The sequence below is a fragment of the Ziziphus jujuba genome, chromosome 1 (assembly GCF_031755915.1).
Source record: "Ziziphus jujuba cultivar Dongzao chromosome 1, ASM3175591v1".
Taxonomy (NCBI): domain Eukaryota; kingdom Viridiplantae; phylum Streptophyta; class Magnoliopsida; order Rosales; family Rhamnaceae; genus Ziziphus; species Ziziphus jujuba.
In genome coordinates this window covers 23,593,789-23,664,514 of record NC_083379.1, presented here as the reverse complement: position 1 = coordinate 23,664,514, position 70,726 = coordinate 23,593,789, and the positions used below count along the sequence as shown (strand labels likewise).

Below are 70,726 nucleotides of genomic sequence, written 5' to 3'. Positions count from 1 at the left end.
ATGTGCAAAAAATTTTTGAAAGCTAAAAAAAACACCAAATAATTAAAAAACTTTTAGGTGCCCAAAAATCAATACCGTATGGTAAAGAGATCATTTTAAGATCTTAAAAAAAAATAGATGTTAAAAAAAAATTGAGTCTAAAAAAAAAAATATTAGGTGGTTAAAAATAAAATTCGAATTCGAGTGCTAGAAAAAATACTATATGGTTAAAAAAAATTTGTGAGAGCTCAAGAGAAATACTATATATTAAAAAAAAAAAAATTCCTAGAGCCTGAAATCATTTGGTATTTTCATCTAGCTCTCGAAATTTTTTTCTTCTACTTGTTATTTTTTTGGATAATCAAAATTTTTTAACAGTAATATTCTTTTAGGCTTTTCGAATTTTTTTTTACCATATGGTAATTTTGTTGCACTTTTGGAATCTTTACCATCTAGTACCTTTTTTTAAGCTCTAATTTTTTTTTAAATATCTTTTTTTTTCCAAATTTTTCTTAAATATCTGGTATTTTTATTAGCATTTTGAAAATATTTTCAAAACATATGGTATTATTTATCATGCACTCGAAATTTTTTTACAATCTAATTTTTTTTTTTTTTTTTGGATTCTTAGATTTTTTTAAACATCTGGTTTTTTTTTTTTTTTTTTTGGAAGTCTCACAATACTTTTTTTTCCATCAAATATTCTTTTTTACCATTTTATTTTTTGGGCCCTTAGATTTTTTTTAACGTTTAGTATTTTTTGCGCTCTTGGATTTTTTTTTTTAATATATGGCACTCTTTTTAGACACTCAAAATATTTTTGATCATCAAAATTGTTTTTTTGGCTCTTGAAATTGTTTTCACATTTGGTACTTTCACTGGGCTCTTAGATTTTTTTTTTTTTTGAATATTTGGTATTTTTATCATTCTTTCAAATTTTTTTCTTCTTTTTTTTTTTTTTTTTACATTATGGTATTTTTTGAATTCTCAAATTTTTTTTAACATCGGATATTTTTTTGGACTGTCTGAATTTTTTTACTATTTGATATTTTTATCGTACTTTCAAAATCTTTTTTACTATCTGATTTTTTTGAACTCTTTGATTTTTTAAATATGTGGTATTTTTCTTGATCCCTTAAAAATTATTTTGAATGTCAAGTCTTTTTTTTCATGCATTGAGAACTTTTTTAACCATTTATAATTTGTTTCATGCTTTGACATTTTTTTTTTAACATAATGTGCCCTAGAAACTTTTCTTTACCATTTGATTTTTTTTTTTTAAACTCTTGGACTTTTTTGAAATATTTGGTATTTTTATGAGGTTGTAAAATATTTGAGAATAACTTGCACTCCATATGATCTCTACTTTACGTTTTGATCAATTTTAATCAATTTAAACCAATTTATGAAGATTTTAAAAACAAAAATATTGATATGACAAAATTAATTTTAAAAATTTAAAATAAAATTCAATAATCTAAAAAGACAGCAAAGTGCAATTATCTTTTAATTTTATTAAAGCATAAGAGTAATTTAAATTTTCAGGTACGAGAGAGTGAGAGCCACGCGTTTGGATGCTTTAATATTTACTTGAAAGGTGTAGAAAGTGGGGTCCACGTGTCATATCCAAAATCCATGTCACTCACCTATTAAGGCGGACGCCAAAGTTGATCCGAAGAATAGGACAAAGCATTTGTATATAAGGGTAACACTTGTGAAGCAACCCTCGACCTACTCTCATCAGATCACTAATAGATATTATTTAGCAGGGCCCCACTACACCAGGTCTTCGTTCTTATCCATCTTTTACTCTTCATTCCACTCCTAGTTTTCCTCCTATCAATAACACAATTATTTTTTCACCCTCGGATCAATCTTCTAGTGACAGCTTAACGTAACACCAGACAGTAAAGAAACCCCACTTACGGAATAAGCAATTTTTAACGAGAGAAGGGTTAAAAATAGATATCTGGTTAAAAATAGATATTTCTAGCAGTTTTGGTTTAACCCCTTGTGTATATATATAGGCAGAGCCATAAAGAAAGCTGATCCACTTGGAAGGAAATAAAAGAGAGTCTGCCAAAGAGGAAAAAAAAAAAAAAAAAAAAGAGAAAGAAAAAAAAAAGGAAGAAGATGGTTCTGCTTGAGAAACTGTGGGATGATGTTTTAGCTGGACCTCAACCTGATCGTGGCCTTGGCAAGCTCAGGAAGCTCTCCACTAAGCCCTTGCCCTTGAATATGAAAGGTATATAGACCTTTTAATTCATTTCCAGATGGTCTATGCGTAAAACTATATAATCAAGCAGATATATATACATATATATATATATGCGAGTATAGAAGTACGTAAATATATATATGTGCAAGTAGAAGACATGCACGCATGGTTTAATTTAATGATAAGAGTATAATTTGGGGGTGCGTAATACATATATATACATATATACATATTTTTGGTGAAATAGATGGTGAAGGAGCCGAGGGTAGCAAATACCAGAGGTCGATGTCGATGCCGGCGAGCCCAGGAACACCGTCGACCCCTTTGACTCCGGGAACACCGTCTCAGAAAGACAACGTCTGGAGGAGTGTCTTCAACCCTGGTCGAAACCTCGCCACCAGGTCCATTGGCGCCCAAGTCTTTGACAAGCCTGAACCCAATTCTCCCACTGTCTATGACTGGTACGTGCTTTACACGCGTCTTTTTTTACTTGCTTGTTTTCCCAGTGGAAAGTAGAAAAATTTCCTCTGTAATATTTTTCCTAAATGTTTAAAAATATCAATTACAAATCCGATAATATAACAACTTTCTGCCCCAAAAAAAAAAAAAAAAAAAAGATGAGCTGGGCTACATTTTTTACACCAAGTAGTCAGTATTTGATAATCTGAAAGCTAGATCCACACCTTACGTCTAGATCTACACTCTACAACAGATGCTAGCCGTTCAACGGACGGCTAAGGGTTTAGATCTGTCGGTTTAGTTAGCGGAATAGTATTTTCAAGATCGTGCTAATAATGGTACTCTACGGATGTGATTGCAGGCTCTACAGTGGCGAGACCAGGAGCAAGCATCAGTGAGGTGATAACTTACCAGTGATTGCATGTAAATAGCGTTTTTTTTGTTTCAATGTACGCCACGTGTTCCAGTGGTTCAATGGTATTATGATTACGTGCTATTGAGTATTCACTTAGCTTTTGCTCTGTGAGCTCGTTTTCATATTATATTAAATTATTAATTAAATATTTTCTAGTGTTGAACAGTGACACGGTCGATGAGTCTGTAAGCAATCAGATCTGCCGTGGACGGTTGTGATGGCCTGCTTGATGATATATAATATAAATAATTGTTTATTGTATGGCTTTTTAATTTGCTGGCAAACACCGACTGTGTGTTTATCTAATTATTGCAACTTTTTCCCCCTTTTTTTTTTTTTATATCCTTAAGAGTATTTGGATTCGAATTCGAGACCCAGTAAAAAAAATCATATCCAATGTGAGTGAGAATGAGGATGTATGTACACCGGCATATTAAAGTTTTTATTTTTTGTTAAGAACAAAGTAGTTTTGCGGAGAGAATATCCGATGGAGTAATTATTGTCACTTTAATATTTAAACATTATTCAACCAGTTACCATGGTGCAATACAGCGCACTGTATTATAAAAATCAAAATATCAAGAAGGTTCAAAAACAACTATATAATAATAAAATAAATACAAAGAAGGTGACATAAAAAAGGGTCCCACATATGAAATGGATAAGAAGGGGAAGCGATTGTAGGGACACGTTGCAAGGAGTCAGTGGGCTGACTATTCTCTTGAACGGGGACAATGCATTATCCACAATCATAATCAAAAGGGCCATAAGGGAATTTCACAAAAATAAAAAAAATAAAAAAGAAAACCATTGTGTCATAAGGGACAGACATAGTGGACCTGAGTGATTGAGTGAATGAGGGAGGTGGGCATCAACTTCTTGTCGAAGAAAATTGTAGAGCATGAAAAATAAAAAACCATTTTAAGGAGCCACGTATCTTTGATTCTACATGTCTTGATCGTGGATAGCACCATTGGAGCCCCTTTTAATCAAATAAAATTCAATCGCTTTAAAAAGCACAGCGTCTCTCACAATTATTTTTTTGTTTTATGTACGAAAGATTCCTAGATGCGCCATTTTGTTTCATTATTATGTTTTAAATTCCAAAATGCTTTGGACAAATTGGAATCAACTGTAGCTCCTGGCTTGGCCTTCGTTTGCATATATCTCAGGTGTTTTCCTCAAATGTAAAAGCTATTGTATATAGGATCTTTTGTCAATATTCAAAATTTTAGTATTACTGAAAGTATTAAGAATTTAAAATATAAAAATTTTAATAAAAATATCGAAAAGTATCTAAAATCGATAAAAATTATAAAAATTTATTTTAAAAAATAAATTTTTATTGAAATTTTATAATTAATTTATTTAACCAATCAATTATCAAATTAATTATAAAATTTACCAAAAATAGTGGATGGATATTATATTTTTTTAATCAATTAATCTATAATAAACATTAATAACTATAGGTAAATTATTATTATCAAAATTATGCTAAAAAATACATATTTGATAAAATTATTTATTAACTAAAATATATAAAATAATTATTACAATTACATTGTAGTTCATAAATATCATCTTAATATCATATTGAACTTTTAGATGGTTAAAAATCATCTGTTTTTTTCTTATTTTAATTTTGAGATGTAAAATAGGAGAAATAGTTATGAAAAAATATATTTCCTTTATAATTTTGTATATAATTGTTAATACGTCATCCATATAGATATTGCATCATTGGTTGATTATGTATATAACTACTAGTCTCTGATGGTTGAGTTTGAGATGATACTCATAAGTTGTTACTTGATGGCATTCCATAAATATCTATTAAATAAGGATTATAAAAAACACTTCCAACCCTCATTGATCCAAATTTCATAAAAATCGAATTTTCTTTTTTTTGTGACATATCTATTATGGATTTTTTTTTTTTTTTTTTTTTTAAGTATATAGTCTTTTCAAACAACACAAATTCATTGACCTACATCTTTACTTCCATGATTTTCATCTTATATTACATGTGTGTAATATTGTTCACCAGTAAATAGGCTTAATTCAATATTGGCCATGTTAAAAAATATAATTCATAATCTTTGTAAATTTGCTTTATCAATATTCAATAAATAGAACTTATTAATATTATTAAATTCAATTCATTATATTTTGCTTATATCACTAAATGTTTAAAAGATAATTAAATGGTGCAAAAAAAATATCAATGAAGTTAATTTGATAAAATTTTTTACTAAATATCAATAATATTTATGAATTTTTTTAAAAACAAATTCAAAAAATATTTAGAAATTTTCATTGATACTTTAAAAATTTAGTGGAAATTTTATGAAAATTTTAGAAATTTCCATGGAAATTATAGATTTTTTTTAACTAAATTGTTAAAGATTTGATGTAAATATTTTGACAGAAATTTTCATGGAAATCATAAAGAAATATTGAAAATTTCGATAGATATTATGAAAATTGTACTTATTTCCATTGAAACTTAAGTTTCATTTCCATCTCACGGAAAAATGGATATCAGTGAAATTTCTAGGATATTTCTTATTTTTTAAACCTTGCCATAAATAAGTTCAAACAGCTCATCATTGATTCTAAGTTAGATTCAAACTTGATTCGTAAAGAAAACAAGTTGAATTTAAACAAAAAATAAATCTCATAAGCAGATTTTGAACAATAAATTAAGCTTATGAATAATTTGAATTTATCATTTATATGTATTTATTATAAAATTATATTATAAATTAAACCAAACCGAATATTTATAATACATAAACAATATTTTTTATATTTTAAATGTATAAAATTTTTAGAATTAAATTAGTTTTATAATAGAATTAATATAACAGAAGAAATTTATTAATTATTAATGTTAAAATTTTTATTTTAAAAAAATAAATATTCAAATTTTGAAATTTCTATAATGTAACGAGCCGAGTCGAGCTAAATTTAAGTGTTTTATAAATGAATTGAGCTGAAGTTGAGCAAGCACTTTTAACATTTTATGAGCTTAAACCGAGTTTGAGCACTCTTAAAATCATGCGTACCGAGTTTGAAAATGTTATTGCTCACCTCTACTTGGCTCATTTACACCACTAATGTGTTGAAGGTTATTTAATCCGTTACTGTAATATGAACACAATGTATCCAATGTTACAAGCATCATTAATAAAACTAATCTCTTTTCTAAGACAAATTATATAAAAAAAAAAATGAAACAAAAAATAAATGGTGCTCTTATTTCACTTACAATAATAATTATTATTAGAAAAATAACTAGTGCTTTTATACTAGATTTGTTAACCTCTCAACGCAATATGACAAAATTTCCTTTGAAAGTTTCTTGTTGCACTACTAAATAGATTCTTCAATAAATTCCTATTTTTATCTCTATTTAAAATTATTACTAAAAGTATTTAATAATTGAATATTTTTTAATAACTTTTTATATACTCTCATTCTTCCTTTCAAATATCTCCATCTAACTCATATTTTACCATAAATAAGGGCTATATAGAAAATAGTTATACAAATCATGGAGCTCAAAAACATGAAAGAGTAGATTTATCGATTTTACCCTTTTCAGTTTGCAATTATTCATTTTCTTTTATAATTTTTATCTTTTTTGTTATTGGTAATACCAATGATGTACACCTAGAAAAACATGCTAGTGATATGCCCTCTTTTTTTTTTTTTTTAGTCACAATATGCTAAACTTTTTCATTTATTTCTTATTTTAGAACAAAAAACTTTGCAATTATTCGTTTTCTTAGTTTAGAACATTTTTAATATTATTTAAAAGCTTACAACTAAAGAGACTAAAAATAAATTCTTAAAAAAATTGGAAGTAAAAAACTAAGTAAATTTGAATATATTCAAAAGTATACAACTACAAAATTCTAAGATGTTCATAATTTCACAATCCAACAATTTAGTAGAGTTTTCATGACTTTTAATTTCGTCTAAAAATATTATAATTGAAAAGAAAATTTCATAGAGTTTTCTCACTTTCAATTTCGCCCAAAATTGTTTTGATTCATTGTCCAAACACAACAATCAAGTTTATAGAATGACGTTTAATTTGTGAAAGATTTGTAAAAAGCATGTTTTGGCTTGTTTAGTGTATAAATCTAGGATATTTTGAATATTAAAAATATTATAAAGTAATTTTATATTTTCCTTTAATTAAATGGTGGCATGCAAAGCACGAAAGTGTGCAGAGATGTTTTTGGAATTGCAAAACTAATTTCTTATTTCTTTCTTCTTTAAAGGTGATAAGCAAGCCCTTCGTCGTCCAGCAAGCCCGAGTGTTGGTTTTTATGATAAATAGAAATTCCAAGTCCAAATCTTTTCATATTTTGTATTATTTTTCTAAGAAAAATTAGATATGAAACTAATTTCGAAGAATAGTAAAATGGTAAAGGGGCCATTTTGGAAAGGGTAACACTACCATGTAAACAATTCAAGACCAACAATGAATAAATAAAAAAGGAAATGTTATAAATATGATGTGGATGTCACCATTCCATCATCTCATTTTCACTTACACAATTATATGTGTTTATTGTGTAATATATGTAACTCATGTAACCACTATACGACCACTTTGGATCATTATTTTTTGTAATTTATATTATGTACGTGCCTATAAATAGAGGCCATGAAGTGATAGATAACAATAAGATGGAATTCTCCCCGCCATTTATCTTTTCTTTTGTGTTCAATATTTTATTTTGTGTTCTTTATATTATTATGAAACTTTAATTAGTTTATAACACGTTATCAGTACGAGTTTATAACCATTTTGTTCTTCTTGGTCAAATATATCTAGAAGTGTGATATGTGCTATAAGAGTGATCAAAAGTTTGGTAGATTTGCTTGGATGGTAACATGGAGATATGAACCCAACAATCAAAATCTCTTCAAGTCATCTATATTAGCAATTACATTATTACATACATTTTATAATGGGTAAAATCTTTTCGAATCGTTATTGCTAATAAAAGTCTCTAACAATTTCTCTTTTTGAGTTTTTATGCTATAGGTTAAAATATGAATAAATTTTGGTAAAAGAACAGAAATAGTGTGTAATGGTCTGGCCTTTGTATTTAATTCTTTTGTGATCTTTTAGCCTTTCATAAAAGATTTAAAGATCAAGGTAAGTAACCTGTACATTTCCATAAGCATATTTTTATACGTGTATGTATATATACATATATATATATATATATATATGTAAATTAATTGCCTTGTTGTTTAATTAATTTTTGTATTGACTAATAATTAAAATATTTAGTATATATATTGTGACAGCCCAGACCACCCGCATTAGATATTATCTTTTTTGGACCTGGAGAATCCTCTTAAACCCAGCTTTTAAGGTTTTAAAAGGCCTCTTAAGGGAAAGGTATCCACACCTATTTATACGGAGTGTTTCGTTTTCCTTTCCAACTGATGTGGGACTTCACAATCCTTCCCCTTAGGGGCCTAACTTCCTCACTGGCACACCGATCCGGATACTGGCTCTGATACCAACTGTAACAGCCCAGATCACCCGCATAAGATATTGCCTTCTTTGAACCTGGGGAATCCTCTTACAACCCAGTCCTCAAGGTTTTAAAAAGGTCTTTCAAAGAAAAGGTATCCACACCCACTTATATGGAGTATTTCATTCCCCTTTCCAACTGATGTGAGATTTCACATATATGGTGTAGTAAATTTGCTCTACCAAGGAATAGATCGTGAAAAAAAAGATAGACGTGTTTTCAAAGCTTGATTTTTGAATTTATTATTACTTTAATGAGCTTTAACTCATAATTAAGTTTTAATTAAATAGTTTTATTCTATTTATGGTTTTCTTTTATATAATAAATTAATTTTGATTTTGTAGTTGTGACATATCCAAAAGTTATTAGTTTCTAAAGCATTTCTCAATTCATGAGTTTAATATATCAAGGTTAGGAGAAAGTAAAACTCCATTATTTAGCTAATCAAATTTTTACTTTCATTTGTAATTGATATATTAATTTCATTTGAGAATTTACAATTGGAGGTTATAATATGATGCAGTTTGAATACATATATTTAATCCTAAAGATCAAAATATTGAAAATGGAAATGTCCAAAAATAGTCTTGGAGTTCTTATAGAGATAGCTAAATGTATTCCTTAAATTCAATATGGGCAATAATGAAATATTATTATGTTGGAATTTACCAAACTTAATTGATTATAGTATTGTCACCCATGAAGGGTTGGACAAATTTACTTGAAAGAATTAAATTTTTGACTTATGAGTTTTGGTAATGTATTTTGAAATTAAAGTTTTTTTAACCTTAAGTTCATTGTCAATATGGACAATTTAGTAAATTGCTTGGGGGCTATTGGTATAAGTTATGAAACATGGTTATCCAATTATAGTGAAATGAAGCATCCTTTGAGGATCATTCAAAGAAAAATTCTTATCATTCCTTAAAGTGAATGCTATATTATTATCATCCTCTAAAGTAAATGTTAAAGTATGGTCGTTTGATATGAGAACCATATAAAGTCATATATTTATTCCAATTATCACTAAAAAAGTATAATTTTTCTACTAGAAGTGGGGATAAAATAATTATATGAAGTTTATACGCATTCCATTGAATATATATATGATTGAAATTAAAATGGAAAGTTATTGGTTTTTTTTATACCAAAATATTTTATTTCCATAAGTCAAGTTTTAAAGGAAAGAGGAAAATGAATAAAATTGAGTAAATGAACATATGATGCATTTTAAATGCAAACGATTGATCTTGAAGATCAAATATTAAGCAAATGGAAATATCTAAAATTGATATTGAAGATAAAAAAGAGATAGTAGAAAAGTCTTTATGAGTTAATTTTTTGTTTTTATTATTTTAAAATCACTAAAAGAGCAAATATATGTTGTAGAATTATTATTGGATTTAAAAGATCCATATGTATCACAATGCATATATTACAAATGGGAATTGATCAATATATGATCATTCATGTCAAAAACATGTATTTAAATACACTGCTTATATCAAAATTATTCTATATATATAATAATTGACAATTTGATAATTTGTTAAGGAAAATAGTTTATATTTATACAATTCGCTTGGAGCGTGATATAAAGTTAATAGTCAACAAATTTTAAGTTTAAATTCCTTGAAGAGAAAGTTGAGTTTGCAAACACAAAGCGAGATGTACACCTAATAATCCATATATTATTTTAAAAGGCTCAAAAAGTGGCATATGCAGAGAAATATTTTGAAATGAATTCACCTAAAGAGACTGGTTAGATATTGTGGGATCATAAATTAAAAAAATAATAAAAAATTGTTGTTAGTCTTTTAAAAGTAGTTATATAAAATTATAAAAGTGATTTAATCTTAAAACTATGTGATATTGTAAATTTTATCCACATACTGTTAGCAAATTGAAAAATTGAGAAATTAACATTTTAAGGTGAATTGTATTAATTTGTTAAAAATCTTAAATAATACACCAAAAGGTGAACTTTGATGTTTAAATATGCTTATATATAAAGCCTAGTTTATGGAACAGTATCTACCGAAGAGATTCGCAATGAAAAAAAATATAACTAACATATTCTAAATGCAATTATAATTCAATATTTTATGAACTCGATAGTTTCCAAAATAATTGAACTGCATTTATTGGCATATGATATTTTACATGGAATATTTAATTTTAAGATTTGACAATCCCTGAAGGACATGATATCACTTGAAGCGAAACTTCGAGGCATATACTCATTCAAATAGAGTGCTATATAATCAGATAAATGAATTATAATTATCTTAATGAGTATTTTAAGAATAATGTGATATGACATGTCAACAACTCAGTTTGCTTTAGTATACATATTGGAACTCTTGGAAGAGTTTAATGAGATAGTTTTCCGGTCATTAGGAGGAGAAAGCTGAAATTTTTAAAATATATTATATTATTTCATTTGCTAGTAAGAAATATTATTAGTTTTAAATATTTCAACATGGATAGAAATCTTTGAAGGGTAATTTGGTCGTACAACTATAAATAAAATTATAAAGCATACTTGAAGTGTATTAAAATTTTTGGTATAAAAGACACTTTTCTAAAAGAAAAACTTGCATGTCTGATATTTTTAATATATAAATTTTTTGACAATACTGTATGAATACATAATGATAATTACCTTGTTTATATCAAAAGAATATTAAATATTTATTTGAAATGTATCGATTTAAAAATTGTATATTATATTTGTATTTATGTCGACATGAGGGGAATATGCACATCAACAATATGTAAACTGTTCTCTTTTTCCTTCACCAATGTTATATTTTATTGGGTTTTCCTAATAATATTTTAACGAGATAGTACGGTTAGCAGATTATCATCAATAAGAATCATCAATGTTAAATCAATTTATTATACACGTAAATTGCACTTTTTTTCTTTCGACAAGGTTTTTCCAACTATTTTTTTTTTTACAAGATTTTAAGGAGGTAATTTAGTACCCAAACATACTAGAAGTGTGATGTAAAATGAATGCATTAATTTTACCATTTTTCCTAGTCAAGCTTATGTCCCGTTGGATTTTCTTGACAAGGTTTTAATGAGATATTTTAGTATTCTGGTTTTCTTGACAAGGTTTTAATGAAACATTTTAATATTCACACACACTTGAATTGTCATAATCAAGTGGAGAAATATAGTGATTGTACTCTTTTTTCTTTGCGAAAGTTTTTGTCCCATAGAATTTTCCTTGCAAGCTTTTAATGTGGGAAATTAGTATACAGATTATCATACATATCAATATTGTATTTTTTTTTCCTTTGCTATTGTTTTGTCATACTGGATTTTCCTAGCAAGATTTTAATAAGGCATATTTAATGTATGGTGAACATCCAAAGGGAAGTATTATGAATATTAGGTGGATGCGACCATTGCATCATTTTTTTGTAACTTACACAATTATATGTATTGATGGTGTAACATATATCACTCGTATAACTACCATATGACCATTAATTTGTGTCATTTCTTATAATTTATGTTGTGTATAGACATATAAATAGAGACCATAAAGTGATATAGATAATAATATGGAATTCTACCCACTACTTTTCTTCTTTTTTATGTTTTATAATTTATTTTGTGTTTTTTATATTATTATTAAACCTTAGTTAATTAAAAGAAGAAAGAAATTTTCGCCTCCTAGTGGCAGTCCAGTCATCGTTTGTTTTGAGATGGTTCTGGTGTTTTGTCTACAATGAGCTGATTGGATGCTGTGAATGTTTAGGAAATACTCCATATAAAATCTGTTGACTCAGCTGCAAATGCGTCCAAGCTACGTTGAAATCTCACCTTTGTCAGTATAATTCAATATTGACGGCCGTCTATTATTTGGAAAATAAAAACAAAAAGGGAAATTCCGATACTTTTAAAAAGACGGTTTATATAAATAGATAGCGTGACATAAAAATCTTCGAACAATATATAACCAGGTATCTATGCAAAGTATTGCAATGGTTGTCCTAATTTAAGGGCTGCAAAGTATTGCAATGCTTTTCTTTATTTAACAATTAAGTTACTTATTTTCTTCAAAAAATAAAATAAAATGTTCTCTCTCTCTCTCTCGTTACTCTGGATTTGGGGGGACACTGCGACTATGGAATAGAATGAGAATTCGCTGACTTGAACTCGTGAACCTGGGAAGAAAACACTTACCAAGCACTTGCCTATTTGAAGGATTATTATCACAACATTCAAAGCAAGTCACAATCTATAGATACTGGTAAAAGTTGTAACAAACTTACAGCAAGAAAAACCCAATTTTCTACTTCTGAACTCTCTAGACGTTTACTTTGCATGGATCCTAAAACTCAATTTGTTGCTATCAGTATTGAACCTACATGACATCCTCCTTTCTGAGTGTGGATATTATGTACCATTGCAGAAGAATGTGGTGATAACTTGTTTGTCATGACAAAGCCGGAAGAAAATGTCAACAGTACCAGTTTGAGCTCCACTTCTTCTCATAGGCCAGAAGCTGTACAAATGCACATGGTAGATAAGAAATTTAAAAAATAAAAGAATAATAATAAATAATAATAAAAGAAGACTAGAGTATTTGCAGTATGAGTGCTCGTGTGTGCATCCACACACATGCAAGCATTTTATCTGGTGTAGGGGTGTGTGAACTTTAGACAAAACACTTACTAGATGTCCACGAGTAGAACTGTATGCTTTAAGTTCTGCCAAAGTTTCTTGCTCATTTAAAGCTCGCAACTTTTCTTTACACTCTAATACACTAGGCTTAGGAATTGGAACACTCATGGAGGTTGAAGGACTGAATTTGGCATGGAGCTCTTTTAACAAGTATATCTCAACTTCATTGTCTTGCAATTTGGTTTGGTGAGCAACATACTGTGAAGAAATCAAGACAAATTTCACCATGATTGTAGCTTTAGAAATATAGTGCAAATCCTACTAAATAGATAAACACCATCTAGGTTCGCAGATAAACACCTGACAGAGATGCCTAACTGACAAAGTAGGCCTGCAGCAAAGATATGGCCGCTGCAAACTTGGAATTCTTTGTTCATCGATAGAAACAAGCATGAGGTGTACATCCAACTGAAATGAAAATAAAATATAATTAAAGCAATCATCTCGGTCCAAAAGCAATATTAAACTCTATATACACCCAAATAAATATATAAGCATGTGCTGCATCCATGAAAAGTGAGTGATCTGAAGAACACTGTGAAATGGGATTCTGCAGATTAGCTACATAGATTTCTGACAGTCACCCACTGCGACAATTTAAAGCCACCAAAGGGATCATTATTTTGTGTCTCATCGCCCTGAAGAGACCACCAGATTAAAGCCAAAAGATCTCTTTACCTCATTTTCTTCAGAGTTTCGAAGATAATCCATTAACTTTGAGAGGCGGCTGTTCCTGGCATTCTTACCATTGCCACCACTGGAACCGCCATACCGTGTGTGACTCCGCATACCACCTTTGCCCCAGGCAAGCCTCTCCGAGCTGCCAACAAGCCCCATAGTCATGCCCAGGCTTTCCTTGTTAGCTTCAGAATCATTTTCATCACCTCCGCCATCTGAACCAACAGTTGCTGAAGGTTGAGAATATCGAGCTCCTCCCCATCTCTTGCATCTTTTTGATCTAGTTTCCGTGCGCTCATCCGCAGAAGATGAATCTTTGCCTCCATCATTACCATTTTCATCCTCATTGTCATCAGACCCTTGATTGTCAGCAGCATTTCGGTAGTTTCTTCTTCCCCTCAAATGAGAATTACGATAGTTACCCTGCGATCTCCTCATAAATGCAGCTGCTGTGGCTTTGGCAGTTGTTTTTTTCCTGCCAAGGGCTTCCGATTGTCGCCGTAAAGTCTGGGCAATGGAAGCTTGGATCTGTAAAAATCGAAAAAGTTGATGCCCTGAAGCAATAAAATTGAAACTTAAGGAAAACCAGCCAGCTACTGCAATTAACAAGTCACAATGGAGCCTTAATGCTTGAATGGTCAAAACAAACAATTTAGTTTGTCACCTTCTCAAAATCCACATTTCAAGATATGAAGGTAATGTAAATTTTCCAATTATAGACAGACCAGAGATGAGATGACAAAAAACAATTGCATTCCTTAAATTTTACTGTTCTTCAAGCTCTCAATTTCACAAGAGAAAATTGCAACCACATGACATTTTCTCTTATCGTTTGCTTTCAATTCTAATTAAAGATTGTTTATGTTGAAAATAGAAATTCTTTTATTAGATCTATTACCAATCTATTTCTTTGTTCCGTACCTTTTAGATTAAGAAAAATTTCATAGCTACCCTACAATGAATGCATACACAGTGATCGGCACCAAAGACTAGGAAGTAAACTAGAAATAATGGACCTGCTTATTGCGAGCCTTCTCCTCTTCATGGAAAGCTAATTCCTGGAAGAGATATTCAGAGCTGAGAGCTTGACATCACAAAATCATACAGTAAATGAATTTCCAATTAAAAATCAATAGACCACCTCATTATACCTCTTCCTCATACTTGTCAATATCTGGATACAAAGCTGCAATTAAGGAATCATAGTTTGGATCATCTCTCAAAGAGCGACGACTAGCACAGTGTGTGCGGCAAGCAGGGCACTCATTATTCCTGTAGGCCAAGTCAGTAACCAGTTTATATCCATGGTAGAGACATCAGCCAACAAATTTAATTCACCCAAAATGAAACCTGAACAAGGAAATTTAAGGCTAATGCAGAATAAATAATAATAATAATAATAATGATAATAATAATAATACTTAAAATAATAATAATAATAATAATAATAATAGGATAATAAATTGACTACATACCCCAGGCGCATAGATTTGTCTATGCATTCCCTACAGAAGCGGTGAAGGCATTCCATCACTGTTCTTGTTTTTCGAATGATCCCTACACATGCAAAATTACACAAATATTTTCTTTGCTTTTGGACATAAACCTAGCAATTAACACAGAACAAAAAGAAAAGTTGCTACAGGACTAACTAAATGAACTACAGAATAAAAGGATTTGGCCTTGACCAAAAAATAATGGCTAATAAGCATGCTATTTTCACAGGTTGATAATATTATCCCTGCTACTCCAGATGTTAGGAGTTTTTATAATTATCCAATTTAGACATGGCCCAAATACAGCAGTGATTTTCTTTTTCCCCTTTTTTCAAGGAAAATACAGGGGTGACTTATGTGATCATCCCTACTATTTATTTATATTGGGGAATGCTATTTTCAAAACTGAAATATTTGAATTAAGAATTCCCATGCAAAATGTTCTAGTACGTTGTTCTCTGATATAAGCCTTCATATATTAGAAAAATAAAACTAAATCTAGTTCTGATCTGCCATGTTTTCATGGATCAGAAAGCCCTTAATCTCAAGCATGCATGAAAATGGGCCACTTGAAAATGGGTCCCAAGAAAAGGTTCAAGTTACCCACAGATAAGCCAAAGCAACAAAATAGCACCATGCTGACCCATTAGAAACCCAGTAAAATGTGTTGGAATACAAATTCAAGAAAAAACAATTTAGAATTTCTAACACTTATCATGAAGTGTACAACCTGTACAACCTGTAAAACGTACTTCCATTTCTTCATATATTCATAAAAACAGAGAACAATATATAAAGAAATAATATTTTTAGTAAAGGGGAAACAATCTACACTGGCTTCCTTTATCAAGAATTCTAACCATTTGTTTCTGCATTTTTTCCATAGAAGCAAAGAAAATGTGTTTCAAGATTGTAAATAATTAAAGACTGAAAGATATTTTATTCAGTCCTTCACTTCCACCAGAGATTTCAATCAATTTTTCATGCTGAACAGAAGGATACAAAAAAAAATGCAATATAATGCCAAAAAAAAATTATTTTATAAGAGATGCCTAACGAAGAACTAAGAAAATGATTCATGATAACTGTAAATTTACTTCAGAAATATATTTCAGCTCAAAATTGGCTGACAAATTAAAGTTATGAAGCTAACCAAGTGCAGGATTAAGAATCAAGATTGTACTGGTGTATCTTGATCCATAGGTCAATCAAGTACATGCCATACATAGGAGGCAAGCATGCAAAGATGCATACTGGGCATGCACCACTTCAGCATGAAAATGATGTTCTTTGGATATAAAACAAGCAGTATAGATCAATAATCAGATGTACTTAAAGATCATAACCTCTTGCAATAACTTGATGGCTAGTCGGTTATGGAATTCAGTAACAAATTAAAGAGAACATAATCCAAAAGAGTGTCCCCTCTTAATTCATGGATAGTGTATCAAAAGTAACAGAAACTTGGTAGAAGTACACAGAAAATTTCATTCTTTATTTTTATAATCAAGGGTTCAGTGGCGTTGCACAGTCCATATCAAAATATAATAGACAACAAGCAGTTAAAACTGGAAGATAAAAAATGGTACAAGGTTCCTGTGTGGAAATCATATTAACAATAAGAGCAGTTTTGATATTTTTGAGCCTCTAGCATTCATTTCAAATGCAAATTAAACCTGAAGATGATGACTGCAATGAAGTTTCTATATAAAATAATGAGGCCACTAGGGTTTCCATCATATACCTGGCAGAAGATTTTTAGAAGTTGACACATGACATTTCATACATGGTGTCTTACACAATAATGCTTACTCGTCAAAACCTAAGTAGTGAATTTCAGATATTGTAGTCATCATGATGTGGCAAGACACAAAGAACAAATTATATTGCTCGCTTGAAATCTTGAATCTGTTTTAATTTATCCAACCATACCTAAGCAGATAGGACACTGAACTTCCTTGCGTATCTCTGCCAACTTCACCATGATATATCTACATATAAACACCAATATACGCATCAGTATGTATCAAGATCTCCATTGGATAGATAGATTGATACTGTGCAGTTTCTGTTATTCTTTTATACACACTTATTTAAAACCTTTTCTGCAGGTACATGAGCAAAAAGGGCGGTTGATTATATGAAAAATGCACAATTAACACCCCCCATAATGGAAAAAGAAAAGAAAATAACAATAATAATAATAAGAAGAAAAGAGACAATTAATATTCTGCAGAAATCCCTTCCCTCAAATCCGAACCCAAACCCAAATAAAGATGCACAGAATGGGGCCAAAAAAGAAAAAAAAATACCGACCTTTTAAAGCTACTGATTTATTCACAAACCTGGTTATATTGTATTTCTCATAACAATTTACCAGCTTTTTTATCCATGCAGAGACTAGATTAAAAAATTTTGTGAGAATGCAGGATTGGCCAATTCAAAAAGCACATTGGCGTCCTTGTCTTTATTTTAATCACATTAAACAAAGGAAAACCAAAGGTATTTATTTTATTATTATTAAATCAGATCAAAACAGGAGAAATAGCATAAATATAACATCGAACAAAACAAATGTTCAACTGGAGAACGTTATTGCTACAGTCGATACTGCTTCCTTCTCTCGAAAAATCTTCAACATTAAACACATATCCACAGAAAGCATTCACCATATTGGGCATGAAGCAGATAATTCAGTGCACTTAAAAGTTTCCCCTTCCCTCAGATTGTAAGCCTTTCTCCAAATCCATAGCAGAATTGCCGGATCTTGAGCAAACAAAAACAGAAGAGCTATTGAGCATGCAAGGAATTAGAATACCCAATAGGCGCCGTTTATCATTCACATATTTCCGTATCCTCAGATGGATGTTAAGAGGGCAAACTTTTACCAACTTCCACTTGAATAATTTCTCTAAAAAATGACCCAACCACAGCCAGAGCAATCACCACGAACCAAACCATCTCTGTTAAGCAGCTCCATGCAAGTTACAGCCAATAAAAGAACAACTGGTTTGCGATACTGCAACCAGAAATCAACTACAAAAGAGAAGCATGCTTCAAATGTGTTCATACCGATAAATTGAGGCCCGAAATCACCAAAGCAATGATTATAACTAGAAAGATCCAAAACCCAACTCCACCAACCTTGGTGCTAAAGAAGAACTTACTAATCCACCAGAGGAAGAGGCAGATAAAACCAATCAACAAAGAGCCATTTCAACATATACTAGAATACACCTTAAATCCACATAGCTCGTCCCCTTAACCGCTCGTACAATACAATAAACAAGCAGTTGCACGAAGAAAACCATGCGGATCCCAAATCAGACCCAGCATTCAAGCATCAAACACTTTCAAAAACATGAAAACGTGTATGATTTAAGAGGAGAAAAAAGAAGTAGAAGGGGAAGAAGAAGAAGAAGGGAAAAAAAAAAAAATTTAAACACATAAAAAGAAAAAAAAAACTGGTAAAGCAAGCTTACTCGTCTCTGTCTCCATTGCTCGACGAAGGGCTTCGATCGGATTCTGAGAAAGAACAGGAACCCAGAACGCCATGAACAACAAACAATAATCAGAAACAATAAATCCAGAACCATACGCACGCAAAAACAAAAGTCTCTTTGCGTCATGGAAAAATTTGGTGTTGGTTTGTGGGTATTTGAGCAAAATAACACGTACCCTCGTCGTCTTCCGGCTGTTCATGGCCGTTTTCGTGGTTGTTTTGTATAGGATCATCTTCCAAAGCATCGTGCGACCGCTTCTGTGCCGGCATTGCTTCTCTTTCAAGCAAATTCTATTGAAAAATGGAACGCTTATGTAGCTATGTAATAGCTAATTGGTTGTGGTGGAGGTGGTGTTGCGGTTATGGTGGTGTTCTGCAATTTTAGGGAGAGAAACAAAGAGAGAGAAAAAGAAAAATAGAGAGAAAGGAAGGTGGTGGCCAAGTGTGGCTGACCAGCGAGAAAGAGAGAGAGAGGCGGAGGGGTAGAGGCTGAGGCTCGTGGTCTCACCGAGTTTCTATTTCTTTTTTCTTTTTCTTTTTCTTTTTTATCTTACAATAATATTTATAAAGAAGGAAATGTCCGCGAAATATAGCTCATACATTTGTATAAGACAAAATTAATAACAAATCATTGACTGACACGTAATAATATGGGGGTATTATCGTACTTTCGATATTTTTGTTTACACTTTTGCCTTTATTTTCCCTAATGTTTAATTTCTATTGGTAAGAGCCTGTGGCGTACAGGTATATTTACATGCACCCGACTACTCTTAATTTCCTCAGCTGCCGTATTGAGTCTATTGACTCGCAGGGAAGCCTCGGTTTCTCGACCAACATGTAAAAATAAGAACACGCTCCTTTATGTGGTTTACGGGGGCCTTTATGTCATTATATGTTTACAATTTTGTTTCTTTTTCATATTTTGAAGGGAAAGGAATAAAACCCAACAATTTACTGTACCAACAAAAAAAATTAATAAAAAATAATTTCTTGTTCGTATATTCAGAAAAAAAAATATATATGGATTGTATAATTTTTTTTTCATCCTATTTGATCCATTTTGAATTTAATCCTCACTCTCATATCACTAAAAAATAAAGAAAAGCAGGCATTTTGTTTAATTATACTATTTGAAATTGTATTCCTTTTTTTTGGTTAATTAAAAATTATTTGAAATTGTATTGGTGTTTCTTTGTGCTTTTTTTATTTTCTTCAAATTTAGAATCAATGTTTAATAAGTTCTAACAAATTAACACTAGCAAATATTTGCAATAAGCTTTGTCAATATACATATTTATATATTGTAATAAGCAAATTATCACACAAAAAAAAAAAAGCAACGTAGAAACAATTAAATAGAAAAAAATCAAAAACCAAGTCAGTAATAATGCACAGCTATTAAAATATTTATTAAATAAAATATGTTAAAATATTATTTATTGATATTTTTGTATAACTTAAATCAGAAAAATAAACTTTTAGATAAATAATCTAAAAAATTAAATAAATTAAAAATTATCATATTATCAATTATATTATTTAATAAATAAATTTGATAAATATTTTGATAATTCTAATATTATTAAAATCAAAAACCATATATCATTGTTCTGCAAAATAACACATAATTTGTGTTTTCTATCTCACGATTTTATACATTATTAATTTTCAAGTGTGAACCCTTCCTTCAAACAAGGGAAAAAAAAAAAAAAAAAAAAAAAAAAAAAAAAAAAAGAAAGAAGGTAAGTTGTATTAGAAGGTAAGTTGCATTAACATACATAGCAAATGGTAAATAGGTTCAATCGAGTCAATCCTATAAAAGTTGGAAAAATACAAGTTATAAATACTGACAGGCGATCGATCGCATTATCAATATTGTGCTATTTAGCGAAGCATCCCGTGGTAATATCGCCACCATAGTATAAGGTAAAACAATATTTCTAAACACAGTCATTATTTTATTTATTTTATTTTTTTTGGGGATAAAAAGGGATGATTCACTTCTTCCTCATTATATGGCTTTGTCTTTCCTATTTTACTCCTTTTGTATTAAAATCTTAAAAACAGAATTATTTGCTACCTGGGTCTAAACTTTGAAGGAAGCGTTTAAAAGAACAGTACATATGATTCACTAGCTTGAATTTATGGAGATACACGATAATGAACAAAACCTCTTCCCCATCTTATTTATTTTCCTTTTCTTGATTATCACAATTAGCAGTTTTTGGGAGAGCTAGCAGAAACCAACTGATCAAGATCAAAAACCAGCGGGATTGTTACATTGCCAAAGCATTTAACGAACCTGCAGTTGATGAACATGTTGCGAAAATATTGGTTTCTAGGACCTGCAATTGCAAGATATATTATGTAATATTAGGATTTTGGCAAATTTTGATTTGTTGTTAGGCATCTGACCATGATGAGTAGTGTAGCTCCAAAGCATTATCCGATGGATTATTCATCAAATTCACAAAGGTAGCTTGTAGCAATTAATCATTGAAGATTGCAGAAAATGTTGAGATGATCCGTTTTTGACTTGTGAATAATTGGGTCAATACCCATTTGAAAAATTTTCCTTTTTCAAAAAAAAAAAAAGGGCATTCCACACGGTTTTGATTATGTAATCTCGATTCATCATGGAAATAGTAGAGGGCCTACCATGGATATTATCCAAAAATAACCCAAATGTTATAACTTTTCAATATTAAACAATTCATCAAGTTATTGCCAAATATGAGTGTGCAATAGTCGATTCCGTCGGCTTTTCATACTAAAGAGATTTTGGTAGGTTAATCGGTTAATAGACTGAAACTAATTTTCCAAGTTGAAAAACTAATTGTTCCATTCGGTTGGTTTTCTAGTTGAATTGAATTATATTGGGGGTTTGGATTTGGTTATTTTTCTACAACTTTATAACAGTTAAAAATGGATATTATTTTTTTATACTACCACTTTAGCTTTTTCCATTATATTCATGTAAATTTTTTAAAATATCATTATTTATTAGATGTTTAATAGATTACAGTTGAATAATATTAATGGTAATTTTATAGATATTGAAATATTTATCAAATAACATATGTTTAATAGATTACATTTAATTTGAATATGAAAAAATAAACATTCAAATGAATAAGCAAATTAAACATTATTATATCATCTGATAAATTAAATTGACAAATATTTTGATAACTTTAGCATTATTAATGATGTTAAATTATTTAGTACACTCCAACTAAACAATGTTAATATTGTTCGGTACATATTACCAAACAATATAAATTGTTCAACAAACTACAATTAAACATATTTTTAATATAAAAAATGAATTCTTTTCCATAGTAGAAACAAATATTTAATTTATCCAAGTATAATTTAATTTTTACAAAATTTCATTAAATTGTCTTAAAGAAAATTATTTATGATGAAGATGTTTATTCCACAAAATATTCAAATAATCAAAACATTTATTAAAAATATTACAATAAAATAAAATTATATTTAAAACAATTAAATAATTTAAGTGTATAAATTATATTACATATGATTGAAAAATTATAGTTATATAATGCTACTATAAAAAATAAAAAAAAATTCAAAGGTTACAAGCATGTTTTTTTTTTTTTTTTTTTGTTAAAGGTTAAAAGCATGTTTAGTTCTTATTATCTGAACATATTTATATTGTTCGATTGATATGTATTTAACAACTAAATATTGTTTGGTTGATGTTTTCTAAACAATTTAACATTATTTAGTTAGAGTTTGCTAAATGTTTAATCAAAAAGGGTATTTTTGAAAATTCACATAAAATACAATAAAAGAAGCAAATGATTATGTTAATAGAACAATAAAAAAATAAAAATCTTATTCTGGACCTTACTTTTAGCTTATTTACAGCCATATGAAAATCAAATGAGGCACACATTATAAAAGTAAAAATAAACAACCAAGGTGACAGTTTAATAGAATAAAAGCACTTAACCATCATAAATGTAAATCTAAAAATTGTGATTTGAATTTTAGCAATCCTTATTATTACCTCGAAAGTTGCCATACCAATATACCCCATAGTACAAAGCCTTTAATCTAAATTTGTATGGCACTATAAAAAGACATTTTTTTTTTTTAAGTAATTGTAACAACCCGTACCAAAATATTCTTGTTGTACGAGTTTGATCATGTTTGACCAAATGGACAGTATGTGGGTCAAACATTGACTTTTTCTATGATGAAGATTGTTTTGGTTTAACTAATATATCATTGAGTAAAGCTCATTGATACGAGTTCGTAGACTAGCAGCACGCCAAATTCTGAGTTACGGATAAAAAGTTATGGTGCTGTAAAATTTCAAATATCAGTTTTATATCAATGTTCAAACCAGTCCCAAGTTTTCATCTATTAGTGACCCAAGGCTTTATATATAAATGTTAGAAAGCATGCCCAATAGGAAATAAGTTCTAAAATATCTATTTTGTCCCCCAAACCTGAGAACTTTCTCTCTAGACCCACGGATTCAAATCAGGTCGCCACGAACCCATTTAACACTCAACTGGGTCATCACCGTTTTTCCCAACTCCAGCCACCACCTAGATGCACGTGCTAGCCACCCTTGTTACCCACCCACGGGCAACTACGTTGGCAAAATTTCACGCCAAACTGCTGGTCAACATATCGAGATTGGCTGTTTGAAGCCAACGGCGGCGATTTTGCATTCTTCGGTCGTTTGGCCATTTTTTGGCCGTTTCAGGCTAATCCACACACCTTTTGTATAATTTTTGGACCCTTTGAACTCATTTCCATGCTCCGTTTGCCAAGATTCCTCACCATTTAAGAGATACATCCATGTGGAATTTGGCCAAGTTTTGCAACAACTTTTACGGCCACCGGTGACACTTATGGACCGAGGTGAGTACACCATTGCATTACTTATCTCTTGGGCTTTCCATTAATATACAGTTTGTGAATTTTGGAGGTTGTTTGATATTTTTTTCCATTTTTAGATCAATTAGTTAAATATCGAATAAATTTGACCGTGTTTGGACAAAATTAAAGTTGGATTAGTGAAATTAGATATTATTAGGACCAATTAGGAGGTTCAATTTTGAAATATTAGCCTTTGGGTGAAAAGTCCTAATTTTGGGTACAGCATCCTAAGGATACGCAGTATAATTGGGTCGGTCGGTGTCTAATTTATGTAATTATATAGTTGTATAAATCATTTTAAGACATTTGGTGTACATGAATATCTTTGGTCTAGTTGTTGTAGCATAAGAAATATTTTTATTATATTACAGACACTCGTGTTGATTCTAAAGGCGGCCCTACAGGATAGCAGGAGTTAACATCTCCAGTACTGTGAGTAATTATATTTTAAAAATGTTTTAGGCTAGTATAATATATATGGTTCGGTTATTTTACGTATATATCATTTGATTTAAATGATTACTTTATGCATATATGAATATAAGCATTTATATATATGTGTTATTATTTTATATGGATTTTGATAAGATTTTAAATAGTTTCTAACTCTGATGAGTTCATAGTGAACTTGTGGATCATGTTATTTAAATATTCTGGTATTTGAATTGAGATTTTAAACCATTTTAGAAATTAATTGATTTGAGAAAGTAGATTGAAAATTTTATGATTTTAAGCATGTTCAAATATTTTATAATTTTATGTGTTTTATTGGTTTATGATGATATATATTTCACTGTAGTATTTCTGGTTTTAGCATAAAATTATGATTTGAAAATTTTGAAATATTTAAGCAAGTGGTTGAGTTTGAATATTAAATTATGATTTATGATACAGTATCATTTGGAAAAATACGATCTCATAAGATTGTTTTACGGATACTGTATTGTTTATTTTTAATTGATTTACCATATAGTACCAATGTTTCAGATCAGTATTATAGTATAGTGCGTGGGTTTGCCACGGATCATGAAGTTGGGTTCATCCCACAAGTTGATTATTGCCATGGTGCAGTGAGGCTGGATTGGGTTCATTCCATAGATTTATTATTGCCATGGACCATGAGGTTAGGTATATCCTAACGATTTATTATTTTCATGATACCTTTCATACATTAAGGGTTGTGAGGTGGATGTATTTTACATTTTACGGTTTGATATAGCGTATGGTACACTGTATATGTTCAGAATATATTGTTGGTTTTCCAATATTGTGGGTATTACTACAATTTCATAATTATTTTGTGAAATTGTGTTTGTAATATTTTATACTCAATATTTATATATTGATTAAGATATTTTACAATATTATAATGATCATTAATTTTATACCCTTTTGAGCATATGTCTCATGATATTGAATTGGGGCATAAGTTTGGGTTTTGCGAAATGATTTTAAAAAGGGAAACCTTTCAAAAGAGTTGAACAAGAAGTCTTGAGAGAAAATTTTACGGAAATAAATTTTTGCTTTCTTATTTATACTATGCTACTCATTGAGATTTATTTATCTCAAGTTTTATTTGTTTTAAATTTGTTCCGCTAGGTCCAGACAGTTAGTGGCAGTCTACCTCAAGCATCGCTTGTCACTTCCTTCTTTCCACAGCAGCAGCAGTATCCATATTTCTTTATTCATCCTTATCTTTCTAGATTTATTTATTATTTATTTGTTCTTCTAAACTTTGGAAATACTCTTAGAATTCTCTGATCTAAATATTCGACATAGTAAAGTCCATATTATATATATGTGTAGTTATGGCTTGTAGTACAATAGGCTGGTTGTGCACCATAGTTGTGGACTTTTATGTTGTTGTGGTTTTATATTTATATATTGAGGTATTATTGATAATGCTTGTATTCGTTTGTCCACATGTTAAGTAAGATTCTATTGGATATCCTTTAAGGATTGTCTAATGGGACTTCACTAGGTGGGACCACTTGGGAGATCCTGGGAGGGTTTTCTGGGCCGGTCTTATCCACTTGGTATCAGAGCTCTAGGTTGTAAATTCCTCAGGGTTGTGCATTGCTGTATAACACATCCTGTGTTTTACCTTCCATACCAACTCTTTTATTCGGTGTTAATTATATTTTGGCTTATTCTTTCATATAGAAATTTTTTCTAATGTTGCGAGAAGGTAGACGTAGTTTATAGCAAGCTTAGTTGAACGTGCAGATATGTCTACTTATTTAGAGCATCGTGTTGAGCGCTTGGCTCAATCACTCGAAAGGAGTGGGTTTATTAGGTATTCTATTAATCAGGCTCGAAAACTTGAAGTAGTGGGTTTCGATGGCTCCATGGACCCTATTGGAGCTTTATCTTGGCTAGTTGATGTGGAAGAAAAAAAAAACTATATATATTTATATATATTAAATAAGGGTATGCAATGTTTGGACGAGAATAGAGTCAGGATTGCTAGCTTTATGTTGGAGGGTAATGCAAGAAAGTGGTGGACGCATGAGAGGACCAAGATATGTCACATTTGGGCACAGTTCAAGATTATTCTTCATACTGAGTTCTGCTCTCCAGCCTTGGTTAAGACTAAGAGACTAAAGGTTAAGACATTCACTCAGGGTAATGTGACAATTTCTAAGTACCAGCGGAGATTCAGGGAGCTATCAGAGTTTTGTCCTAATTTGGTTGTCAATGAGGTTAATAAGAAAACAGGGATTCATGATGAATTGGGTAAGCCTATAATGCTGAGTATATCAGGTGATGTTCATCTCAAGTATCAATCTATGAGAGATGTTATCTTGGAGGTAGACAAGCAAACCATGATGCACAAGTCTAAGCACTGATCAGATAATGACATGTCTTTTGAGATCCATAGTTAGCGATCTTCTAAAAGGAACAGCTTTAGCCCAAGATCATTTGATGGTGGAGGATACAGAGGAGGCAGGCATAGCCTCAGGGGTAGTAGATTCCAGAGAAGTGACGCACTCAAGGTTTAGGACAGTGGACGGTGAGCAATGGTAGTAGCCATTTCCAGAGATTCGTAGGCTGAGGTAGTTGAAACATTTTAAAAAAAAGATTGCCCCTATCGAGGACATGGTTAGGCTAGAGCCTTAAGATCGAGTGTACAATTTCAGTAGACTTGTAGGTACAAAGTATATAATACATTATCTATGTTTGGTAGTGATGGACATATTTTATTGGTTTAAGGACCACCCGCTTTTTTGTTTTACATGAATATGTTGTACAAGTTGGGATGACTCCAGTTCCTTTCGGATGTCACTTGGAAATTTCCACATCCACAAGAGGGTTCACTTGACCTAGTCAAATGTTCGAGGGTAGTTATTTTTATTTCTTGAAAATTAAGATCTTAATATTAGAGTCTAGTATACACAAAGTTGGTTGATGCATTTTGGTGATCTTGTGTGGGACAACTTGTTGAGAACTAAGCTGTAAATTTCATAAGTTGGTTTTATGGAATATGCTTTTGGGTGATGATGTTAGATCTTGGTTTTGATATTGTGTTTTCTTGAAGATTGAGGGTTTTATGTCGATGATGTTTTATGGATTTAAGGTGGTTGATATTCTTGTTGATAACTTGACCTTCTAAGGAATATGATTTTTGGGGGCATGGCTAGAACATAAGAAAATGATGAATGTTTTCCTATGGTTTGAATCTAGTAAATAGTTATTAGTATTTGGTTGTGATATTAGAATTAAAATTTAAATTACTTTATTTCTTAAGGTATAAATTCGAGGAGTCTATTTGAAATTTGAAGAATTTGGGGTTTCTCAAGAATGATATTTGTAATGTTGAGAGAATTTGGACTTGATCTTGTGGAGTCTTACTCTTTGATGCAAACAATATTGAGGATTATGTTGAGCTCTATAAGCAATCTAAAGCCCTCCATTAGAATAGGTATGAGAATTTTCATTTCATGACTTTAAATGAATTTGGTGAAAAGAAAGATGTTTGTCAAAGTTAAGAAAATTAGATAATCAATGAGCAGCATGAATCTTATAATTGCATGTATTAGGAGTATAATTGGAGGCAAAAAGAATAATCTCAGTTTTAACTTTATGACATTAGTATTGATTTGAGAAAATTATATTTAAGTTCTAAACTTTCTTTTTGATTTGATGGAAGAATTTTTCTTTTAGAAAGTAATGAGTTGTTACTTATGCTTCTAGACAGTCAAAGAAGCACGAGCTGAATTATCCGACTCATAATTTAGAGCTTGTTGCAGTGATCTTTGTATTGAAGACTTGGAGGCACTACTTATATGGAGCTACTTGTCAGATCTTTACCGATCATAAGAGCTTTAAGTATTTGTTTACCTAGAAGGAATTGAACTTAAGGCAAAAGAGATGGATGGAGTAGCTTAAGGATTATGATTGCATTATTGATTATAATTCAAGCAAGACAAATGTGGTGGCTGATGCATTAAATAGGAAGTCTATAGGCTCATTAGCTTATGTGCAGATAGTACAACCTCTTTTAATGGTTGAGTTTTAACAATTGGGTTCTAATTTGTGGATGCATATTGTAGGAGCACTTTTTGCTAGCTTCTAATTACGACCAATACTTATGGATTATGTTCTTGAGGCTTAATTTGAAGACCCTTACTTGATGAGCATGAGAAAGAAAGCCAAACGGGGCAGGGGCGGGGGGGGGGGGGGGGGGGGAGTCAGATTTTCCTATTAGAGGCGGTGGAGCCTTGGTGATTAGTTCAAGAAAGTGGTGGACGCATGAGAGGACCAAGAAATGTCACATTTGGGCACAGTTCAAGATTGTTCTTCATACTGAGTTCTGCTCTCCAGCCTTGGTTAAGACTAAGAGACTAAAGTTTGAGACATTCACTCAGGATAATGTGACAGTTTCTAAGTATCAGCGGAGATTCAAGGAGCTATCAGAGTTTTGTCTTAATTTGGTTGCCAACTGACAACTGAGGATGCTTATCGCATGGCGATGAAGAGTATTTTGAGATGGGTTCGCTTGAATATGGACCCTAAGAAGACAAGAGTCTTCTTCATTAGCATGTCACCTTCACGTGGAAAGTGAGTAAAATTTTCCAAATTTGCATAGTTCATGATCTTCCTTCCTCCTCTGAATATGCATCGATTTAGAGACTAAGTTCAAACTTATAATTCACCACAGGAGCATAGATTGGGAGGTGTAGAAGGTGGAAACTACTATAATGAGACAACCATAATTGAAGACCCAGCATATTGGGGTTCGGATTGCAGGAAAAATGTAATGGAGGTGATTGGTGAAGTGTTCGGCAAAAAATTGTTCCCATCACATTTCTAAACATCACCCAACTCTCAAGTTACAGTAAAGATGCACACACATCAATCAACAAGAAGCAGTGGTGCCCACTGACTCCTGAGCAATTAGCCAACCCTATAAGCTATGCAGATTGTGTGCATTGGTGCTTACCTGGGCTTCAAGATACTTGGAATGAGCTTCTGTTTGCCAAACTCTTTTACCCTTGAGCAAGATGATCATATCGAAATGGTCCTCTGTTTCTTTTTTTTTTTTCCCCTCAAATTTCCATGTTTTGGTGATGGCATCTTGCAGAAAAGGGAGCTGATTTGTTTTCATTTTATGGTTCAATATTCAATGTATCCTTGTTAATATTTTTTGGGATTCTTTCTCTTAATTAATTGTAAATCCATTATTTCTGTTTTCTTATATATTATATTCCCGCAACAATGCTATCCAAAGAGGAATAAACATATGGACATACAAGAATCCTGTTTTGTAAATGTAGAACTAAAATAACACTAGAGAGAGAGAGAGATATACAACTTCTCTTGTAAAGCTATTGCTCAAAATTCGAAAGAAATCCGTCAATATAAAAATCTCAGTAATTCTGGGAAAAGGTTGTCATTTTGGAGGTGCACATAAACAAGCTTAAACACGTTTAGAAGTGTGGGAAACATGCATAAAATCAAAAGCAGAGGTGTATAAGCCAATGATTGAATTAGTTGGTTATAAAAAAGAAGGTATAGAAGAAACCGAAGAAACTAAAAAGAGGTGATGAAGTTGAGGGAGATGGGAGATTATGGTGAACGATGTTTTACAGAAACGATTCATTAAAATCCTATGTTATAATTCTAGTTATAAATACCATTAAATTTTTTTTGTTTTTAGTTCATTGTCATTTATGAAATATTATGTTATAATTTAATTTTAATTTATTTCTAAAATTATATATTAATATAATTTGTGGGTGTAAAAAAATATTAAAATTTTGTATAAAATTTACAACTTTAATTAAATATAATATTTTTTTATTGTAATTATAAATAGAATTTTATAATTTTTCACTTAAAAAAATTAGAAAATTAGAAAATAGTCCAATCCAGTCCAATCCTACACCAAATATGAAACAACTAATCTACCATTCAGTCTGGAACTATACCAAACACAAGACTATAATATTCTATCATGTCCAATTTGAACCTATCCTGTCCGATTCAAACCTATCCTTCAAATCTAAAAGAAAATGTGTTTTGAAGTTAAATTTAATGGAAAATAACTAATAAAGGAAGATGTTATCTAGAAATTATATTCCTAATAATATAAATATATATCCTTTATTTTCAACGTCTTTAAATAATATATGTAAGAAATTTTTTTTTTTAAATGGATCAACCAAATATTCCTACAAACTAAAAAAACATTGTAGCTCGTTGCTGAATTTAATTATTCTCTGTTTTTTTTTTTTTTTGGGGGTTTGAGTTTAATTATTATTTTTTATCATGAAATTTAATTGTTCTTGAAGTGATATTCTCTTTTGAAATTTTTTTTTCCTACTTAAGTTATATATATATATATATATATATACATAAAAGACCGAGTTTAAATAAGTCTTTAATATTATGACCAATATTGAAACTTTCTTTTTCAGCATTTGAATCACATTAAATATAAAATTTAAAATTATATTTATTAATCACTGGATCTTAACAGGATATATTTTCCTTATATAGGATTTTAGTATATCACTAAATTCAAATTTGATAATTTCTAAATTATAAATTTTAGTCCCATCCAATAGCTAATAAAAAATATTTGATATTAAAGCTATTACGTCGTTCTGATGTGGGTCTAACTTTATATATATATATATATATATATTCCATTGTACAAACGTTCGCATTTTTTTTCGTATGAACATCTTTAAAATACGACGATTTTTGAAGAAAATATCGTCTATGTAACTCTCATCTCTCAAATTGTAACAAAAAAGGGCAAATTTCATTTAGCTCTCTTCAATTTTTTCATAACTATATTTAAATGTTACATTTTTGGAAAATCATCATTAGCTTTCTTTTAGTTTTTTATATTTATTGTAATAAACCCATTTATCAACTTTTTTTAAGTTAATTTTTACTGTTAAAGGCCATAGATAACAACAGAAAATTAAAAATTAATATTATATAATTGAATAATAGTGTGAAAATACAATTATAGGCTTTAATTATTAAGAAAAGCATAATGATTATTTTTAAAAAACAATTATTCTTTTTCATTTAAAGTGCTATTTTGTATTTCTAGTATTGCTATTGTAGTGATATGTTAGGGTATTTTCTCATGCTTACTCCTAGAGAAAGATCTCATTATCAATACTTGTTAAAGGGTGTAAACCTATAATTAGAAGTATTTTAAATAGTAAATGTGGATTGTTACTTATATAATATAAAAATTGATATTATTTAAACCTAGTTTGGATAAATATACAATCTATTTTAAAATTGTTTTTCAATGCTAATATGAATGTTATTTACAGCTATTAGTAATTACATATATTTTATTAACTTTTTTTAAAATATTGATTTTAAAAAAAAATTGCTTTTATGGAGTATTTGGTAAAAGAAAAAATATTAAAGAAAATTGATTTTTTAAAAATCAGTTTTTAAGATTTAATTTTCAAATAATCAGTTTTTTTAGCATTATTTTTATAGTGTTTGGTTAATTATAAAAAAATATAGAATTTACAAGTAGTTAAATAAATTTATATATTAAAATTAAACAGTAAAATTATATTTAAAAAAATACTTAAAATCAATTTTTCAAAGAATTTTAGATTCAGTTTCTTACATCATGAGATTTATTTTTCACTAAAACTCTTAAATTCTTCATTTTAAAAATTATCCAAACAAAAAATTATTTTACTTTTCTAAATAATTATAGATTCTTAATAACTTTACTATTATCCAAACACCACATTAATAAATTTTGCACTGTCTGATAAAACATCAAAAAAATAGAGAATCCTTAAATTTTTTTTTTTTTTCACTTGAACTCAAAAAATGTTTAAACAAACTCTAGAGATTTTTATTTTTTTATTTTTATTTTTTATTTTTTTATTTTTTTACTTTTAAGTACTCTGATAAAAATGAAAATGAAAGGCATAAAAGGAAAAAAGAAGTTTTTCCTCCCAAACAAAAATTGCCTTGTCTGCCTAGATTATAGTACCCTTGACGTGCAAGTTGTCGTTTTATTTTCAATTCTTTTACTGTAAAAGTTATGAATTAATTTGTAATTCTATCAAAAAAACAAACATTTGTAATTCTTTTTCAATTATCAAACCCGAAAATACCATAGAATTTGCTCTTCTTTGGGAAAGCTTTTGCTACTGCAGAAAACGAATCTCTCGGTAGTCGGGTCCTGAGAAGCTCGCTTGGAATTAATTAGAACCCTCCAATCAAACGCTATCTCCTCCTCATGGGGTTGCCGGAAAACGTCAATTTCGCTCGGAATTTTGCAGTCATGGTCAGAGTCCAAGGCCCTGTAAGTCCTCTCCTTTTCGGGTCTGTGCGTGTAAATATATTGTTCTTTCAGCCGGTCTCTAATTGCCTATAGTTTTCGTATAGGACCCGAAGGGCCTCAAAATGCGAAAACACGCTTTCCACCAATACCAGTAAGTCAAATTTCCATTGCAAATTTCCAGTAACTATATACAGATTTGTGTTCTGTTCCTTTTGTTCATGCTTATTTTTATTTGTGGTTGTTTATAGCTCTGGGAAGACGACGCTATCAGCATCCGGAATGTTATTGCCTGATACCCTTTACGACTCTGCCATTGCTAAGCATCTTCTCGGTGAAAGAGATCGATCTCCTGTATTGGTTGTAACTGTTGCATCCATTATTGAACCATTTCTCGCTCAGCAACAGAAAGAGAGCATTTCCCAGGTCCAGTTGTAATGTTATGCAGCAAATATTTGCTTAATTTTAAATGAGATTGATGTTCAATATATTTGCTTTGGTCTTTTTTTTTTTTGGATACTTTGCAGGGCCGGCCCGAGTTGATTACTGGTGTTCAAATTGATATTATGTCAGAGGTATAGCACAATTCCCAGTATTATTCTTACCTTAATTATTTATATATTTTAATTTACTTCTTTATTTATTTATTTTATTTTTTCTTTTTCCTGGTGTTGGATGTGATTCATTAAGGTGTTTGATTGGCAGGATAACATGAGGTTGGAGAAGGACTCGCAAGATTTTGATGAAGGAGCTCCTCCTTGGCATGCCATGCAACTTCTAAAACTGGTAGACATTTCATTTACTTGTATTTGTTTAGGTAATGAATAACCTTTACAACCCATTTCAATGCTGAATTTATGTAGCTATACCTGTGCGAAATTATTTCCAACTGTAACTTGAGATTCTTTGTTAATTTCAGAGAAACTTTGGTTATGTGTTTTACAAATGATTTTGTGCAGAAATATTTCAAGATTTTATTAATTTCTTTATGTGGACACGAGAAATTGGCAGCCATTAAGATAGTAAAATATGTAGTGGGTATGAAATGGTAAACTAAACTGTTTATGTTCTCATGCTTTTAACTTCCTACAGATGGCCTCTTCTAAGTTATGGAGTTCTTGCTTCAGATGCTTTGTAAAATGCAACAAGGCTATTAACTTTTCGTGGAAACACACATTTGTCATAGTTATACCATACAATATGCTAAACAAATGTTGCATATGTAAAATAACTTGATAAGTTCCTAAAAGATGCGATTGAAAAACCATCATTAATTTTTAATGAGTATGGTCAATGATAGTTGATGTGATATTGTACTTGATATGTATAAATGAATCCTTTCTCATATTTTCTCAGATTTATTGCACTTTTATAATTTTTCTAAAGATGCATCATACAGATTGATGTTCCTGCATCCTCCCTTGTACTCCAATCTCTTATTGAAGCTTCTGTAGGCTCCCTTGAGCATGGATGGGAGGTTGGATGGTCTTTGGCTTCACAAAATAATGCTCCTCAGTCTTTTGTAGATGTTATTCAGTCACAGGTTAGTTTGGTATTATGCTTTTCGTACTAGTTAGTCTTGATGTTTAGAAAATTATATGAAAACCATCACTACTTTAGTTTGAGATAAGATTAATGAAGGCATGTTGTCATGTTCGGTACATGCCTAAGTATAAGAACAAAGATGAGGCAAACTGTGCAGGCAAAATTGTAGTAGGCTATTTTGTATTGAGAAATTAAAAGTGAGGTATTGATTAAAATCTAAATCTTCAGAAATTTGAATGATGTGTACTTGTAACATTTGGATGAATTCCATATCTATTTTGTTGAGCCTGTTAAAACTTATGAGAGGGTACTTCATTTCTTGTTTAATGCTTGGAATTGGTCTCTTTTCTTTTTTTGTTTTTTAAAGTTGAGGTTGGAATTGGAAGCGATTTTGATTTTTTGAAAGCATTAGAGAACACATTAATTAGAAATAATAAAAGTTAGCCAAAGATGGCAGTGCACCTTTTATGGACTTTGGATATGACTTTTTCACAGTTTGTGGAAGCCTGTACCAGATTGCATTAGCCATTAAGTTCATAATGGTCTCTTTAGTATATAATGGCCAGAGGAGGTCCATTTGTTTTCAACTTGCAGTTGAAACAGTTCCATGCTAGGAATTAATAAAAATTCTTAATGAGGTAAAAGTTGTCTTCTTGAACTATCAATTTTGTGTTATTGGGAGAAGGACACCAAAATTCAAATGACAAAGAGAGATCTCTCGTGGAGTGATTTACTTGTATGTCATGTGAAGCGAGGAATTAATTCCCTAGAAACTAAGTCAAAGAGGTTAGCGAAATTTAATGTTGGGTCACAAATCAATTCTCCAACACTATTTTATTCGTTTGTTTGTTCTACTATTTCTACTTGAGAATGTTGTGTCAATCAATTTTTTGTAGATACTTTTGAATTTAATTAATTTTTATCTAGGTCTTAAGTTTATTAATTAATCTTTTGTATTGTGTGACAATATGGAAAATCAGGTGCATATGGCAGAAGCCGACAGTTTAAGTCATATGAGCAAGTCAACAACTAGAATTGCCGTTCTCGGAGCCTCTTTATTTTCCAAGGTAAACTTTATGCTTGTACCTATCATATTGGCATTCTATCTGGTAACAAATTCATAATCCAAAAGATATTGAACAAGTGGAGCAGTATTGCTTTTATGTATCCTTGTTATATATATAAACATGACGGGTGGATTTTTTTTGTGTAGGATGTGCCAAACATCAATATATCACCCTCCAATAAAAGAGGGGATTTTCTTCTGGCTGTAGGTTCTCCTTTTGGTGTTCTGTCACCTTTGCACTTCTTTAACAGGTAGTATATTTTACTTCTGTGAAAATATGTTTGGAGTTCAAAGTACTGTTTGATTCCTAGAGCTGATTGGAAAGTAGGCCTCTTTATCATAGCATATTGGATTTGACCTATTATTTTAAGTTTCTTTCAAAATACATATTTCTCTTTCATTACAACCCAGTAAAGATAATTATAGATGAGGCCGCTTTTTTACTCATTCCTTTACCTCATAGTGAAACAGTTATCGGAATTGACTGGTAGGATTTTCACTTTATGATATTAAATCATTTCTGCTTTTGTTGTTATAATCACTTTGATCTGGGTGGTTCTGGAATTGTTTTCCTTTGTATGCTTCATCCTAACAAATTCAGGTAAATATAGAGAGCCCAAACAACATGAAGCTTGTGGTGTTCACCTTTTATTCTAGCTGATTATTTTATTCAGAAGAAAGCGGAAATAAATATATTTTTTCATGTGAATATATCAAAAAGGTTCCACACCATGATATTGATTAGTGCTTAGTAGTTTTTGGTGCTTGTTTCTTGAATAATGTCTTTTAAATGTTTTTGACTTGTGGATCGCTAGTAACCTGAAAGTACTTAAACAGCATTGTCCAAGGGACACTTATTTACAATTCAATGACAGCTGAAGAAGACAATTCCTTAGTGATACATGAGAATATTAGTTAAGAACTAAACCTGAAAGGGTGACAGGTATGAAAACTGCTAAATGCTAATATTAGAGATTTTGTACTTTGAATTACCATAGTCTAAAAGAGAATTACTATAGTGGCTTTACTGACAGGTGACTGATAGGATTTTTTTGTTTTTTGTTGTTTTTTATTTATTATTATTACTACTTTTTTTTCCCCCCTTTTCCAACTCCTGTTTATCTTGATGTATAAAAATTAATATGTTTTACTCTTTATTATAAAAATTAACCCTTTTTACTCTTTACTTGATCTTTGGGATGTTTAAAATCAGTATATCAGTGGGATCAATTGCGAACTGCTATCCATCTAGTTCATTGCTGATGGCTGACATTCGCTGTCTTCCTGGTACTAGCAATCCTTTCCCTGTTTCTGTTAGATAGTAGTTGTTGTTTTGTTACTGATGACTTCGGATTCCATATTAATGCCAAATCAAAAATTGTCAGGAACTGAAGGTGGTCCAGTTTTTGGTGAACAGGCACAACTTATTGGTATCTTGATCAGACCATTGAGGCAGAAGATTACTGGTGCAGAAATTCAGGTAACGAACGAACATTAGTCTCTAATTCACAAATTCAAAATTTCTTTTGTTAACACATCATCCAAAACTATAGTGTTGCATAACAGCTGGTGATTCCGTGGGAAGCCATTGCAAGTGCTTGCAGTGACTTGCTGCAGAAGGAGCCTAATGCAGAAAAAGGGATTTATTATGACAAGGAAAAATTAACTGCTGTAGGGAAGGGATTTTTACCAAAAAGCATTGGCCCCAATGGACCTGATACCTCCAATCATAATCACCTAACTTCTTTTTGCTCCTCCCCTTTACCAGTTGAGAAGGCCATGGTTTCTATTTGTCTTATTACCATTGATGATGGAATATGGGCTTCTGGCGTTTTGCTTAACAATGAAGGCCTTTTACTTACAAATGCTCACCTGTTGGAACCCTGGAGATTTGGGAAAAGAGCGGAAAATGATGGAAGGTACGGAACCAATACGGAGATAAATTCCTTTCCATATGAGGAATCTACATCCCTGGAGAAAAAAAGAATTGGTAAGAGGGAGAAAAGTCAAGTGTTACCAAAGACTGTACAGACTGCAGTTTCTTTTGTGGGCAATAAACTAAGTTCATCTTACAGAGGTCTCAGAAATATACGTGTTCGCCTAGATCACATGGATCCTTGGATTTGGTGTAATGCTAGAGTAGTCTATGTTTGCAAAGGACCTCTGGATGTTGCCCTACTGCAGCTTGAGTATGTTCCAGAGCAGCTTTCTCCAATCATGGTGGATCTTGCATGTCCACCTTTAGGGTCCAAGGCACATGTTATTGGGCATGGCCTATTTGGACCTAGATGCGGTGCGTCTTTCCTACCTTTTCTTTTGTTTTTCCATTTTCAATTGTCTGGAAGTGAGAAATAGAATCTTCATTGTGCTTATGCAACTCTTTAAAAGAATTCTTCCTCAAATACTTTATCTGTTATTGATGCTATGCCATTATTTGCTGATGGGTTGGAGGTGGTTATCTTAGGAAAATGACTTACTGGTTTCTTACATTGCAGAATTACTTAAAAGAGTTAAATAGATGACCAGATCAAAAGTCTAGTACCTTCCAGGACATGTTTAGATTCTGAGTCTTTAGGGTTCTCAATTTCTTGAGATTTCTTATGATTATGTTCTTAAAATTTTTGCACCATGGTTATGATGTTATCAAAATGACTTGACAGTTTTGGACATTACTGAATTACATGTTACATTCTGATGCCTAGCACAAAAGCCTAGTACCTTCCAGGAAATGTTACAGTCTGACAGTCTTTAGGGCTCTCGATTTCTTGACGTTACTCATGATTGTGTTCTTTAATTTGTTCTCTATGGTTATGACCTTGTTGTGGAGGAATTAGAGCCAGTTATATAAGGAGACATCAATAAACTTGCAAGTTTTTACATGTGGCAACTATTGTGTTCTACCTTGCTAATATCGACTGTTGTTAATAACCATATTCTGCAAAATCTTAGTAATCTTGTTGCAATAGCATTGTTAATGATGCAGCATCCTTATGAAGAATGGGATTTTAATTCTTACTTTCATGAAGGGGAAGGACTGATTCTACTGGTGGGATGGTTATCTATGTCATTTTTCTGTTTTGCTTTCTGTGTTCTTTTCATATTCCTGATTGAATGAAAATCCTATTGGTAATTATCTTTCTGCTTTTAGAAAATTCTTATATGTGTTTGTGTCTGGTTTGGGTTTTAAATTTTCCATCAGGCCTTTTTCCATCAGTTTGCTCCGGTGTAGTAGCAAAAGTGGTCAAAGCAAAGATTCCTTTTTCCTACCAACTCGGTAAAGTTGGAAGTACTCAAGAACACTTACCCGTGATGCTTGAAACAACAGCTGCTGTCCATCCAGGTGGTAGTGGTGGTGCTGTTGTCAATTTAAATGGTCATATGATTGGACTTGTTACAAGGTATAATAAGTTAGATTATGCAAATGCGAGTTCCTGTGCGCTTATTGTATTTTCACAATGCTTACTGTCATGTTTCTTGTATGATCATACTTAAGCTATTGACTTTTAATTCCTTAGTAAACATTTTATTTTACAAGCTGATGCTTCCTGAAGATGAAAGATAGTGAGAACTGAGAATTATACCAAAATGTATCCATTTAATATTTTTTAATATGGCTCCTGTTGGGCTATCTTGTTTAGATATTCCTATCAAAGATATTCTTTAGTCATTTTACTTCATTATTTTATACGTTCTTTATGTCTTTAATATGTCCTTTTATATGTTTAAATGCTTACTAAATGGCCTTTTACGTGGCTTGATGTCATTGTTTGTCAGCACCAGTTTTCACATGGAAACTGATGGATAGCAGGAAAATTGTTAATGAGTTTGCATGAGTTTATTATGTCATTTTGAACATCGTGCTTTACTCCCTAATGCTACTTGAATCAAGATGAAACACTAGGATGAAATGGTTAGTAGAACTAACATGAATGGATATCCGTGTGTTGTAGTTCAAAATTGCTTTTCTTTCCTTTGTCTCTATCATGGATATTGGCTACATCATTGTTAATACAGGATTAAAACTGCTCAAGTATTTGCAAATAGATTTTTTGTTATTTAATCAGATATATTTTTGATGCAGCAATGCTAGGCATGGGGGAGGTACAGTAATTCCACATCTGAACTTCAGCATTCCCTGTTCTGCTTTGCTGCCCATCTTCATGTTCTCGAAAGGTCACTCGGTTTACATATTTAGAGCTTTTATCAAATTTATTATTTCTTCTTCTTATATTACATTCCCTTTATATTTGTATTATAGTAGTTGTGACTGGCGAGAGCTTATGGGTTCTTTTTTTGGCCAACAGACATGCAAGATCTTTCATTACTACAAGTTCTTGACCAGACAAACAAACACCTTTCTTCGGTATGGGCATTGATGCCACCACTATCTCCGAAACCCCCTCCTTTGCCAAATCTACCGCAGGCACTGCTGGAAGATGAAAACAGAGATGGGAAAGGATCCCGTTTTGCCAAATTTATAGCTGAAAGACAGAAGTTCACAAAGCCTGTCCAACTTAGCAAGGCAGCAAAGCAGTTTAATGAGATTCTTCGTAGCAAGTTATGACGGCCGTTTACACATACTAACTTTACACATCGGCACAAAAAAAATAATCCAGGATTGGGTTGAAGCATTTTCCTCTTCCTCGAATTGAATTTTGTAACTTTGTAAAGGGAAGTACTAGGCATCCTGGAAATAAACATCTTGTATACGTTTCTAAACTGCACTTTCTACATTTTTCGTTTTTGTTGTATGCGATATGTACATGTAATAACTTCATTTTACCCCTTTGAACCATGCTACTTTTGGTATTGTCTTCTAACCTCGAAACTCCTCACATAAGCCTTTGAACTATTATGTTCCCATCAATTAAGTTTAATCATGCATTTCAACAGATGGATTCCATTAAATTAATCGTTTTGTTTAAACTAATCATGCTCAACCTATGTAAGTGTATTTATAGATTGTTTTATTCTATTTTATTTTACTTTTGAACATTATATGTGGCTGAATTTGTTAAATACATTAGAAAAAAATGTATGATTGGACTAAATATATAGAAAAACAATAATTCATAGATAATGTGACTGGTTTCATAATTTGGGAGGCAAATTGCCAAAAAGTAGTATAATTTAAGATTAAAATGCATACACTTCTGCATATATCGCTTAGGTATTCCAATCTTGCCAGAAGCATAAATCAATCATAGCCAATACATTGTCCTCGATTAATGCTCTAAATTATCTTCTTTTTTTGGGTAAAAAAACAAGAAAAAAAAAAAACAATTGCAAAATTTGCTTGTGGATCTTTTGGGTTTATTATCTTAGTTCATGGTTTTGCAATGTATCTAAGGCTACGTGTACATATACAAGCAACCGATCAACAAATAAAGGCAAGGTATTTACCAAAAATTAAAAATACTAGCAATACAACAAATACGCAGAGTAGGAATTCAAATTTACAAGGGTGGTTTACTTGGCACTATGAAAATTGATAGTCACATTTGTTATACATGGTATTACATTTAATTAAATTTTTATTTATTATACCAAAAATAATATACCTTATTTATCCTTACAATATATTAAATTAAATTACCATAAGCTACAATCAATTCTAACATTTTAATTCTTCTTATGCCATTGAAATCGGTTAGCCTCCTAGTTGATTCATTTTAGCTGCATCTGTTCCAACGACTATAGATAGAAAAAGGGAAGGTTCTTCCTCATCCTCAACCAGTTTCCAACCGCCTTAACCCCTTAATATCAAGGAACTCCATGAAAATATAAGGTTTTTCATCTTCCTCACCATGAATTTCTATCTAGTTTATAAAAATCAGATATTATTCTAGTATTCTGTAACATAACTTAGGCACATTCAAAAAATATTTAGGTGATGAATGTTGAAAAATTTTATCTATCATTAAATTTCTATAAATTTTATACAAATTGAATCCTATTGTCTTCTTCAATATTCATAATCTGAATGATTTTAAAATGTTCGAAATATGTATACTGAATAACTTTTACTTATCATTGAATTTTTATTCGGTTTATATAAATTATATTCCATTGTCTTCTTGGCACAAATAACCTAAATAACTTCCAAATGTTTAGATTATACATATCCAAAAACTTTATTTATTATTAAGTTTTTGATCGATTATATAAACTGAATGGTATATATGACATGGGTTTTACAAATCAGATACTCGTTGAATTTGAAAGCAACTAGTGTGGGAAAAAAAAAAAAAAAAAAGAACATAGAATGAAATGAAGATTAAAAATATATATAAAAAACAAATAAATTTAAAAAAAAGGTACTTACTTGAAATGGATAATTTGTCAATTATTCTTTTTTAAACTTCAGTATTATGGTTTATTATATTTTCTAAAAATGTGAAATTCAATTTGGTATACATGGTGTTTTATATTTATAAAGTTTAATTGTTTGAGGATACTTTTGACCTTTTTATTGATGAGTGTTTTTCAAATATAAAAATATTATTAAAAATACATGAACAATTCTATTTACATTATAAAACTATTACACAAATTACATTTTACACAAATCTACAATAAAATTTATCTTTGCTATGTACACTAATAAATTATAATAATTTTAGTTTATAATGAATTAAAAGAAATCTAAATATATTACAGGTAATTTTCCAAAAACTCCAAAGCAAGCCTGGTTTTCCCAAAAAAAAAATCCAAAAATCAAAGCAATGAATATAAAACGCTTCAAACAAAAATCAAACCAATTGAATATAAAACGCTTCAAGTGTTCTTTTCTTTTAGGATTTGAAGAAACTAGATCAAATTAAAAACACTCATTATTCAATTTTTGGTGAAATGGGCTTTGCCCTTTTTCGCTAAAATTTTATAACAACAATTCTTCATGTTTTTAATGTAAAAATCATTGTTTTGATATTTGTTCCCCCCAAAAAAAAAAAAACAAAAAAAAAAAAACCTCCCTTTCCTTATTTTCCTATCTCCCTCGCTTGTTTCCGTATGTATGTGGAACCAAAATCACGGACTGTTCTGTGGAATTGTTTTTCATCTACACTTTTTACCAATCGTTATCTTCATTCGTATTCAAATATCTATTTCCTTTATTATTTTTCTATGAATCTAAAACTTGGTATTTGAATATCCATTTTCAAAGTTGAAATCCGAAACAACTGATATAGCTATGACAATAGACCAAGCTAAGCTTTAATTGAAATTTAAATATCTAGTTTCAAAGTTTAGAGATTTCAGATTTTAATTGTAAAAGGAATGAGAATTTGTAATGTATCTAATATTTGTTTTTAAAGAGAATGTGAAAGGTTGAAAATAAGAAGCTATTGTGAAAGGTTGAAAATAAGAAGCTATCATTTATGGTCGTGAGTACATCAGTATAAATACTATACACATACAGTTGTTGCTACAGAAGATAAACAATTCAAAAACAATGTATCATATATACACCGTATAGTTAAAATTCATATAGATAGCCTAACTAATGTTTAAAAATCAAATAGTAAATAGCCTAATCAATGTTGGTTATAGTATTCTATCATGCCCCCTTAAGATTTGGGTCCTATTAAGTACTTGAATCTTGGAACGCAAGGATTGAAATGATTGTTTAGGCAAGGGCATGGCCAAAATATGTGCAAGTGATCATCACTAGAAACATGAGACACCCGAATGGAACCATCAGAGACTTTGTCATTCACAAAATGAAAATCAATTTGAGCATGTTTCATTTTGGAGTGAAGCTTGGGTTTCTCACAGACATACATTGCACCTAGATTATCACAATATATTGTAGGAATAGTCGGGGACTTCATGTGCAATTCTTGAAGAATAGAAAAAAGCCAACAAACTTCTGAAGTAGTATGTGCAACCGCTCCATACTCTACCTCAGTAGAAGAGCAAGATACAGATTTTTGTTTCCTCGAGAACCACGAAATAGGATTGCTACCCAGAAAGATGACATAACCAGTTGTTGAAGTGCAGTCATTTTTGTTTCCTCCCTAATCTGAATCCGAGAAAGCATGAAGAGCTAAAGGTGACTGTTTGTTGAGAGAGAGACCATAAGAAAGAGTCCCTTTGAGATACCGAAGGAGGTGTTTTACTGCTGCCCAGTGAATTTCTGTGCGTTGGTGCATAAATTGGGAGAGTTTATTCACCGTAAAAGCAACATCAGGCTAAGTAAGAGATAAATACTGCAAACTACCCACTGTTTTCCAATATTGTGTAGTAGAAGGAAGAGAAGAACCGAATGATAACTGAAAAGAGATAGTAGAAGACATGGGAGTAGAGACATCCTTTGCATCATACATTTTAGTTTTCTCTAAGAGATCCAAAATATATTTTGCTGGGATAAGAAAATACCAGTTGCAATTGGAATAACTTTGATTCCAAGGAAGTAATGCAAGTCTTTAACAGAAAATTTTGTTGAGGGAGAAGAAATAAAATTGTTAAGAAGAGAAAAATCTTTACCGGTTACATTTATGTCATCTACATACATCAGAAGAAACATAATTGAACTAGCTTTGTGAAGACTGAACAAAGAAGTATCAGAATAAGCATTCCAAAATCCATAAGCAACAAAAAAAGCCTTAAGTTCAAGAAATCACACCTGAGGAACCTGCTTTAAACCATAGATTATGTTTCGGAGCTAACATACATGAGTTGGTTTGTCGCTGTCCACAAAGCCCTTAGGTTGTGCCATGAAGACTTCTTCTTTCAATGTGCCATTAAGAAAAGCATTATTAATGTGGAGTTGGTGTAAGCTCCAATTATTTGACAGAGCAATGCAGAAGATAACCTGAACTGTTGCTGGTTTAACAACAGGACTAAACATTTCAAAAAAGTCAAGACTAGGTCTCTGATTAAACCCTTTAGGAACAAGGCGGGCTTTATACATGTTTACAGAGCCATCAGGATTGCGTTTTATTTTGAAAACGCACTTAGAACCCATAATATTCAGACTTGGATGGGAAGGTACTAGATCTCATGTGTTATTTGCATTCAAAGCATTAAACTCACTTGTCATTGCTTGCTGCCATTGTGGTAGTTTAAGTGCTTGAGTGGGAGTTCGTGGTTCATAATCAAGATCTATAGATTGTATTGAAGCAGAAAAAATGTCAGATATTATCTTGGGTTTAAAAATTATTCATAGCTTTTGTATGCATTGGGTGAACACGAACTGGCTGAGAAGATATGGGAGCAGGTAAGAGGCTTGGAGTCAAAGAAGAGGACATTTGGTCAGGTGTTGTAGCAGCTCTTTGGGTTAAAAACGACATCCTTTAAAAATGGCCAGACGCATATGTTGAATGACATAGAGAGTTATATAAGGAATGATTTGAATTTGTGGAGTTATATGAATAAGTGTGAGAGAGCAGTTGAGGTATAGTAGGAGTATTGTTGATGGGAGAGGATGAGCTCATGGACTTAGAAAAAGACAAGGTAGTAGGTGGAATATATTCATGAGTGGAGTTTGTAGTAGGTAGAAACTCATTATCATTATTTAAATAAAGTGAATAGGATAACTTTGGATAAGGAAACGCGTGTTCAACAAAGTCAACATGTCTAGATTGACAAAGTTTGCCCTCTATAGGATCAAAACAATTAAAACCACTTTGAGATATGAGTGGACAAAAGTAAACACACGATTTGGACTTAGACTCTAATTTGTGTTTAGTATATGGCATTAACCAAGGATAACACAAGCAACCAAACACTCTTCAGAGGTATAATTTGGTGGTTTTTGAAATAATTTTTTAAAATGAGAATAATTATTTAAGATTAAAGTAGGTAACCTATCAATAAGATAAGTAGCAGTGAAAAAGGCATAGGTCCAAAATTTAGAAGGCAATTTTGCTTGAGATAATAATGCCAATCCAGTTTCATGTATATGCCGATATCGTCTTTCAGCGTTAACCATTTTGTTGAAGTGTATGGGGTGTAGTGAAAAAATGATTGATGCCATTATCTTGGAAAAGTTGTTTAAGTTTAACAAATTCTCCACCATTATCAGAATAGAAAGATATAACAGGAAGTTGGAAAAATTTTTCAACAAGACGCTTGAAATTAATAAATATGGAAGCAACATCAGATTTATGTCTAATGGGATATAACCAAACATAGTTAGAAAAATGATCTATAAAAATAACATAAAAATTAAAACCATCATGAGAAGTTATTGATGTAGGACCCCAAACATCTGAGTACATAAGCTGAAGAAGTTAAGAACTAGACATAAAGGAGTGGCCAAAAGGCAGCTTGTGAGACTTATTACACCTACAAGGATTATAATCAAACCTAGCTTTAGAGGATACAGGAAGAGAAAAATGATTGAGAATATGATGAAGAATTTTGATGGATGGATGGCCAAGTCTTTGATGCCATTCCTGAAGTCCTGTTTTGACACTAGTAAGAGCAAGAGGAGATGAAGGAGGCAACACATGCATCGGCCATTCATAAGTGACACCATTAAATGGTCCCTTGAGCAGTATTTTCCCCGTCCGTAAGTCCTTCACAAAAAAACAGTGTGGTAAGAATTCAATGGAGGTATTTTTAGACTGATAAAACTTTAAAACAGATAGAAGATTATGTTTCATCTGAGGAACGTAAAGTACATTTTGTAATAAAAAAGATTTAGAAGGAGTCAGAAGAATTGTTAGGCTAGTGTGAGTTATAGATAGTCTGTTACCATTACTAATGGTTATTTCATCTATACCATTATACTCAGAGTGTAGAGAAAGATTGTTCAAATCAGTTGCAACATGATGAGAAGCTCTTGAGTCCATAAGCCATGGAGAACTATCAAAATGAGAATGTGGAACGGTCTATGGAGGAGCTCCAAGAAGAACAAGAGTGAAAAGCTTATGGTGGTGCAGCACGAGGGAAAGATTGTTGCTGCTATGGTGTATATATCCATTGTTGGAGCATAAGAGAGTAGAATGGGGCAGAATGACCTTGGATGGAGTAGAGTTGACAACGTCCCTTGTAGTTGCCAGACATAATGAAGGAGCGAGATGGAGAGTTGTTACCTACGTTAGACGATGCAGTGATGGGTTAAGAAGGAAAATCAGAACCATAGGATCGAGATTGATTTCAGCCTTTTGGAAAATCAGATCGTGAGGTATAAGATCCAAAGATAGACTTATTGGTAGCAAAAGCAAAGATGTCAATGTCTGCAGATTGGGAAGCAACTCGATTCTTGTAGTTTCCATATTTAACAAGCTTATCATATAACTCATTGAAGGAGATAGGTGTTTCTCTAGTTTAAAATGCAACAGAGATATTTTCAAAGTCCTTTAAGAGACCATTAATGATAAAGAGAGTGAGATCATCATCATCAATAGTATTACCCATAAAAGCAAGTTCATCAGTAGCACCTTTGACATCATTGAGGTATTCAAGGATGGAGCGAGATCCTTGAGGATGATGAAGTCTTTCACGTAGACATAGAAGCCGTGGCCTTGAAGGTTTGGTAAACGTGATAGCTAGTGTTTCCCATTCTTCTTTGGAGGTCTCTGCCTTGTTCACAAATCATTGGACATCTCTAAAGAAAGATGCAAGAATGACACTAAGCAACAGAGAGTCTTGCCAAATCCAGAAAGTATAATCTTGATTTAAAGAACTATTTATATCAAATAGAACTGGAAATGGACAGGAAAAAGTACCATCGATGAAAATATAGAGGTCATAGCCAATGAAAAGAGTGTCAAATTGCTTTTTTCACGGGAAATATGTAGTTTAAGTAAGTTTTAATGGTGCTTGTGTGGCCACATTGATGACCACCAATGTTCTGTTGGCAAATAAAGGTTCATTGCTAACCGAAATGCGATTATTAATTGCAGATATAGAATGAGAGGGAGAAGAAGTCATGATGAAGGATAAGAGACAAAAAAAAATAATAATTATTATAAAATAAAAGGAAAAGCTCGTTAAAGCATCTACTACTCTGATACTATAAAGAGAATGTGAAAGGTTGAAAATAAGAAGCTATTGTAAAAGGTTGAAAATAAAAAGCCATCATTTATTATCATGAGTACACCAGTATAAATAATACTACACACATATAGTTGTTGTTACAGAAGATAAACAATTCAAAAATAATATATCCTATATACATAGTATAGTTAAAATTAAAATAGATAGCCTAACTAATGTTTAAAAATCAAATAGTAAATAGCCTGATCAATGTTGGTTACAGTGTTCTATCAGTTTTATTTTGTCTTATTTAAGGTATTATTGGAATATTAAAAAATCATTAAAATTGTTGTATGTCTTATAAATTTCCTAATGTGAATAAAATTATTCAAAATATGGTGTGACCATCAATTTTTATAATATCAATAAAATCATCTAATTTAAAATTATTATTAGGGAAAATAATTAATTTTGCTAATGAATTGTTTCTAGAAAATCTGCTTGAACATTTGCTCATTTATACTTTTAAATTTAATCATGTTAAATAAATAAGTAAAATGATGATTAAAGTATAAATAATGTTCGAGCAAAAAAAAATTAAATCTTTTTTTATTTATAAAATTGATAAATTAAAAACACTCCACAAACAATGATAAATTGATAAATTAATAGCTCACTCAACAATTTGTGTTTCCCTATTACCAAAAAAAAAAAAAAAAAAAAAAAAAAGAAAAAAACAATTTGTGTTCCAAATAAAAATTTTCCTCATATTGCCTCCTAAATATATATGGTTTTTCTATCAAACGAATTCAAAATGGATGGTGATGTGAGAATTTGTTTTTATTCAAGGACAAAAGGTCAAATGCATAATAATCAGATATATATAATATATATATATATATATATATTAATTCGAAATTCATTTTTATACCCTTTTAAACGTCAGGGACAAAATCCAAAACACAGCTGGCAGTAAAATTGTAATTACCCGAACAAATTATTCCCTTTTGAAATGATGGATAAAAGATTAACCAAAAAAGAAAGATGGATAAAATAGAAGTCTTATGTTTTTCTCAATCGTTCTACTTTTTCCGTCATTGCTCGGTTACTAGAAGGCATTCAAGAAAAAAGTGCTTGTTATCTAAATTTCCATTTTAACTTGGAAAACGAAAAAAAAAAAATTACAGCCATGTGAATTTGTAACGGTTCCATTTAAATAAAATAAATAAATAAATAAATGTGCCTTCACTCCCAAAAATGAAGAAAAAGGGAAAGAAAACCCACGCAGCAATTGTTTTGAGTAAGATTATGAGATTCCTTCCAAGTCACACACATAGACAAGAGTGAGCAGTGACCAATAATTACATATGCAGCTCCATTAGCTCTTCAGTGGACGCGATGATAATCGGCGACGAAAAGTAGACAGACTGTCTTCTGGGACTGGGAAAGAGGGGAGGGAAATGGGTGAGAGCTACCCTTACAAGGAATACGTGGCTGGTTTGCTCGCCGGCGTTGCCACTGTCCTCATCGGCCACCCCTTCGACACCGTTAAGGTTAATATTACTGCCTTTTCACCACTCTCTGACATACCCAACTAATTATTTCTTTCTGATTCTAATGCATTGAATTTTACACAGCGTCTCCGTCTTTTTCATTTTTTTTCCTGGTGAGGTTGGGGGGTGGGGGCTTTTTTTTTTTATGCCATTTTAAGTCAGATTTGACTGGTCTTGGGAGTGGAAACCAATCCCGTTTATTTATTTGTTTTAATAATTTGTTTTCTGTGAAAGGGATTATTTTCTAAATCAAAATGATAATACGAACGTGATTACTAGAGAAACTTACTGTCGTTTGCTGAACCGCAATAAAAAAGAAAGGGAACCCAGTTTAGTTTTGATAAGTGAGTGGGTAGAATCATGATGGTAAATGTGCTTTAGTTTAGAGTCGTTTAAAGTTGTTGGCCTCCTCACTATCATCATAATATTTGGCCCTATTGGTTCTCCAAGAAGTGGAACGATCTAAATTTTATGGAGATTAAATCTGTGATATTATTGTTATTCTGAATATTTAAATGTTTTAAGTTGCATGATTACGAATTTCTCGAAATGGTGCATTTTTATAAGCACAAGTCTTCTTCTGTGATTGGACCTCTTTCAGCTTCCATAAGATGTTAGTATGCACCTTCGTCAAAAATAAATAAAAAGGTGCAGTGCTTCTGCCATTTGGAAACCTTGTAAGTAATTTCAATGGCTAAGGATGCTATTTTGTCGCATTCTTACTATAGCTCCTTGGAACTAAAAGCACCATGACAGTCAAATTTGAGGAATATAGATATGTGACATAAAAGAAAAATGGTTGTTAACTGGTATTGGTACTCAATTATTTTAGTTATATGCCATTTGATATTCAAGGTACGTTAATTTTACCGAAAGAAATTCTTAGATCATTTTAAGAAGTGAAACTTAGTGAGCTATTTCTCAAAAACTGTTTGCAAATGCTAAGATACGTTGTTTTTGCAATGGAAAACACTAAAGTGGTAAGGTAATATTCAAATTATCATTAATTATTAGAGAATCCTTCTTACCAAATCGTGGTTTGCATTGAATTTTTAGGGAAAGTTGTTTTATTTTATCCCTTCATCTGCTATTCTCTAACCACTTGTACTCTTTTGTTCTCTTGCTTTATTTTATTAGCTAATATATTTATTAAAATAATATCTTTCAAGTGAAATTGAATAGGCTTTTATTTTATGTATTATACTTCCTAATACATGTTTATTCTTTAGGTGAAATTGCAAAAGCACAATACTGAAGCACATGGGATCAAGTACAGGGGTGGTTTGCATTGTACTGCGAGGATACTAAGGACTGAAGGAGTATGGTTCTGAACTTTTGTTAACCCAGAATTTGTTAAATCCCTATACATGTGCATGACAGTTGGATGAGACAAACACAATAATATGTTTATATGGTTCCACATGTTGTGACTTTGACTAGTCATCTGTAAGTGTAGTGCCACTGTCATAGAATTAACTTGCTCATGTGAAGCATCCTAAAATTGGGAGTGACATAATCAAGTTGTCATCTGAATGGACTTGGTATTTCTCTGTTTCATTAAATGTGTGATATATTTCAGTGTTCAGAAGTTATGGTGTTTTCCATAGAAATCTATTGGTAAGTGAAGTCTGGAAAGAAAGTTTTCATTCATTCTGCTGGACATTGGATGAAAGTCCTTGTCACCTTTTGTGATGCATAATTAATAATTGCATTTTATTTATTTTAATCATGGCCATTATATTGCTATGCCAAATAGTTATTAGGTTTTCTTCTTGAGTATAAATTTATATTAATTCTAGTTATTGTAACGTGTCTTTAGTGGTTTAGTTATTTACTAAGTAGATTCCCTCTGGTTACTAAAGCCTGCCAACTCTCATTTAGTATTGTGCTTTGGGTTTTGATAGAGTGGTTGAATCTCATGTGAAGGTGGACTTGAATTTTTGGAAAGCCAGAAAGTTTGTGGAATATTATCTCTTGCATTCTATTGATAACTTTTATACAAGGGGAAATATACTCAAATGATTAGTTATCCATTCTGTATGAAAGTACAAGGTTGGCAAGAGAATGAAGTCACTTTTTTTGTATTGAGCATGTGCTCTGCTAATGCCATGATGATATAATAAACGGGAGGCTATTAAATAAATCCTTCCTCATAAGATTTACTGACAGTAAAGATTTTCTTGTCAGGTGTGGCTGTAGACTTTCACTAAACTGTAGTCGTAACCTGATATGTACAATTTTCTTTCTTTGGAAAGGCGAGGTTATTCAACATTCATTGCTTCTGCATACTGGTTTAAAAAAATTTTTGGATTAAATTTCTACTATTAAGTATGATTATATTGTCCTTGCTGAAATATCAATATTTAACATTCATAACAAATCTTCTTTTAATCCATCAACTTCTGAATTGTTGTCTGAACATATGTAACATGAATTCTGTTGAGAAGACTTGCAGTGCAAAAATTTACTGTAGATCACAGATCCCTTTTTCACATTTTATTTTGGAAGTTATGCCTAGAATATGCCTAGAACATGAAAAATTGTTCAAAGAACTAGCTGATATTTGGTATTTGACAGATAAGAGGGCTTTATAGAGGAGCAATGTCGTCTTTCATAGGGGTGGCTTTTGAGAGTTCCCTAGTTTTTGGAATTTATTCCCAGATGAAACAGTCGCTGCAGGTAGCAATGGTAAGGGTTTTTGGTTTTTGTGTTTCTTTTTCTGGGCACTTATCTGTGCAAGTGCTGCAAAAGCTTCTGTAAGGGATGACTGTTGACCTGTTATGGTAATGACTTTGTCCCAATTTTAGCTATTAAGGAATCTTGTATCTCTTGCATGGTTTTAGTTGACTTCTCTTCATTTTCATTTCTTTCTCCTGTTCATAAAGGGAAGTTCACAAACTGGTGGGCCACAGCTGCAAATAATAGTTCCGTCTGCTGCTTACGGTGGAGCAATCATCAGTTTTGTATTATGTCCATCAGAGTTGTTGAAGGTAAAAGGAATTGGAGGTCTTTCAGATTGTATGTTCGTTTCTCATGCCATGCTTATGACTCTTAGCATTTCCAGTGTAGGATGCAAGTTCAAGGCACAGACTCTTTGGTGCCAATGTCCAGCAGATACAGTGGTCCTCTTGATTGTGCCCTTAAAACTGTTAAAGATGAAGGGGTGAGAAGATCATCTGCTTCCTAGCAAATATGGTTTATGATGTTGTTTTGAGCCAATTTAGCACCTTTTCAGGTTAAAGGGATTTTTCGTGGAGGTTTTACAACATTCTTAAGAGAATCTTTGGGAAATGCAGTCTTCTTCAGTGTTTACGAGAATGTCCGCTATCACATGCATTCAAGACTGAAATCTGGTTCATCTGACTGTACCAGCTTGATTGACGTGGGAGTTGGGATTTTGAGTGGTGGTCTTGGTGGTATCGCTGTATGCTTCTTGTAAAGTTTATACATATTTTTCTATCTTACCAATGGTTTTTTAAATTATGATTTTCCCTATACCTTCCCAGTTTTGGTCAGCTGTTTTGCCGTTGGATGTGGCAAAGACCAAAATACAAACTGCTGCAGACAATAACACTTCACGGAATCCATTTCAAATCTTGAGCTCGGTATATCCTGCTTTTCTCCATTTCATGACTAGAGCTTCCCCCTTCCCCCCTTCTGCCTCAAAAATTCTATTTTCTCAATTGAAAAGTAGATGACAAGCAATAGAATGAGAAAAGTTGTTGATTAGGTTCATTTCTTTATTTGTGGTAGATTTACACTAGGAACGGATTGAAAGGATGGTATACGGGTTTGTATCCTACAATAGTTCGGGCATTTCCTGCTAATGCAGCAGCAATTGTCACCTGGGAGCTAGCCATAAAACTTCTAGGTGTCAAGCACGACTGAGGACGTTGTTATGTTATCATTAATTACCTTCATCTAACCTTTCTTGTAATTCCCAAAGCACATATAATGGAGCCTTTCCGCCATCAATTTGGACCAGAAAACTAGAGTTGGGTGCTGCTTGGCATAGTTACTTCCAGATTTTTTCGTGCTTCAGAGTCTGGAGGCTGGAGCTGCCTGACTGACAAATGTAATATGATATGCTGCTGTTACCAGTATATCTTGTATAACATTCATTTTTCTTCCTTTCAGTAATATAGGGAGGACGACTGCTGGACCATTTTTAGTTATGGTCAAAATTAGTGTTGTCATATTTGATTAGAGCTTATTGAGCTCGGTCATTAGAACCATATGAAGAATTTGATTGGAACTGCACCCTGTTTCTCACTTGTAGTTTTCCGTTGAGGATTCTGTATGAAGGAAATTTGACTGTAATTTTTCTCTATAAATATGATCTTGAAATGGAAATTTCACAAACAGATCAACCAAGAGCAGTTGTTTTCTTGGATTTCTGCTTTGACTTTAGCTCATAGGGATGCTTTTCCCATCCCTCTTTAGACTGTTTATGTAATGTTTTTGGTCTTTGGGTAGTACCCAAAGAGGTAGATGCAGTTGGCTATGAGATAAAATGCCTCCTTTAGCATCTTTTTATCGTACAAGTTGTCCCGGATGTTCATTTGATCTTGATACCTCTCCGTTCAATGTTGGTTTCCAACGGCATTGATGTCAATTTTTTTCCCATCCTAGGCCTATTGAATTTACAACTCGTTTTAAATTCTAGTTATTTGTTGATAAGATTTAGGGGTACGCTATAATGGACAAGATGACATAATTTTCTCCTTCAAGCCACAGGTTCCATGGAATTGTAAATCCATTTCAATAAAAAGATTTGACTAGTGAAAAGTGCAAGCCACCTAATTAAGAAAGTTTTACCAATTTACGCTGTTATATTTGGACTTTAAAGGCTGTGGAAAACTTTACATTTCTCTTCTTTTTCATTTATCTGTTAATCATAAACTCTCACTAACCTGACCTCATTTACACTTGATATATAAAAATTATATCAAATATACATAGAAAAAACCAGTATAGTGAGTGTGTCACGAAGGCGCACGCACACATAAAAGAGAGGGGTTAAATTGTATCGTTTAGTCACCACCTGAATTAGTAATAAATAACCATTTTTGTGTTAGAAGCTAGCTTTTATTTCCTCCTCAAAATGTCAACCCTGAGACATAAAGTACTCAGAAACTTAAGAAAATATATATGGAGAAATATTTCCTTTAATTCATTAATATTACATATTGAGCACTGGATAGAAAACATCCCTCTCAAACTCATCAGACGATCATATGGGTACGTGGCTTGCTGGCTATGATAAATTTCTCAATCGTTGCCCACCAACGAAGAGGAAAAATCGATGCCTAATATTGATCTAGTTTGTTAGGCATATAATCTTTTGATTACAGTTGCAAATATCTCTCGAATACAAACATATTCGATGATCTTAAGAGTAAAGACGACTGACAGGTCGTCTATATATTATTAGTAGAAGCTAATATTAAGGGGTTGACAGAAGAGAGAGAGCATAGTAAGATCACAATGGATCGGTCTTTCTTTTACTAACCAGAATATTAATTTTTGGTTTGGAAAGAGGCAATTTATGGGAACTAGATAGATAGATAGATAGACATATTCTCCCTCTATAAATGCGTTGATGTGCTTTTCTTTAGTTGGAGCCTTCTCCTTGAAAGTCAGATGAGCTTTTCCTACGACGCTCATTGTGTCCAGCCAAACGTCGACGGCAACTCCTTTTATTTTCATCAAACTCTAATAACCCATGGAACCTGCCAAATTCGATCATTAATTTCAAAATCAAATAACCATCATTGCTTAAACCACAAGCAAGACAAAAGTTTCTTCTTTTATTTCCATTTTTTTTTTCCCACCTCACCCCTTTTCAGGGACACTACATGTTTTCCTATGGTTTCTCCATTTCCTTTACTAAGAAATTGAATATTTGGGGATGTGTAAACACTAGTTTATGCATTTAAATCCACCAACAAAAAGAAACCATAATTATTCATACATGAAAAAAGATATCAATCATGATTATAATGATATATAATATTCATATATTATATACATACAAAATTTTGATCCTCAGAAAATCTAAATTTTGATGTGTTGAGAATTTATTGTTGCAACAAAGGTTAAGGTTGTTACTTGCTCAAATAAGTTTCTAACTTGAATTACTAATTGATGTGACACTCTAAACAAGACATGTAAACATGCATTAACTTTAGGTTAGGACAAGTACATATATGGATGTATAAAAGTGTGATACAAAAAGAAGACAACTTTATTTCCAAAATCAGGAAGAAGAAGGAGGAAATTTATTCAAATCAATCTGTTTATGATAATTTTTTTTGGTGAATGTCTGACTATGATATTTTGTATGTATCAAACACTGTTAAATACATTATAACAATCATAAATAGAAGATATTTATATGATATAGAAGTGGGAAAGTGGGGTTCTTGTTGTGCCTCCTTTCAATGCTTTCCACGACTTTAGACTAATTGCGTGACCCCTTGATCAGCTCTATATCACAATTCACATCTTCAGAAAAATCGTTTGTTATGGTTAGCCTGTGCTAGAGCTAGACCTTTAGTTTTGGATGTATATTTCTGTACCTAATTTTCTATATTAAGAAATGGGCTAATTAAATCTTCAACCAGAGAAAGAAAAAAAAGTACCGTATTTGGTCTACAAATTCATATCCAAGAGCCATTCATATTTCTACTTAATTGCGGATCAAATGGAGAACTCGCAAATGATTTAAATATATATATATATATATATATATATGTGCATATATTAAGTTTACATGTACTACATATTTGGACCAATATTTATAAGCATTTATGCTTATTAATTTATAGGCTTTTTTGTAAAAATATATATATGTATACACTTCAAAGGGATAAGCATGATTAACATTTTAGAAGTCAATTTTTTCTAGAACCATTAATAAGGGAGACCAAAAAAAAAAAAAAAAAAAAAGCTTTAACGTCTACAAATTAAGCTAAAAAGAGAGGACAAAATGAAAATTTTCGGGAACCAGCGAAAAGCATCAATAGGCATAGACAAGAAGCGACTTTGTGAATTTAGGGTTTTTACAAACCTGCTACATTGTTGGCAAAAGCGCTGCTGGTGTCCAGCCACCAGGACGACCGGAGCCTTGGCGTGGAACTCACAGACCTTGTGGCGCCGGTGGTAGTGTTTTGCGTCGGTCAAGTCAGCATTGCAGTTGTCGGCTTGGCAACACGGCCGCGTTGACCCTCCTGCACTAGATCCTCTCTTGCTTGACGAAGAAGTAGTGGTCATGGCTCTTTTCTTCGTTTCATTATCCTCTCCAAACCCTAATCCGCTACCACTATCTTCATCCTCCTCCTCTTCCTCCTCCTGGTCCTCATCCTCCTCCATCTTGTACTTGAAGCTCCTCTTTCCCTGAGCTTTGCTTGATTCCATTTTGCAAAAACAAAGAGAGAGACAACCAATGAGAAAGATAAATGTTGGATTGTACAAGTCAAATAAGTAGTAGAATAAATTAAAAACCTTGTGGAAAAAGGGAAGAATTATGTGTGAGGACCACAAACTCCATTCTTTCCCTTTGTCAGCATAAGGGTAATAGTGAAGGGGTAGAAAGCTAAAGCTAAGATTATTTGCTCCCAACACCAAAAATATGATGTGTACATAACAACAACACCAACGACGACAATTCAAATTTATCACAAGTACTAATTCAGATTTCTCTTTTTACACTATATTCTCAAACCTTATTATTATTATTTTTTATTTTAACTTCGAGTTATTTATTTATTTGGACATTTTATTGATGACTAAGAACCAAATATCTAATTTTAAGGACTTTCTTAGTCAAGTCTTCGTCCATATGCTTTTATGTTGCGCCATCAATTTTTAGCGTGGGGCCTCTCCTCTCTATATCCAATCATGCAGCAAAGAAGAGTAACGCACAAAACAAACGAATAGATAATTAGCCCATTAACAATGGATTTTAACAACTAATTTAAAATATGATTTGTCATTTTACTAGCTAGCTAGCTAGGTAGCTAGTAATAGTAAAATAGGTAGTTAGCAAAGGATGCATGTGGAGCCTTTGTGTCTATATATAATAGTTGACAGTCCTTTTCTTTGATTCCTTTCATTCAAACCTGTATTATTGAAAGGTGAAAATGTGAAAAAACCATACGGCACCCAATGATGGATGTAACAAGGCTCTTACCTAGCTAGCTTTTTTCCTATGGTGCTTTGACACATTATTTGTGTACCAATGGGGCTACTATTCCATGTCCTTTGCCTTTGGAATGAATGTTGTATTTTTTTTGGGTCCATCTTTTTCTACTTTGTTTTCACATTGTGTTTTGGTGTGGCCAACTGGTTTGCAGCAAATTGGAGAAGTATCCTTTCCCGTGTTACCAAATTCCATCATCTTTGCTTGGACCACAGTATATATATATATATATATATATATATTTACACGCACATATATAATATAATGTATTTATGAATTATCATTAATGTCTCGATTGGTCCCCATTTGTACGAGGCCAGCCAAACCCATCCATCCTTCTCTGCTAGCTAGCTAGCCACCTCATAAAGCATGATGATCATGTGGTGGGTTTTAAATGATGAACAAGTTCGAATTCCATTATTGTTAATATCTCATCTTGCCTCTCTGATGGGCAGCCAGGCTTAATTATGATTATCTTAAAACTGTTCTTTAATGGTGGTTTGGTTACATAAGAGTTTATTATTGAAATAAGCAGATGCATTAACTGTCTGATGCCTCTCTGGCAGTGTCTCCGACTTGCGTATGTAGAGATTTATTGGAGATAGAGTCCTGCAATTTATATACATATTGACATATATATATATCTATATATAAAATATATGTATATGTATATGTATATATATATACTGCAGGAATATGAAAGATAATAATAAAGGCATGTAAACCTGATCTCTTCAACAATTTTAAATCTGAAATAAGTTTTTTGTACAGACTAGCAAAACATTTAATACGTTCCAATTGGTTTTAAAACTATTTTGATGCATGAATGATCACCTAGAGGAGAAAAAAGAAAAATATATTCTTCCAAACTAAAGCTAGATATTATGTTACATCACAGTACATAGCAGTACATATACCATGAGACAGATCATATCGCTTACATTAGTAAATGACATGACAAATAATATGAGTTGTTACTTTACCATGCACATTTTTAGTTCTAATCCTATCTATCATTCAAAACCAACTAATTAAATACATAAATTATAAGAATATAGTTTAAATTATATGAGGATGCCTTGTAAGAGAACGAAATATATATATACACACTTGAAATAGAATATTGGACCAAAAAAAAAAGGGAAATCCATTGTTATACAGAATATTTTTATGGCAATAGACATCCATTAATTCACATATATTCCCATCTCCGTAGGGAATGAGAGGCCGACAATTTGAAACAATGATAGGACTCATCACCTTTTCCACCTAAATGTGTTAAGTCCCCTTCATAGTATTATTATTATTGATGATGCTTAACATAAATACCTCCTATACATGTTCTCGCCGTTGTTGTTTCTGGTACTGTTTTCCCCTAAAAATCAGTTGGCCTCATCAATTCCTCACCCAAATAACCGAATAAAATTATCGATCATTTATAAAAAAAAAAAAGAATAAAATTACCAGTATCATTACAAACTATTTCTTTTCCCCTCTTAATTTTAAAATTATGAATGATTATGTAGTTAGATACTTATTTCTAGAATGTGTTGATAACCATTTTTGATATAAAGAACCTAATAAGCTCATTGGGTCTAAAATGCATCTTTGAGTTAAATAAATTTGTTTTTATGCAAATGGTAATTACTTGTAGAGCTTTTGGTTGCAGATTGATTTGGTCAGGACAAGCTATGCAATGTGGGTTTAATTTAGATTATTTTATTAAAAAGGTAATCCATTTGGGTGGTTTTTAACCTAATAATAATAAAATAATCTAGATTAAATTAATAAATGATATTTTAACCTATAATCCTACATAAACCAAATTATTCTAAGCATTAAACCCATTTGTATTTTCTTCTAGCCCACCTTTCTTAACTCAAGTAAAGGAGCCCATTTATTTATTTCAAGACCTTTAGCCAACCCAAAAGCCCATTTATTTGAGCCACCTATTTTATATATATGTATGTATATATATATATATATATATTTTTTTTTTTTTGCTGACCCCAATGCCCTCCACCCCAGCGATTCGAACTCGTGCATCTCTGGTGCAAGTAGTGGCTGCTAGGCCAGGAGACTTCGTCATAAATAAATAAATAAATAAATAAATAAATATATATATATATATATATCAAGCATTTTCCCAGAAACAATGGATTTAGTGACTAACTTTTTAGCAACCAAAACTTTTTTTGTCACTAAAAGATATCATTAATGACAAAAAATTGGTCATTGAAATTTTTTGTAATTCGTACAGAAAATTTGTAGTGTTCCACTTTCGTCGACCATTACTTTGGTCTCTAATTCCAATTTTCAATGACCAAAAATCATTTGGTTGTTGAACATAAGAGCGGGAAACTATTTCCACCTTTTTTTTTTAGTGGAAAAATGACCTACTAGCAACCAAAACAAATTAGTCACTGAAAAAATGTATCAGCTACCAATAATTTGGTCACTAATAGTCTAAGTAATTAAAAAAATGAAAAAAGCATAAAATAAAGGAGTTTTAGCAACCAAAGTTCATTGGTCATCAAAAATTAATACTAGTAACCAATATGTTGGTCTTTAATATTGATATAGAATGACCAATCATAATTTGGTCCTAAAAGATAGAGAAATAAGCAAACCCAAGTAAATTGGTCACTGAAAGAAAGTATTGGTCACTGATAATCAACTAATTACTAAGCAAAACAAAATGTTAGATAAACTACCACTTTATAATGCTATTATATACAACCAGATTTATAAATACTATTATATATAATTTTGATATATGAGAAACTATTTTCCATTTTATAATGCCAATCATATTGATATGTTAAAAACTAAGTTACCATTTCACCATACAGATTTAGTTTATAATTATTTTGTTAAGGTGGTAATGTTATAAATTAACCATTTTAAAATGGTTTATATTATAAAACATAATATTTTTCATGAGAAATTACATATATATAGGCTATTTGAGAACAATCTGATAGTAGAGTCATTATTTTTTGTACAATTATTCTAATTCAATTTTTCAACCACATACATATAGAAAAAAAACTATATAATATATATAACGATGTTTTGTTTATTGAAAATTTATCTTACCTTATAATATAAATCATGTTAGAGTTGTCTCACCTAAATACATTATTAATAAAGTCCTATGCAATAGAATACAATCATTGAATTTAACATATTCACCCAAAAAAAAAAAAAATTGAATTTAACATGACATTGTAGCTAATAATATTATATTATATTATATTATATATATATATATTATATAAATTTGCTATGATGGGAAAGTCGTCTACTGTTTGGTAGGGAATAATCATTTATAATCATCCAACCGAGGTGATTATATGAATCGAATGGCTTTAGATGGTTGTTACCCACCAAGTAGTGGACAATTTCCCTCACTGCAGTAGAGTTCTTATTTATATAATTATGTGTTAGTATGTCAATTTTGACATGGTAGGGATTAAAGTTAGAGTAGCTCTTATTGGGAGAGGAAAAACCTATTAATACTCCATCTTGAACATGAATTAGGCCCATGCTCAATTAGGTATGGGGATGCCCTATGATCAAAAACCAAAATTTTTTTGACATGGTAAGGACCTTGTAAAGAATTTTTGGAGTAGTACATACCATGTCCATTGTCATATAAAAAAAAAATTGAATCAACTTTAAATAAGTTGAATCAGCCACAAAAAGTAATTAATAATTTAATATTGATCCCACAACATTCATGGATTAGCTTTTTACCTATCTAGATTTCATTTTTTGAAAATTTAATTGATTTGTTTTAAGTTGTGAATTGGATTGACATATAGAAAACTCTCTTTATAAGTTACTCGTAATGTCTTTACTATATTATAATATATATATATATATACTTATACACATAAGTATATGTACATAGATTTTTTCATAAACACAGATGAATTTATATTAAAAAAAAAGCACATATATGCATATTTTTTTTGATATTTTACAAATAAATCTTTATATTTAATCACATTATTAATGTGTACCTTTTTTTTAATTCATTATTCATTTATTCATATGTTCAAATAATTATAAACATATATTTGTTAATTTTGGCTTTGACTAACTTTTTTAAAAGAACATTTTTTTTTAAATGATATTATTATGTAAAAAATTATGTACATTCATTTTCAGTATAAAATATAAAATTTTTTGCTAAATGAGAATAAAAAACTTGGGGTTTTAGGCAAAAACAAGATAAGGAAATATTCATTTTCACTTAGGAAGGAAATTTGCCGCCACATCCTTTTGCCCTTTTTCCCTCTCATTTGAAACACTACAATCCTATCCCCATTCAACCAGCCTTGCAACTCGCCATCTCCCTTATCGGCATGTCCTCTCCGACCAGCTCTTGCCAGTGTTTCCTCTCTCTGGCCAGCTTCTTGATCGACGGCCCTCTCTTGCACTCCCTCTCAGGTATGCTTTCCATTCTCTCCACCTATCGTCTCTTCCAAAATTGAAATCCTTAAATGGAGACACATTTCGACATCTATCCTCCCTTCAAAAAGTGAGCATCAATGAATGTCATTTGTTTAAGCTGCTGTGCCAGAGAGGGACAGGGGAAGATTGGTCGTACATCAAACACATCCCTCTCAAAATCATATACTGGGAAGACGTATGATTGATAATGTCTGCTTTTCTCCTTTTTTTTTTTTTTTTTCCTATAATAAAAAATCAAGTATTTCTTTTCTACAATCTTTTACATGTTATGGTTTTATTTATTTATTTATTTTCTCTATGATAATCATCATCAAGCAAGATGTTTCCTTTTTTCTTTTTCATACATTCTATTCCTTCAGTAAAGATTGGTCTTATATACATGCTCTGTTTGTCATTGTAGGCGGCTCAAATTTTCTGATCCAAAAACCACAATGAGTAAGATTCTCTTTCTCTTTTGCTTTAAATAAATGTAATTATATATACTCAGACATAACGTTCAATACCCATTTAAATGGAGGTCCATTTCACCTAATTTATATATCCATTGTTCTCTGTCATACAGTCCTAGAGAATAGAGAAAAAGAAAATGCAGTGATTTTTTTTATTTTTTATTTTATTCTGTTTCTGGCATGTTACAATCCCTTTTCTTCCCTATTTTAACTCACTTGTCATAAGCTTTCATTTCCAACTTCTCTCCACTGGTAAAAGCATAGTTTCATGATTCCCATTCCCAGTAGCTAATTCAACAAAATCCATTTCATCTCACCAAGCCTTCTTGGTTTTGGAACAAAGTTCTAGCTGCAGTTGACCATTTCAGTCTCCAGGTATTCCATCCCTACTACCACAGACTCGTTGATTAATTGAAAAGTTGGCTATCAAGCTTCATTTCTTGCAATCCCACCTCATGGTTGTTGCGGTCCATCAGATCCCCGCTTTTCATTGATATTGCTTTCAGCATCCTCTGCACAACCCATTTTGTATGACATGTTTAAATTTTGAAAGGACTATCTTAATCCTCATAAAGAACCAAGCTCACCATGAGAGGACGAAATACATAGACTTAAGGTTGCATCTAGCAATGAAGTTGATAAAGGAGCAGTTGTGCTTGAGGAAAGTTTCTATTCGAGAAATGCACCTCACATGCTTACCAAGTCACTTCCAGTTAGTCAGTTCAAGCACTGCTTAAATTTGCTAAGGATAAAAAAGCCTGAAAATTAGTTTGATTTTTTTTTTTTCCTTTTCCTTTGAAGCTGATCAAAGATGGAAATTAACAAAACAAGTTGGAGAATTGAATGCTTGTGTCTTATTGTTGAGTTTACATAAATCACTGTTTTTAGCAAGTGGGTCTTATGTCACCTACTGGTTTGGAGATAGCTAATCTTGTAGCTGTTAAAATATTGGCATTTGGGTTTATACTAAAATTGAGTTGGTGTTGTCTTTTGTTGGGCGTGAAGTAAGCTCCTTTGTATATTAGATAAGGTTTTGCTTTCTGGCTGTATCGGCAACTTAGCAGGTGTAAGAGATAATCATTTTCAATTTTCAGTGAGAAAATATGAAGAGAGGGAGAAAAAGATAAAATCATGGGATTTTATTGGGAAACACTTCTGAGTGTTAATATATCCCGAGCTTGAGTGTGTGAGCTGTAAGAGTGAGATTGTAAAGGTGTTTCTTGGTCAATGAAACCAAGATTCTCTTTGGATAGTGGATGTAGGCTACAATCTGGTGGCTGAACGACTATAAATATACTGTGTTTGTTTTCTTCTCTCTATTTTTTATGGTTATTGCTCTGTTTTTTGCCACATTTTCTGGTTTATATTCTGTAGGTGTCTTTCTTGTTTAGTAGTCTGGATGGTTTATAGCAGTACATATACAACTCCTCCAATCTAAGACTGGATTTTTCTGTAGGGATTTAGGGGGATTTTAAAGCATATGACAGCAAGCATGGTGCTGCGAATTGTAATATTACTGCAGCTATTTGTAAGATATGTCTTTCAGCAGCTTGCACGCTTTGTTTCTCATATTCCACTTTGATTGCAACTGCCATTTCCTCAAAAAATTAATTATTTACAAAATCTTTGATAGATTTTTAATCTGCCATATGAGAGTCCTGTTGTTTGATATCGAAATGTGTCTCCATTTAGGTATGCTATTTTTTATTTTTTCCTTTCACTCTCTCTATTTGTCCATCTCCCATCAGTTGTTTTATTTGCGAGTCTCCAAGTAATTTTGGGCAAATTTCAAAAACTAGAAGCAATTTTGGCCGAGAGTTTTTGTTTTTGCTGTTCAACCTTGCTTGGATTTTGTTGTTGCTGATTTCAATTATCTGCAGCAATGTAGAAGAAAGCAAGAGTGTCATGGAGTGTTTGCTTGGCTTGATCGGTGAAGTAATATGACTTTTACAGTTTTACTATCATTGCTAAATATGTTTGTGAATGCATGTGAAACTTGTCTTAAAAAGTTGGGGTTTGGTTTATGTGTTCTCAGCTTGGGGTTTATTTTCAAATGATTTTTAGCTTTTGATTATCGAGAATTGTGTCTAGTTTATTGCATTTGTAGTCCTGTTTGAACGTGTGGTATTGACTTCTTAATTATGTGGGTTTACAGAACAATATCAATGTTGATCAGAAGCTTAGACATGACATACCACGCCATCAAGTTTGACAGGTAGATTGTTTTAACAATTGTCTTCTGTTGCATTTTTGCCACCTTAAGATCTGTTTATTGGTGGTGTGCCATAATTCTGACGAAGTGGGGTTTTTTTTTTTATCTTTTATTTTATTTTTTTAATTTTTCCAGGTGATATGTTCACTTTGTTGCACTGAACAAGAGGTGCGTTTAATTATTTTTCTTATTCTCTGTGATTTGGTTCTATAGTATCTTTTATAACCTAGCTCTATAAAACTTCTAATAGATTGTACTTATTTGCTGCTAGATTATTTTTTATACGGAGTACGATCAGGCTAGACAACCAGACCAATGTTTTACTCTTACACTTCCTTTGCTGCCATTAATAGGTTCAGCAAGTTCGTATTAACTGTAATCTATGCATGGGAAAATACTTTTGTGAGACTTGCAAGCTATTTGATGATGATGTAAGTGCCTAATTTTATTGTTTAAGCATTTTAATTAAGTTTGTTTGTTTTTTATTTTTTAATTTTTTTTATGAATCTTAAGCATTTTAAGTTGGTATAAAAGAAAGTTTGATTCTTTTTGCCTGGTTCAAGAACATGCTCAAATGTTTGGCAATCTCCGACATTGGTATAGAAGCATGTGAATTGGTGATTGAATGATTATTTTTCTCTGTATTGAATATATGTGATTTTTTTCTTATTATGCCTTCAATATATACCTGCTGTGAAATTGTTCTGTTATTGCCTAATTTAAGTAACTAGCATCGTGCGGGCGGGTCTAATTATTTTGATTTTTCTCTTTGTTACAGATATCTAAGAAACAATATCATTGCAGTGGCTGTGGCATTTGCAGGTATTCTCTTCATCTCCTTGGTCTGCATGCCTTGGGGTTCAATATGTAAAGTGATAGGGAAATCTAGTTTTCGTCGAGTCATAAAAACCTTTCTAATACTTAGCTTTTTAATGATTACTGTAATAAGGATTTGTTATTCACTTGTTTCACCTGTGTTTTGTCACAGGATTGGAGGGCATGAGAATTTCTTCCACTGCTACAAGTGTGGTAACCTATACTTGTGTTTTATTTTTGTGTAAGTTCCTCTGTATGGTGCTATATAAGAAAGATGTAAACCAGATGGGTGAATTATTTTCAATTTATCGTAGTTATATAGGTCACTTTATTTAATGTTAAGTAGTCATGTGAAATGTAAAACTAAAAACCCACAAAGTTTAGCAGAAACAGAGTTCTGTAGGACAAGCTGATTTACATTGAGATGTTGGAGACGTGTGTTACTAAAGACTCCAACATTAGTAAAGGCTTGACTGATAGATTTTTGTTAGTTCTCTTGCTTTCAATTTATTTGCACATTGACAAACCATCAGTGTAGTAGTCTATCTGGAGGTGGAAGCCAGTAACCATAGAGCTCTAATGGGTTTTCTTGTTAGGTGTTCTTTTAGAAATTAAGTTCTGGTTGCACGAATTGAAGATTTATTAGCATATGCACCCTTGAACTAGCCATTAGGATAAAGATTAAAACCATTTTTGAAGTTGCATGCACAAGAACAGGAGGAGGGGTTTGCTTTGGGTGATCCTATTTACTCCAATTGAGTTTTTATTTGTTAAATCAAATGCCATCTAGGTGTTTTCCTTCCAACTTATTCTTTTACTTTATGTTTCTCTTTGTTTAAATATTTCTTTGTAGTGGATCTGCATGCTCATAGTTAAGTTCCTTGAGGGCAATGTATAAATTAAGTTAGGGGGTAGGATGGTGTTAAAGATGAAAATAATAATAATAATATTTAAAAAATAAAGGTTAAGAAAAATTTGTTTGTTAAGGCATTTCTTACGTTAGTAATAACTGTTTAGTTTAGGTATTTGTATTATCCTTGGTTTAGAATAATGTCATTTCATGTTCTTGCTAATTTTGCATGTTATTATAGTGGCAAGTGTGGAAGAAAATTTAGCGAGGTGGAATTGATCATGCCATTGGAGATAGTTTCATGTCATAATTAAAAATAAAAAATAAAAAAAAATAAAAAAAGAAGAAGAAGAAGAAGAAAGATGATGTGAGCTTTGAGCCTAATATTCATGTTCAGAGTTTATTTTGTTGCCCATTGTTTATAAAAACTTATTTCTTTTTGAGTGTTTTTGATGTTGCTACATTTTAAAACTTGTTAAAGTTTTTTTTGTTTTTTTGGGGATAAAGTTAAAACTTGTTAAGTTCGTATTTATTAAAGATTTTAATTTATCTGAAAGATGATAGTAAAGCCATTTTTGTTTTATTTGAGTATTTTTTGCTCATCCGCTTAATATTTTTCCATAGTGACACCTCTTAAGCCTTAAAAAAGATATATATATATATATATATCTTGTTTTTCTTGTTACCCAATTTACCTTAACCTTTATTCTTGTGAATCTTTCTGTGTTAAGAAAAGAAATAATAAAAAATATATATTTATAAAGGGTAACGAAAATGAAAATATACGAAAATAAATGAGGAAAATAGTATTGAGGTTAGAATAATTTGCATTATCAATTATGAATTCTTTTTGTTCTCGAAAGATAATATTGAGGTTAGAATGATTTTGCATTATCAGTTATGAATTCTTCTTGTTCACAAGGAAAAAAAAAAAAAAATCGAAAAAAAAATGGGGAAAAAAAATGTCAAAAGGTAAAAGACATGCATAATGGTGACAAGATAAAAAGAAAAAAAGAGAAGTTGTAGAAAAGTGAAAAAAATAAATAAATAAAGAAAAAACAAAAGAGAAAAAGCCCTTCATTCTCTTAGTATTTGTCAAGTCTTTACGTTTCTCAATAACCTTGTTATCCATTTTTTTTTATTTTTTTTAACTGACATTGTCCCAAACCTACGATAGAACGTATTAAAAGTCCCTCATAATTTTAGATAAATTATGATCTGATATAGTTGCTAATGATATGGGTTGTAAAGTATGGTGATGTTGAGAGAGATACGTTTGTGAGGATACATTGATTTTCATTCTTAGGCTTTGGGCTTTAGCTACTATTTGGTGTGAGTGTCAAATTTTATTTTTATCTATTATTTCTCGCCACACTACAACATCTAGGTGATAATATCAATTCGAAATTTTTTCTTTATGAGAATTATTTTTATATCCCTTTCATATTTTTGACCTTTGGGGTATGGCATGTTTTTATTGAATATGCCTGGATTAATGAATCATGAAGAAATAATCTTTTTACATGAGCTTACTCAATGATGTGTTCAAATTAATGAACATGGATGAACGTTTTTCTAATCCTTGTATAATGCTTGTACTCTTGTTTCATTGTTGTTACTAGTCTAATCTCTAATGTAAGAAGTGAATGTTTAGTGCCTTAATAATAAAAATTGTCTTTTAATGGTGTTTGTGGGTATCACCATTTAAGGCGCTCACAAGACTATAACTCGTCCACTAGGATCCCATAGCGGTTTAAAGGCTTATTGCATATGGTAGGTACAATCATGATTGCCTATTAAAGTGATTTAGTTAGGATGAAGGTTTTAAATATATGAAATTTTTATTGAAGTTTTTCAAAATTTTTTTTTTTTAAAGGGATGAAATAAAATTTAGGTTTCAAATTAAATCGGATAGAATTTCTATAATATTCATTAAAATTTTTAAATTTTGTCAAAATTTTGGAACAAAATGAAATTTAAGTTCCAAATTGAATAGGATTAAATTTCCATCATATCCATCAAAATTTTCAATCAAAATATCTACATCAAATTCTTAATAATATGGTTAAAAATACATAATATCCATCAAAATTTTTTAAATTTTCATGTAAATCTTTGAAATTTTCATGAAACTTTTGGAAATATTTATGAAATTTTTAAATTTTTTTTATAAAAAAATTCATAAATATTATTAATGTTTAGTTAATTATTTTATCAAATTAACTTTAATAATAGTTTTTTTTAACGTTTAAATTGTCCTTCAAATATTTAATGATATGATTTTTTTTAACTTTTTAATTGTCTTTCAAATATTTAATAATATAAATAAAACGAAGTAGATCAAATTGAATAACTTTGATAGGTTCTATTTATTGATAAAGTATATATATATATATATATATATAAAAATATTTGCTATACATTTTGTATAAGATGAATTTATTAGAATCCCATAATTACAAGTTAATAGTTGATTATATAAGAATAAAAAATAATAACATATAATAATTACATGGAAATACAATACTATATAGAATTGGTACTTATAGTATTTAAATTAATAACATTAAGTAAATAAAAATAAAAAGATAATAGAATATATTATACTAAATATCAAGGACAAATACATTTAAAACAAAATCTTTATGGTTGACATATTAATAATTATATGAAAAATTATTAGGAATATATATATTTTAATAATTACCTTTTACATTGCACATTTCAAAATGAGAACAAGTAAAAAACCAACAATTTTTAACCATTTAAGAATTCTATGAGTATTGAGATGATATTTATGAAATATAACATAATTGTAATAATTGTTTTATCTTAATTAATAAATAATTTTTATCAAATATATAATTTTTTTAATATTGTTATTAATAATAATTTATTTATGATAATTACCCATATTATAAATTAAATATATTAAGAGAAATATAATATCTATTCAATAGTTTTGTAATTTTTATAATCAATTTGATAATTGATTAATTAAATAAGCTAATTTTAAAGTTTCTACAAAAAAATTATTTTTTAAATAAATTTCCATCATTTTTTGTAAATTTTTATCGATGTTCGATAATTTTTAATATTTCTATGAAAATTTCTGTATTTTGAACCTTCAATATTTCCATCGATACCAAAATTTTGAATCTTGGTTAAGATTAATATTATGATTTTAGTTTTTATGTAATGTTGCTTAACGACTAGCAAATTATAAATTTGGGGGATTTGATAAGCGTATATTTTATTTATTCTTATTTTAATTATTTAAATTTTTAATATTAGTTAATTATGATATTTTAATTGTTTTGTTTTAGTGTTAAAAAGTAAATAATAAAAAAAAAAAAAAAAAAAAGGCAAACAAAGAAAGGCCAAGCCCATTAGCAATGGATATGCACGTGAAAAGATAGAGGAAAAAATGTTGATATTTGAAGGCTTTTGGATGGTAGGGCGCGGGGAGATTAGAGAAATTTGAGGAAGGCACCGACAGTAAGAGGAATTCTTGGTAGCAGCTTGCTATAAAAGGAAGAAAGGAAAAAGAGCTTTTCTAGAAAGATATAAAATTTAGATTTTTCTAAAATTATTTTAAAAAATTATTTTTTTGTCAACAAATATTTGTTAATTTTTACCAAATATTTTTATTTTTTAACAAAAAAACTTTTGGTCTTCAAATAGAGTTTTAGACCAAAAAAGAAAAAAAAAAAAATTTCTGACAAACAAACATTTAAAAGTTTGATTGTCTTTTCCTTATCTATGTTGTTCTAATTTTTTTGTACTAAGGTTGAGGATGAAACCTTATTTGATTTTCTTACTATTAATTTATATTCCCCTTTATGTTCTTCAATGTTTATAGTTTTATTTTAAATATTGTTAAACATAAATTACTTTCAACGATTTTATCAAGTATTTTTTATGGTTAAAATTACGTTTAATTAATCTTTTCCTTGTTTCTTAATATCAATTGATATTCTTTTGATTTAATATTTTCTTCTTATTAGGTTTGATGTATTGAATGCTTAGATATGTTATTCTACTTATGATGTATTTATTATGGGCTGGATTGTCATATCCTTGAGATGACATAGATTGATTTTGAGTTGTCACTTTAATTGTGGGAATTAATTGATAGTTTGGGAAATCTTGAATTGAATAGTGGTGGATTCTGAAACCTTAGTAATTTTAATCTTTAAAATTTTAATCTTGAATTTATTAGTTTTAACTGTTTTGCAATTAGTTTTATTAATTTTTTACACAAAGTTTATTTTAATTTAACCAAGAATTAAGGTAATTGAATTAATTTAAATTCTCTAGTAATCTTTGTGGATTCGACCTCATTACTCATTAGTCTATATTTTAATAGACTCGTGCGTTTATGAGCATGAAAATTTGCACAACACAAGGACATAAACAAAAATGGTCTACATAATTTCCCAGTTAAACATTAACCTAGGATTTCGCTGCCCATGATCATGTAAGTTCTTAAACTAATCAAAATAATTTGCCCTAATTTTATGCCAACATTCTTTATAATACAATCCAAATCGTGTCAAAATCGATTTATGTGTGAAATTTTTTTTAGAAACAATAACTACCAAATATACTTAGGATAAATAATCAACATATCACGAATTCACTATCTCAAAAATTAACAATATCCTCCAATCTCATCATTGGCTAATCATGTTACTAACCACAAAACTACTACAACTTAAAGCCTAAAAACTAGAAAACAAGACATCAAAAATATTTTTTGGATTTTCTTAAAAGCAGCAAAGTAACTTAAAAACAATAACATATTTTTGGTTTCAAAATAAAGAAAACAAGCAAAAAAGCAAAAATTAAGATTTTTTTTTTTTTTTACCTTTTGATTTTTTTTATTTGTTC

The 70,726-nt window shown here is 31.0% G+C and overlaps 6 protein-coding genes across 36 annotated transcripts; 4 read left to right on the top strand and 2 right to left on the bottom strand.

Moving 5' to 3' along the window:
* The first annotated feature begins 2,040 nt into the window (after nt 1–2,040).
* On the top strand, nt 2,041–3,332 carry LOC125419656 (auxin-repressed 12.5 kDa protein). The gene is made up of 3 exons (XM_048466026.2): nt 2,041–2,224; nt 2,445–2,658; nt 3,018–3,332. Exons 1-3 carry the CDS (start codon nt 2,113–2,115, stop codon nt 3,052–3,054), a joined length of 363 nt encoding a protein of 120 aa, XP_048321983.2. The 5' UTR covers nt 2,041–2,112; the 3' UTR covers nt 3,055–3,332.
* Nucleotides 3,333–12,552: 9,220 nt separating this feature from the next.
* On the bottom strand, nt 12,553–19,564 carry LOC107425269 (putative E3 ubiquitin-protein ligase RING1a). 2 transcript variants are annotated; one of them, XM_016035240.4, is made up of 10 exons: nt 19,198–19,563; nt 19,002–19,044; nt 17,452–17,510; nt 15,499–15,580; nt 15,175–15,295; nt 15,040–15,081; nt 14,024–14,551; nt 13,646–13,753; nt 13,337–13,543; nt 12,553–13,166 (listed from the first exon to the last, which is right to left on the bottom strand). In XM_016035240.4, the coding sequence occupies exons 1-10, from the start codon at nt 19,289–19,291 to the stop codon at nt 13,122–13,124; spliced, it is 1,329 nt and encodes a 442-aa protein (XP_015890726.2). In that variant the 5' UTR covers nt 19,292–19,563; the 3' UTR covers nt 12,553–13,121. The 2 variants fall into 2 exon arrangements, with proteins under 2 accessions (XP_015890726.2, XP_048335488.1); XM_048479531.2 differs by lacking the exon at nt 15,040–15,081 and having other exon boundaries at nt 19,198–19,564.
* Nucleotides 19,565–32,435: 12,871 nt separating this feature from the next.
* On the top strand, nt 32,436–40,160 carry LOC107425292 (glyoxysomal processing protease, glyoxysomal). Of its 3 annotated transcripts, none has more exons than XM_048476623.2 (14): nt 32,436–32,753; nt 32,837–32,883; nt 32,981–33,155; nt 33,257–33,304; nt 33,435–33,546; nt 34,184–34,272; nt 35,255–35,341; nt 35,488–35,591; nt 36,554–36,627; nt 36,726–36,820; nt 36,907–37,633; nt 38,540–38,738; nt 39,422–39,513; nt 39,645–40,160. In XM_048476623.2, the coding sequence occupies exons 1-14, from the start codon at nt 32,688–32,690 to the stop codon at nt 39,902–39,904; spliced, it is 2,175 nt and encodes a 724-aa protein (XP_048332580.2). In that variant the 5' UTR covers nt 32,436–32,687; the 3' UTR covers nt 39,905–40,160. The 3 variants fall into 3 exon arrangements, with proteins under 3 accessions (XP_048332580.2, XP_015890759.3, XP_024932661.3); XM_016035273.4 differs by having other exon boundaries at nt 32,438–32,753; nt 33,435–33,515; nt 34,129–34,272; XM_025076893.3 differs by having other exon boundaries at nt 32,438–32,753; nt 32,826–32,883; nt 33,435–33,515; nt 34,129–34,272.
* Nucleotides 40,161–48,517: 8,357 nt separating this feature from the next.
* Nucleotides 48,518–53,185, top strand: LOC107425068 (mitochondrial arginine transporter BAC1). 2 transcript variants are annotated; one of them, XM_016035001.4, is made up of 8 exons: nt 48,518–48,821; nt 50,051–50,140; nt 51,399–51,509; nt 51,707–51,811; nt 51,886–51,984; nt 52,057–52,245; nt 52,328–52,426; nt 52,575–53,185. In XM_016035001.4, the coding sequence occupies exons 1-8, from the start codon at nt 48,729–48,731 to the stop codon at nt 52,707–52,709; spliced, it is 921 nt and encodes a 306-aa protein (XP_015890487.1). In that variant the 5' UTR covers nt 48,518–48,728; the 3' UTR covers nt 52,710–53,185. The 2 variants fall into 2 exon arrangements, with proteins under 2 accessions (XP_015890487.1, XP_015890492.1); XM_016035006.4 differs by having other exon boundaries at nt 52,057–52,237; nt 52,575–52,713.
* Nucleotides 53,186–53,971: 786 nt separating this feature from the next.
* LOC107425063 (squamosa promoter-binding protein 1) lies at nt 53,972–56,309 on the bottom strand. The gene is made up of 2 exons (XM_016034996.4): nt 55,894–56,309; nt 53,972–54,553 (listed from the first exon to the last, which is right to left on the bottom strand). The coding sequence occupies exons 1-2, from the start codon at nt 56,238–56,240 to the stop codon at nt 54,436–54,438; spliced, it is 465 nt and encodes a 154-aa protein (XP_015890482.1). The 5' UTR covers nt 56,241–56,309; the 3' UTR covers nt 53,972–54,435.
* Nucleotides 56,310–61,297: 4,988 nt separating this feature from the next.
* Nucleotides 61,298–66,305, top strand: LOC107425190 (uncharacterized). Of its 27 annotated transcripts, none has more exons than XR_007240406.2 (9): nt 61,298–61,695; nt 61,907–61,941; nt 63,412–63,483; nt 63,836–63,890; nt 64,111–64,170; nt 64,303–64,335; nt 64,439–64,598; nt 64,946–64,989; nt 65,156–65,866. XR_007240406.2 is itself a non-coding variant. In XM_048472107.2 (9 exons), exons 4-9 carry the CDS (start codon nt 63,436–63,438, stop codon nt 65,317–65,319), a joined length of 444 nt encoding a protein of 147 aa, XP_048328064.1. In that variant the 5' UTR covers nt 61,298–61,482; nt 61,616–61,681; nt 61,907–61,941; nt 63,412–63,435; the 3' UTR covers nt 65,320–66,305. The 27 variants fall into 27 exon arrangements, 6 of the variants coding, with proteins under 6 accessions (XP_048328064.1, XP_048328052.1, XP_048328055.1 ...); XM_048472107.2 differs by lacking the exon at nt 64,303–64,335 and having other exon boundaries at nt 61,298–61,482; nt 61,616–61,681; nt 63,836–63,885; nt 64,521–64,598; nt 65,156–66,305; XM_048472095.2 differs by lacking the exon at nt 64,303–64,335 and having other exon boundaries at nt 61,298–61,482; nt 61,616–61,695; nt 63,836–63,885; nt 64,521–64,598; nt 65,156–66,305.
* The last annotated feature ends 4,421 nt before the right edge of the window (nt 66,306–70,726 follow it).

Excerpts from the sequence above, each read along its gene's own strand:
- LOC107425269 (XM_016035240.4), bottom strand. The coding sequence starts at position 19,291 with ATGCCGGCACAGAAGCGGTCGCACGATGCTTTGGAAGATGATCCTATA. Across the intron at positions 17,511-19,001 it reads AGCAATGGAGACAGAGACGA|ATATATCATGGTGAAGTTGG; the intron begins GTAAGCTTGCTT and ends GTTTATATGTAG. Across the intron at positions 14,552-15,039 it reads AGAAGGCTCGCAATAAGCAG|ATCCAAGCTTCCATTGCCCA; the intron begins GTCCATTATTTC and ends CGATTTTTACAG.
- LOC107425068 (XM_016035001.4), top strand. The coding sequence starts at position 48,729 with ATGGGTGAGAGCTACCCTTACAAGGAATACGTGGCTGGTTTGCTCGCC. Across the intron at positions 50,141-51,398 it reads GGATACTAAGGACTGAAGGA|ATAAGAGGGCTTTATAGAGG; the intron begins GTATGGTTCTGA and ends GGTATTTGACAG. Across the intron at positions 51,985-52,056 it reads AAACTGTTAAAGATGAAGGG|GTTAAAGGGATTTTTCGTGG; the intron begins GTGAGAAGATCA and ends GCACCTTTTCAG.
- LOC107425190 (XM_048472107.2), top strand. The coding sequence starts at position 63,436 with ATGACAGCAAGCATGGTGCTGCGAATTGTAATATTACTGCAGCTATTT. Across the intron at positions 63,886-64,110 it reads GTGTTTGCTTGGCTTGATCG|AACAATATCAATGTTGATCA; the intron begins GTGAAGTAATAT and ends GTGGGTTTACAG. Across the intron at positions 64,990-65,155 it reads AGTGGCTGTGGCATTTGCAG|GATTGGAGGGCATGAGAATT; the intron begins GTATTCTCTTCA and ends GTTTTGTCACAG.
- LOC125419656 (XM_048466026.2), top strand. The coding sequence starts at position 2,113 with ATGGTTCTGCTTGAGAAACTGTGGGATGATGTTTTAGCTGGACCTCAA. Across the intron at positions 2,225-2,444 it reads CTTGCCCTTGAATATGAAAG|ATGGTGAAGGAGCCGAGGGT; the intron begins GTATATAGACCT and ends TTGGTGAAATAG. Across the intron at positions 2,659-3,017 it reads TCTCCCACTGTCTATGACTG|GCTCTACAGTGGCGAGACCA; the intron begins GTACGTGCTTTA and ends ATGTGATTGCAG.
- LOC107425292 (XM_016035273.4), top strand. The coding sequence starts at position 32,688 with ATGGGGTTGCCGGAAAACGTCAATTTCGCTCGGAATTTTGCAGTCATG. Across the intron at positions 32,884-32,980 it reads CACGCTTTCCACCAATACCA|CTCTGGGAAGACGACGCTAT; the intron begins GTAAGTCAAATT and ends GGTTGTTTATAG. Across the intron at positions 38,739-39,421 it reads ATGATTGGACTTGTTACAAG|CAATGCTAGGCATGGGGGAG; the intron begins GTATAATAAGTT and ends TTTTTGATGCAG.
- LOC107425063 (XM_016034996.4), bottom strand. The coding sequence starts at position 56,240 with ATGGAATCAAGCAAAGCTCAGGGAAAGAGGAGCTTCAAGTACAAGATG. Across the intron at positions 54,554-55,893 it reads TTTTGCCAACAATGTAGCAG|GTTCCATGGGTTATTAGAGT; the intron begins GTTTGTAAAAAC and ends CGAATTTGGCAG.